The sequence below is a fragment of the Zonotrichia leucophrys genome, unplaced genomic scaffold (genome assembly GCF_028769735.1).
Source record: "Zonotrichia leucophrys gambelii isolate GWCS_2022_RI unplaced genomic scaffold, RI_Zleu_2.0 Scaffold_155_110418, whole genome shotgun sequence".
Taxonomy (NCBI): domain Eukaryota; kingdom Metazoa; phylum Chordata; class Aves; order Passeriformes; family Passerellidae; genus Zonotrichia; species Zonotrichia leucophrys.
In genome coordinates, this window is record NW_026992360.1 from 35,389 (window position 1) to 105,631 (window position 70,243).

The 70,243-nt window shown below is 52.0% G+C and overlaps 3 protein-coding genes and 1 pseudogene across 4 annotated transcripts; 2 read left to right on the forward strand and 2 right to left on the reverse strand.

Annotated features, from left to right (window-relative positions):
• Positions 1-2,186: 2,186 nt before the first annotated feature.
• On the reverse strand, positions 2,187-19,425 carry LOC135461045 (class I histocompatibility antigen, F10 alpha chain-like). Its single transcript, XM_064738027.1, has 9 exons — positions 19,156-19,425; positions 6,200-6,488; positions 4,723-4,986; positions 3,714-3,989; positions 3,233-3,505; positions 3,040-3,147; positions 2,906-2,941; positions 2,754-2,786; positions 2,187-2,289 (listed from the first exon to the last, which is right to left on the reverse strand). The coding sequence occupies exons 1-9, from the start codon at positions 19,423-19,425 to the stop codon at positions 2,276-2,278; spliced, it is 1,563 nt and encodes a 520-aa protein (XP_064594097.1). The 3' UTR covers positions 2,187-2,275.
• A 4,135-nt stretch (positions 19,426-23,560) lies between these two features.
• Positions 23,561-37,187, reverse strand: LOC135461042 (zinc finger protein 239-like). The gene is made up of 2 exons (XM_064738025.1): positions 36,911-37,187; positions 23,561-25,398 (listed from the first exon to the last, which is right to left on the reverse strand). The coding sequence occupies exon 2, from the start codon at positions 25,373-25,375 to the stop codon at positions 24,194-24,196; it is 1,182 nt and encodes a 393-aa protein (XP_064594095.1). The 5' UTR covers positions 25,376-25,398; positions 36,911-37,187; the 3' UTR covers positions 23,561-24,193.
• Positions 37,188-38,956: 1,769 nt separating this feature from the next.
• Positions 38,957-43,456, forward strand: LOC135461041 (class I histocompatibility antigen, F10 alpha chain-like). 2 transcript variants are annotated; one of them, XM_064738024.1, is made up of 8 exons: positions 38,957-39,113; positions 40,841-41,104; positions 41,474-41,749; positions 42,019-42,291; positions 42,377-42,484; positions 42,583-42,618; positions 42,738-42,770; positions 43,223-43,456. In XM_064738024.1, exons 1-8 carry the CDS (start codon positions 39,038-39,040, stop codon positions 43,234-43,236), a joined length of 1,080 nt encoding a protein of 359 aa, XP_064594094.1. In that variant the 5' UTR covers positions 38,957-39,037; the 3' UTR covers positions 43,237-43,456. The 2 variants fall into 2 exon arrangements, with proteins under 2 accessions (XP_064594094.1, XP_064594093.1); XM_064738023.1 differs by lacking the exons at positions 42,738-42,770; positions 43,223-43,456 and having other exon boundaries at positions 38,983-39,113; positions 42,377-42,687.
• Positions 43,457-59,212: 15,756 nt separating this feature from the next.
• On the forward strand, positions 59,213-63,547 carry LOC135461043 (class I histocompatibility antigen, F10 alpha chain-like; annotated as a pseudogene).
• Positions 63,548-70,243: the final 6,696 nt, after the last annotated feature.

The window sequence follows — 70,243 nt, forward strand, 5'->3', positions numbered from 1 at the left end:
AAAGCAGAGCAGAAGCGACAGCAGAAAAGAGAGCAAGCAAAGCAGCAAGCTGAAAGCAAGAAGTGAAGACAGCCCTATGTACTGCCCGTCTCTGTGTCCCTGATAAGAGGAACCCAAACAAAACTTCCACTCTTCAGAGCCGGTCTTAAAGGCACAGAACAGATGAATGGGGATACAAGCATCATAACGTCACCCCAGGACATTCCACCCTTTATCCCCATATCATCAACATACTACAACACATCATGCATTATTCATACAAAATTTCCATCTGTTCCCCCAAAATTTACAAGCAATACCCATCATGCCTTCATCACATCCCCTCACTGGACCACTGAATCCAGGCCCGATATTACAGAGCTGTAGGATTCCACCCTTTTCACTTTAGTCAATTAAAGCTCCATCTATCACTATCATCATGACATCACCCCAGAACACAGGTGCAGGACTTGGAATTAGCTACGGCCTTGTACTTTTGCAATCTCTAGTCAGGTAAAATCTCAACATTTCCCCCATTTTCTTTTGGAACAAGCAAAGTTCTATGGGCTAACTGCATCACTCTCTTTGCAATACAAGAATAGGCAATTCCAACAACTATTACATTACAAGCAGTATTCTCAGCTAGCAAGGTTTCTCTCTTACAAGGGATCTAAGCCAGGGAAACAAACCGAAAACACTATCACTATTTATAGAATATGCCATATGACAGATACAAAAAGGATTCTATGCTGCTACAAAGCTCAAATAAAACTCAGGTGTCCTAATACAACCTACAAAAAATAAGCTAAAGGAGCAACATGTGCGCTGGTTTCATCAGCGTCGATTGTCTGGTAAGTTTGCTTTCCATTCTCAAACAGCAGATATACTTCAAAGAGGAATGGCTCTACTCACAAATGCCTCTGATTGTCTTTTCTAACTAGAGTTTCTCTGATGTTCACGACAACACCCTGCACACAAGTCATAAAATAAATGTCTAGCATAAATCTATCTAATATCACTTAAACCTAATGACACTTAAACTTAAAACACTTAAAATATTTAAACTTAACAGAACTTAACATCACTTAAACTTATCTTTACTTAAACTTAACAGAAATTAAACTCAACAGAACTTTAACTTAGCAGAACTTAAGTTTAACAGACCTTAACCGTAACAAAACATAACCTTAAGAGAACTCAACCGTCATTAAATTCTACATAACATACACCTAATATAATTTAATGTAACAGAATCTAACTTCACCTAAACTTAATAACACTTGAACTTAACAGAAATGAAACTTAAAAATACTACTTAACTTTAACAGTATTTAACACTTAATGACAATTAATAGACAATTTAACTTAAACTATTTAGCAACGGATAGAACTTACTATAGAAATAGAATGGAATATGGAATTTATTATAACTAATTTACAGACCTAACTCTAAAATACTAAGCTAAAACAACTTCTTTCACGTGTTTGCTACAGCATTTTTACACTTGAATGCACTTAATCATAAGGAGTTTGTTCAAGGTATACTTGTGGAAAATTTCTTTTGAATTCAGTGCTTGCTGTGATGCGGTGGGTTAATGTAGCTGCTGCTGGATGCAGCGCAGAACTTTGGCCCCCCCCACCGTGCTGCGCCCTCTTTGCGCTGTTGCCGCTGCCGCTTCAGGCTGCAAGCAGGGCACGGCAGGCCCCGCTCGGGCTCCGTGGCTGTTCATATTATTGCTTGCCGAGTACCAGCCAGCCGCACCGAGTTTTGTGCACCGGAGACACTGCCCCTGGCGGCGCCGGCTGAGCCGTGCAGCTATGCTTGCAGTCTGTTAAGGTACAGTCTGTTTAGGTTGCCAAGTCGAAACTAAGGCCCCTGCCGGCCGCGGGGCGGAGGGAGAAGCGCTTGCGCTGGAAAAGCGTTTTGGTCCTGCGCCGCTTGTGTCGGAGCGGGGCAACACCCCCGCGCTGGGCTTCCTGTTTCGGGAGACTCGCCGGCAGGCTGAATCACAGTGTGCGCCGGACCCAGCGCAGCATCCGTGGGGGCACGAGTCGCTCCACCAGTGGCGGGGCTCCGCTTCCCCTGCCACTGCCGCCCGTGCCCGCTGCCGCTTGGAGCCGCTGCTGCCGCCTCAGGCGAGCCGCCTGCCGCGGCTGCTCCCCATGGTGCAGCGCCCATGCCGAGTTCGGAGTGGCACAGCCCCGCAGGCGCCCCGAGCCGCGGCTGCTGCCACCATCACAGCAGGGTCGCTTTCCAGGGAAGAGGGAAGGGGCCAGATCCAGCTCCATGGGTCACTCAGGCGATGATTCCTGCCAGGATGAGAGAGAGTCATGGTGTCACCCTGTCCCTGTCCCCATTCCACAGGATGGACATGGTTGGAGCCCATGGAGAGCAGTCCCTGCTCCAGAATCCCACACGATCCCACCCCAATTCATGGCCATGGTTGTTTCAGCAACTGCTGCAATCCTGCTCCATCCGTCCCACCCCATTCCACCCCATCCATCCTGCCCCAATCCTTTTCTGGAACCCCAACCTGATCCTGTTCCATTCCATCCCACCTGATTCTTGTCTGGAATCTGGCCCTGATCCCACTCCATCCCTCCCACACCAATCCTGCTCCATCCATCCCTCCTGATCCCACTCCAGAATCCAGCCCCAATCCCACCTGATCGCACTCTAGACCTCTACCCTGATCCAGAATCCCTTCCCGATGCCAGTCTGTCCATCTTGCCTCAATCTCCTTCTGGAGTCCCACCCTCATCCCATGCTGTACCTGCAGTGGAGCCGTTCATTCCCATGTCTTTTCCTGCAGAAAGAGAAGATCCATGAGATTCCAGCACGGATCACACAGTGGGATTAACCCCAGGATCCATCCTGGGATCCGCACAGAGGGGATCCAGAGCTGGATCCACCACTGGAACTCACCGGCTGCCTGGTTGTATCCATTCCTGTCCCTCCTCCCTGTGGAAACAAAGTGGGATCAGCGTCAGTGGCACAGGATTCCCAGAACGGTGCCGGGTGGATCCGTGTCCCTTCCCAACCCCCATCCCGTGTGTTACCGGATTGGAGCTTCCAGACGCCGAATCCGATGAGGACGATGAGGATGAGGATGGCAGCGATGACGGACACAGCGACCACCACGGTGAGATTCCCGCCAGATGTTCGCTCTGGGAAACGCGGGATAGTGAGGAGGGTGAGGGGAATCCCCATTTGGGAATTCCAAATTCCCAATCCCCACATTCCCAGCCTCACCCCAAGCGAAGATCCCGGGCTCCGGCATTCCGGGATGCTCCACCCTGCACCGGTACTGCTCCCGCTCCTCCGGCAGCGCCTCGATCCTGGCCCAGGTGTGGAAGGTGCCGTCGCTGTTGGGAACGATCCCGCCCCACTCTGTCTCCTGATCCAAGGTTTCACCCCCCTTCATCCAGCTGACTGCGATGGTGTTGGGGTAGAATCCGTACACGTGGCAAGACAGGATCAGCGTCCCGTGTTCCTCTCTTCCTGACACGTGGACATCAAGGGGCTCTGGAATGGGATAATAGTGGAATTCACCATTGGGGTGAACTCTACTCGTGGAATTCCCACTGGAATGGGATAAGAGTGAGATCTGACCATGAAATTTGATGGGAATGTGATGGTGGCGAGATCTACCCATGGAATTCCCACAGTAATGACCATGTTCCCAAGTCCTCCATTCCCAAATTCCAAATCCCCACAGGAATTCTGCTCCCACCTTTGCGCTCCAGCTCCTTCTGCCCATATGCAACGTATTTCTGGAGCCATTTTGGGCATTCGTGCTTCAGGTAATTCATCCAACCCTCAGCCACGGTCCCTTCCTGTTCCCAGCGCCTCCTGGTGATCTCAGCAGCTCTGTCGGCCGCCACGAATCTCCCGGATTCCAAGTCAAAGGAGATGAAATCCCGCCCGTCGTAGCCATTCTGGTAGGACCCACGGACGCTCCCATCGGACAGGAGTTCACAGCCGGAAAGCCACTGTACGGTGTGGAGACCTGGGGGGATTGTACCCACAGAGACCCATGGAATTGTGTCCCAGCCCCACAGAGCCCCATTCCATCTGTACTGAGCGCCAGAGTCTGATGGAGACCCACAGATCCTCATCCCAGCCCCCTGGAGCCCCATGGATCCACATGCCAACCCCATCGATCCCAACCCAACAGATCCCATCCCATCCCCACAGATCCCATCCCAGCTCCATGAATCTAATCCCAGCCCCATGGATCCATATCGCAAACTGTGGATCACAAACTATCCCATCCCAGTCTAATGGATCCCCGTTTTCAGCCCCTTGGAGCCCTGTGAATCCATGTCCCAGTCCTATGGATCCTCATCCCAGCCCTACAGTTCCCATTCCAGTCCCACAGATCCCATCCCAGCCCCACTGATCCATATCCCAACCCGTGGATCACAAAATATCCCATCCCAACCTAATGGATCCCCATTTTCAGCCCCTTGGAGTCCTGTGAGTCCACATCTGAGACCTATAGATCCCATCCCAGCCCCATGGATCCTCATCCCAGCCCTACAGTTCCCTTTCCAGCCCCACGGATCCCAACCCAAGCACAGAAATCCCAACCCAGGCCCATGGATCCATATCCCAACCCGTTGATCACAAGATATCCCATCCCAACCTAATGGATCCCCATTTTCAGCCACCTGGAGCCCTATGAATCCACATCCAAGACCTATAAATTCCATCTCAGCCCCACAGATCCCCCCACTCACCCCCGCTCTGGTTGTATCGCTCCTGCCGTATCTCCAGGTGCTGGACAGCGACGTGCTGGTTCCCCTCATTGATCTGGGTCTGCTTCTCCCAATATTCTGGCTCGACTCCGTCCTTCATCCACTGTGTCAGCGGCTCTGCCCAGCCCCGCTCGCTGTCGTAACGCACGAAGGGGATCCCATCCAGGTACCCCATGGACATGTACTGGGGGATTCCCGGGCTGGGCTCTGACACTGCCACTTTCAGGTAATGCAGTGAGTGGAGAACTGGGGGGACACGGAGATTTGGAGGGGTTGAGGGGATCATGGAACAATGAAAGGGGAACTGGGAGAGCTGGGAAGGGGTTTGGGGATCCTGGGGCCAAGGAAAGGGTGTGCAGGGTGGGAGAGGTGGGATGGACAGGAAAGGGCTTGCAGGGGGTCCTGGTGTCCAGGAATGGGGGCTCGGGGGGTTCCAGGGTTATGGAAGGGGAGGAGGGGAGGCAGGGACTGGGAGAGTGGGATGGGGGTTCCAGAGGATCCCTGTGCCCAGGAAAGGGGTCCAGGGGTCCCCAGTGCTGAGGAAAGGGATCATAAGGTGCGGAGACCTGGGAATGGGAGGCTCAGGAGTCCTTGATGCAGAGGAAAAGAGGAGCTGGGGGCTAAAAAAAGCAGGAATGGGTGTCCAGGGTGTCTCAGAGCCAAAGAAAAGAGGGGTCTGTGGAAGGTGGGATGGATAGGAAAGGGGGTGCAGGGGGATTGGATAAGGGGGGTGCAGGGGGGTCCCAGTGCCCAGAACTCAAAATTCAGGGGGTCCTGGGGCCCAGAATCCCCCCAGGTACCCTCCCAGACATCCTGAGAACCCCCTGCAGGGGGATGAGGGCAATGGGGGGTGCAGGGGGTCCCTGTGCCCAGGAAAGGGGGTGCACGGGCAGATCCCCGGTGTTGAGGAAGGTGATGGGTGGGGGCTGGGGAAGGCAGGAGGGGGGTCCAGGGGGTGCCGGGGTCAAGGAAAAGCGGGGGCTGGGGTGTCTGGGAGGGGGAGGGCTGGGAAAGGGGGTGCGGGGGGGGCATTGGGGCTGGATAAGGGGGTGCAGGGGGATCCCCGTGATAGATAAGCGGGTGCAGGGTGGGATCCTGTGCCTGAGAATGGAGGGTTTGGGAGGATTCCTGTCCCGGATAGGGGGGTGCACGGGGGTCTGGGTGCAACGGAATGCGGGCTCAGGGGGTCCCAGTGCTGCATGAGGGGATGCACTCGGGTCCCAGTGCCCAGGAAATGGGGTTCAGGGGGGTTCACTTCCCGGATTCCGGGGTTCAAGGGGTCCTGCTGCCTGAAAATTGAGGTTCAGGGGGTCCCGGTGCGGGATAAGTGGATGCAGAGGGTCCGCGTGCCCAGAAATCGGGGTTCAGGGCAGTTTCCGTGCCTGAGATATTGGATTCAGGGGCTTCCAGGCTCCAGATAACACGGTGAAGGAGTTTTCAGGGCTGGGGAAAGGGGTACAGGGGAGTCCCGATGCCCCAAAATCAACGTTCGAAGGGATCTCTGTGCCCGGGAAGGGGGGTTCGCCCGGAAATGGAAGTTCGGGGGTCCCCGTGCCCGGGAATTGCGGGTCAGGGGGGTCCCGGTACCGGGGCCGTCCCCGGTGCCCGGGCGGGTCCCGGAGCCGCAGCTTGGGAGACGCGAAAGTGACCGGGGCAGCGCGGGGCGGGGACAGAGCAAACCCTGGGAATTCCCCTGAAACCCCCGGGACCTGCCCGGACCCCCCGCAGGACGCGCAGGGGGTGGAGAACTGGGGGGACGCAGAGACTGGGGGGTCTGGGGGCGTCCAAGGGTCGGGAAGCGGAGCCGGGAGAGCCGGGAAGGGTCCAAGGTTCAAGGAAGGGACTGGGAGAGGCGGGATGGGGGATCCAGGGGGTCCCTGTGCCCACCAAACGGGGGTCCAGGGGTCCCCGGTGTTGAGGGCAGTGGGGTCTGGGAGCTGGGAAAGGCAGGAATGGGGGTTCAGGGGTCCCTGAGTCACGGGAAGGGGGGTCTGGGAGAGGCGGGTGGATCCCGGGAATGCAGTTTGGGAGTGTCATGATCTGTCCTTACGAACGGGTTTCGTGATGGTTCATGGATTTGATCCCAGGGTGCAAAAGACCTGACACGGTACAAGGGGGTTTGCAGCGATAATCAAAACAAATGCACCTTTATTGAAATAACCACAGCAAAAACGCATTGGGGAGGAATCAGGGAAAAAAGGGAAAAGAGGGAGGAAGAACAATGGGTATACAGCTACCAAACGTCGAACTGTGAAATCCCTCCATGTCCAGCTGATGGAGTTCACCAGTTCTCTCCATGTCCGGGGAGATCTCAGAGGCCCAGTTCATCTGGACCCCAATTATACTCTTTTTTGATGGGAGAAGGGGGGGATGGATTTTGCAACCGAATCAAAGTTAGTTTACTGTATCTTCGGGGGGAAAGAATGGTGTTTGGAAAGGGGTACACACAGTCCATGTTTGGCAGTAGGCGAGAGCCATTGTTTTTGTGGTTGACTGCCTGCACTTGCAACATCCATCTTGCTTTGGGCAGCTTTCCTTCTCCCCCCCATAGACCTCCCCTGATTTGGGGGTTTCAGTCCCAGTCTCTGGAAGAAGGTGAGAGGGGCCTTCTCACATAGGGATTTCGTGCCTCGGTCTCTTGATGAAGAGGCTTCTTACATCTCAGTTTGTCTGTCACGGTTGTTACAAACGAGTGAGAGGGGTCTTCTTTGGGGGGGACCACCCTAAAGCCTAGGAGAAGTTCAGCCAGGCCGAGAGGTGGGGAGAATTCCAGAGCTATTGTGCAAAAGGGCAAAATGCCCTTTGAGCTCAGTGTAGCATATAGCAAATGCACCTGTGAAAACAATAATTTAGCAATGCTCTCAGGTCTCAGGCATATGACTTTCCCCTAAAGGATCAGAAACTTCAGACAGGAAGGGTCTGTTTTTCAGTGACCCCCCCAATGACGATCATGAGGCAGATGAGGGATATTTCAGACAGACTCTCACACGACCCCGTGACTCACTATTGTCTTGAGGGATCTTCATCCGCAGGGCTCTGGAGTGTCGTTGATGAGTCTGCAGAACTCGCCGTATGTTGGTAGTATAACCTGGAAAAATAGGGACAGTATGACAGAGAGAGGAAAGAGAGAGAGAGAGAGAGAGAGAGAGAGAGAGAAGAAGGAGGAAAAGAAAGGATAGGAAAAAGAGGGGGAAAAGGGTGACTATAAACAAACATAATTAATATTGATTATAACAGTATTATTTTCATAACAATTTTCAAAATGGTTAATTAATTAAAATAGTATTATTTTTGTAACAATTTTCAAATGGTTGAAACAAATCAAAAATAATCAAAAGCAAAAGCAATAATCAAATCATAATATAAGCATTAACTTTAAAATTATTTTCTAGAACAAAACTATAAAAATTGAAGGTAATTCTCATAAAATCATAAACGGGTCTTGGAATATGAATCCCAATGTTACCAGTTAGATTGTGCCTGGGCCAGTCTGACCCTTGCTGCTGGGCCAAAGGCGGCAGCTGTGGTGTATCACCCCATAGACACCTTTAGCTTCCTGGTGGTTGCAGCTGGGCAGCTGAGCAAGTCCAGGCTTGTTAGGAACTCCGTTTACCTCAGGAAGAAGGCTTCAGGCGAAGGTGAAGACAAAGGAGATGGATTCTCCTGGAGGGTTTAATATCCAGAGCTTTATTCCATGGTCACACAGGTCTGAATCTTGGCAACAGCTCCAACAGAATCGCGACCGCACGGTCTGATTACCTTTCTAAGCTCCCGGGGGGAGGGGGAGGGGAGGGGACAGGTGAGCCACCAACCAGGTGGGAGGGGCAGGGTCTCAGGGGAGGATGACACCCAGACAGACCAATGACCTCTGGGCCTGAGGGGCATCCTTTGAAAGTGACAAACCACACGACGCCTTGCTGGAATGTTAAAACTGATTGACAGCCCAGCAGGGGGCGAGGGGGGAAGGGGGAAGGGGTTATTGGCACACCTGGGGAAGGGACCCGGAAGTTTAAAACACACCGCAACATCTCCCCCTAGTTTTGTTTAAAAAGAAGAGGACTGTGTTTGTGGTGCAGAATGCTTGCCAAACCATGGTTGGTAAATCGGTTCTTCCTCTACAGACGGGTCAGTGTTTTCCACTGAGGCCTCCAGGTCATCCATTGGAGCACTGAGGGCTTCCAAATGGTAGACTTCAGGAGGGGGGGATGAGCTTGAAATTAACTTGAGAACCATGCATTTGATTAGTCCAAAAACAATGCTAACAACTACAATAACTATAACTAAAATAAACAGCACTAAAAACACAGTTTTCAGAATAGATCCCAACCAGCCCGAGAGTCCCCAGCCTTTGAACAGTCCATTCAACTAGTCGTCAGTTTCTCTGTTGATGTCTGAGAGCCTTTGTCAAGGTAGTCCATATGTGGTTTGGGCTGCGGTAGGAGATCGCAGGTGGGATGATCACGAGTAGGACAAGAAGCAGGCTCGGTCTCATGGCATCTCAAGGCTACACACAAACAGTGGGATCTAAACTGGTGCAAGAACTTGAAACAAACATATATTACAAACTATTCCTGATAGGAGGCTTAAATGGAATTTCCTCCAGAGAACATGTGCGGCGTTTTCTTCTCCAGGCAGCGTGAGCAACCTGGGGCGCTTCTGTAGATTTCTCTGAGACTTTGGGAACATAGGGCTTTACCCATTTGGAAGGAACCCACCTTAAACCAGAGGGGGTGGACACACAGGCGTATCCACGTCCCCAAGTAACCAATTTGTAAGGTCCCACCATTTTCCAAGTCTCAGGGTCCTTTACTAAAACTGGAGGTTTTTCTTTCATCAACCTGTGACTGCTCCCCCCAAAGTGGTGTAGGATGGGCGGGTTCCGGCTGTCAAAAGAACAACTCAGAAAATTGATTGTGAATAGTGCCCTGGATAACCGGATGTGGGGAGGTTCTACCTTCAGAACCTGTTGTTGCTGGTCCAGGACCCTTTTAATATCACGGTGAGTTCTTTCTACAATGGCTTGACCTGTAGGGAAGTAGGGGATGCTAGTTTTGTGCTCTACTCCCCATTGTTGCAGGAAGCTCCCAAATTCCTTGGATTTATAAACAGGCCCATTATCAGTTGTCAGCTCCTTGGGGATGCCCATGAAAGAAAAAGCCTGTAAGAGGTGCTTAATAGCATCGATAGATGATTCTCCTGTGTGGGCAGAAGCACAGACCGCTCCAGAAAAGGTATCTACACTAACGTGAACATATTTCTGCCGTCCAAAAGCCTGTATGTGTGTTACATCTGTTTGCCACAGTTCACAACTGTTCAGTCCCCTTGGGTTTGCTCCCGTACTCACTGTAGGGAGTGCATGTTGTTGGCAATTTGGGCAAGTGGCCACAATAGCTTTGGCCTGTTCTCGAGTGATGTTAAACTGACGAACCAGGCCAGGTGCATTTTGGTGGAAAAGCTGGTGGCTGATTTTTGCCTGTTCAAAAACATTTGGGAGAGTGGCCATCACTGCAGGTGCAGCAAGAGCATCTGCCCTTCTGTTGCCTTCAGCGATAAACCCTGGCAAGTCAGTGTGTGACCTGACATGCATCACATAAAATGGTTGCTCTCGGTGAGTGACTAACTTTACCAGTTTTGAGAGCAATTCGAAAAGTGCGATGTTAGACACTTCTTGCAGTATTGCTTGATCTGCTCTGGATACTACTCCTGCCACGTATGCAGAGTCTGTAATCAGATTAAATGGTTCTGAGAACCTTTCAAAAGCCCTAACAACCGCAGCCAATTCAGCAACCTGAGGTGAACCTTCCACCTCTACAACGTCTGTCTCCCACTGCTGGGTTTGAGGATCCTTCCAAGTCATAACAGACTTGTGGGACCTCCCGGACGCATCTGTAAAGACAGTTAGAGCCCTTTTTAAAGGTCTCCTACTTAGAGCACTTCTCAATTTTAAAGTAAATTGAACATCTTGTTCAAACAATTTGCAAGCGGGCCATGCTACCAAAAATTGTCCTGAGTAGGAATCCAGAGCAAACTGCAACACTTCATTTTCTTGAAACAATTGTTCCAGTATTTTCATAGTATTTTGACCTGATTTTAACTCAACTGGAATGTGAATGCACTTAAAATCACATCCTGCTAACTCCATGATTCGGGTCCTTGCTTTCCGGATCAGTTCTGCTATCAGCTCCTGAGGCTTTGTCAGTCTCTTGGACCTTTTGTGACTGAGGAAAACCCATTCTATGATCAAGAGAGAGTCCCTCTGGTCCCGGTCCTTTTTTGGTGTGTCCTTTGCCTTAGGTGTTTGTTTTTCTTCCCACTGGAAAATAATTCCATGGAGGTGTGTCAACTTACCTAGGATGGTAAATTTGAATGGCAAGTCAGGCCGGCATCGGTGGGCCTGTCTTGTGGACATTGCAATCTGAACCTTTTCTAGAGCTTTCCGTGCCTCTGGGGTAATAGACCTAGGAGCACCTGGGTCCTCTCCCCCTTTCAATAAATTGAAAAGAGGGGCAAGGTCTTCGTTAGTCAGACCGAGCCATGGTCTTACCCAATTCAAAGACCCACACAACTTGTGGACATCCGCAAGGGTCTTGATCCTTGGATTGATTTCTAGTTTTTGAGGAACAATGGTCCTATTTCCAATTTCTAAGCCCAAATACTTCCAAGGTGGCATCTTTTGAATTTTCTTTTCCTGGAGCTTGAACCCTGCAACAATCAATGCATCGATCGTTAGGTCAAGCGCATGTGTGAGTAAATCATCATTGGGGGCACACACAAGGATATCATCCATATAATGATAGACGATGGCCTTCTCTGTGGCTGCAAGCACTGGGGAAAGCAGGGAAGAGACATACCACTGGCAGATAGCTGGCGATACCTTCAGGCCTTGAGGAAGAACGGTCCAATGGTACCTTTTCATAGGGGATTCCATGTTGATGGAAGGGACTGAGAATGCACAACGCAGTGCATTGTCACGGTGCAAGGGGATTTGGAAAAAACAATCTTTAATATCAATAACAGCTAATTTCCAGTCTTGGGGAAGCATTGTTGGGGATGGCATACCAGGCTGGGAAGAACCCATATCTTCAATTACATTATTAATTTGTCGGATGTCGTGAAAAAGTCGCCATCTCTTTTTGTCAGCTTTTTGGATGACAAACACTGGAGAGTTCCATGGGGACATGGTCTCCACAATGTGGCCCTTTTTTAATTGCTCTTCCATTAGTTCCTCAAGCACCTTTATTTTTTGTTTACTGAGCGGACACTGTTTCACATCAACTGGTTTGTCTGTTTTCCACTTCAGTTGTTGGGTGGGGCACTGTTGTTCAATGACTGCTGCACAAAAATGCTGTGGAGAGTCTGGAATATCAATTGTGACACCCCACTGGGCCATTAAATCTCTCCCTAACAAGGGTTCCGAAAAATCTAACACAAATGGACAGATATTTGCCAATTGTCCGTTTGGTCCCTCGATTTGAATAATGCTTTTGGATTGTCTTGCTAATTGCAGACCTCCTACACCTTGAAGGTGACCAGCAACATTTTGCAAAGGCCAGTGTGCTGGCCAGTCTTGTACTGGAATCACTGTGCAGTCTGCACCTGTGTCTACAAGCATCTCAATGCGTTTAGACTCCCCACCCCCACTGACATTGCACCACAATTTAGGTTTGTCTTTCCCGATAACTTGGACCCGGGGCGACTGTGGGCCCTTGTTTTTCAGTACTTTCAGGTAAAGACGGTACAGGGATAGCTTGTGCAACAATTTGTCCCTTGGGAAGAAACAGGGGTGGGTGGAAACAGTGCAGGCCGAGAACAAATTGCTTGGGATCTGATGTTGTCATTCCTGGAGCAATCTCGATCTCTTGTGGTGTGTTTTTGTCCCCAGTGATGATGTACTTACAATGAATTTGGTTCCAAGTACCCTTCTGTTCAGGATTGATAGAGACAAAATGCCAGTCAGTGTCCTTCAGGTGGAGTGACTCTGTCAGCTGCAACCTGTAAGGCTCATTAACAGAAGACGTGGTTAACATAGGATCACCTAAATCATAACAAAGGTTATTTTGTTTCACTTTTAACAGTGGACCAGCAGGCTTGGTCTTTGAAGCACCTGCTTCACTTACACAATTATTAATATTATCACGCGCTTGATTTGTTTTGCTACCCTTATTCCCTTGGCCTGCTCTTTTTGTGTCTGCATGCCGTGGAATGCAACCCCACCGTGGAGCTGAGAGAGCAGCCACGCCACATGGCAAGCTGAAACCGGGGCCTCTGGTGCCGCGTGTACCGAGAGCCCCCCTCCCCTGCACAGAGAGAGATCCCCTCCCCCGTAAAGAGAGAGAGAGAGCAGAGTCCCCCTCCCCCGCACAGAGAGCCGAGCATGCTGCGCTGCGGTGCTGGGGGGAAAGGCAGAGAGCACTCTCCCACCGGCGCGAATTCCAAAAGAGAGCAACACATGCGGCAGAAATAGAACACAATGGATTCCCTCTGTGGAGGCTGCGCAGCCAAAAATGCAAAGGCGAAAAAAGGAACAGAACTCACAGCAGAGTCTGGGTTTTTTTGAGCTTCTGCTCCACCGAGAGCAGAGATACTCACCCGAAATGGAAGCTGTAGCTGACTAGGGTCCAGGCAGGTCTCCTCACTGGAACAGGACCTCTCTATGGGCAAGAGAGGCTACCCTGTTCTTCCTCTGGAAAATCTGATCACCAAAATGGAGCTGGGCTTTCCAGAGGCGCTGAACAGCCCACGAAACTTCTTCTGGGAATATTCCCAAAGTCTCTAGCTGAGAGCGAAGCAACCAACGCTCTTTCAGCTGGGTGCACGGCTGCCAGAGCCTCTCCGAGGTAGTGAGAGTCCGTCTGGGGCTGCAGAGTTGCTTGGCCCATCCAGGGATGCCAAATATTGGAATAAGAATCCCAATATTACCAGGTAGATTGTGCCTGGACCAGTCTGACCCTTGCTGCTGGGCCAAAGGTGGCAGCTGTGGTGTATCACCCCAGAGACACCTTTAGCTTCCTGGTGGTTGCAGCTGGGCAGCTGAACAAGTCCAGGCTTGGTAGGAACTCCGTTTATCTCAGGAGGAAGGCTTCAGGCAATGGTGAAGACAAAGGAGATGGATTCTGCTGGAGGGTTTAATATCCAGAGCTTTATTCCATGGTCACACAGGTCTGAATCTTGGCAACAGCTCCAACAGAATCGCGACCGCACGGTCTGATTACCTTTTTAAGCTCCCGGGGGGAGGGGGAGGGAAGGGGCAGGGTCTCAGGGGAGGATGACACCCAGATAGGCCAATGACCTCTGGGCCTGAGGGGCATCCTTTGAAAGTGACGAACCACACGACGCCTTGCTGGACTGTCAAAATTGATTGACAGCCCAGCATGGGGCAAGGGGGGAAAGGGAAGAGGGGTTATTGGCACACCTGGGGAAGGGACCCAGAAGTTTAAAAGAGGCTATTACAACACACTGCTACAATGTTAGAAATAATTCATGCTATTAAATAATATATTTTATAAAGACTGTGAAATCCGAACGTGTCTCTGACCACACATGGGCCGAGAGCGGATGTCTCTTCAGATTCAGGCAGAGAGTAGATGTCTCTTCAGATTCTAAAGATTCCCGGACACGGCTAAGTTAATGATCGACACTTCAGCATAAGAATGGACACTACCAGCACAATGATCACTGGTATCTGGAGTCCTCGGAAACCGCCTAAGAGCGATCATCATCCTGCAGATAACATCAATCAAGATAGCCAGGGACTGCCAGAGTTATACATGTGAATACATGGCTTCCCCAAAGTCAATCAACACTGACTATCCCCCTGGAGAAGATCTTTGTCCAGCTCTGCACACGGAAAGAAAAAGCTATGAATGTGAAGAGTTACAAAAGAAATTGGGACTCCTTCACCTCAGGCACAATAAACTGTATAAAACCTCGTTGCTAGAAGTGGCTCTCGTGAACGCAGGGGATTTCAATGCGATAGAGGTCAGATCCTGGTTCACCCAGCGCTGACCCCAGGCTCAACGCTGTCTCTTTGGCTGTGGTGGTTTTGAGGACCGTATTTTGGTCGTGCAAAAAGATAAATCTTTTTGCATTTTTAATAATTTCGTTCACAATCGATCATTTATAACACCGGGCAGCCTGCAGATCTCCGTTTGCCGGAATTCCCACACTCCCCGGGGCTGTGACACTCCCCACGGTCGCTCCACAGTTCAGCCACAGTCCCAGTGTAGCAGGACACGTTTTCACAGTGGCCGGGGCCCGCCAGACCCTGCACGGCGTTACACAAAGGAGCAGCTGTGCTGCTGCTCTTCCCCCTTTGCCTCTCATATTCCAAATGTTTTAGCAGGCCCATAATTGCTGACCAAGGCTTTATAACACCCATGGCTGTGTCCTCACCATTAGAGGCTGCTGCAAATATATATTGTCCAGCTCCCTGCCAAAAGGGCAAATCTAAAACAGCTGCTTCTGATCCAGCTGATGGCTTTCACACCATATGAACAAAGCTTGTAGGGCTCATTCATCATAATCAATCCCTCTCCTTTTAAAGAAGAAAATCAGTACCTTCATTACAGAGTTTTCTGGTGCTGACATCCAAGCTCCCATGGTCTCCTAGGTGATTCCAGTCCACAAAAACAGGGCTAGAAACCTCACAGCACTTTCCAATGTCTACTTAGCAAAGTCTTGGTTTTTCACGGTGCTGGCTCTCCCACCTGATTCCCAGGTTTACGCTGTATTTATTCTGGTTCCAGCACTGATTCCAGCTCTAGGCCACTCATAACCCAGTTCTACATTGATTCCCAGCTCTTACACTGCTTGTAACCTGGTTCTACACCGATTCCCAGCTTTACGCTGTAATATTCCCGGTTCTAAACACTGTACCGGCTCTTTGCCATGTGTCTCCTTTGCTCTGTGCCAGGTTATGGCAGAGTCCTGATCACTTTGGCGGTCACTACGTGTTAGGTCACGTGTGGGGGGAGAGGAGACCACTCAGCCCTGATTTCATGTGGCAACAGAGGCAGTTTATTTCCCAAGCCCCCCTTATACAGCGCATTTGAAAGACCCGGTCTGGATGCTGTCATTCGTTTGAACTCCAGGCCCCTTCAGGTCCTGGCCACTGAGATGGCTGCAGCCTTGGGAGATATTTAATTGGACAAGACCCTTTTCAATCACGGTCACACATGTGCAGGGGAATGTATACAGACGGAAACAGTCAGTGCAAGCAAGGTACCTGTGAAAAATTCCCCTCAGAGGTCACTGAAATCCTCCCTTCAGATGCTTTTGCATCTCCTGCTGGGTGAAGGTTGGGGCCTTGAGGAGTGAGGGTATCAGCCAGGACACGTTTCAGTGATCCTGCAGGCAGAGCAAACCCGAGGGCATGATCCAGCATGATCCCGAGGGTTTGCTGGCTCTGAGAGGCCCCCTCAGAGGGAGACTGAGGGTCACAGCCCACAGTGGCCCAGGAGAGCTCACAGGGTCTCCTTTTGGACTGCTATTGATAGGGCCACAAGAGAGTGGGCTTCAGTCACAAGGGTGTTTCATCCCAGCCACAGTTTGGCTTGGCACTTCCTCTGAAAGTGTGAGAAAGGAATGTTGTGCCATTCAGGCAACAGGAATATTTTCCAAGGCTGGCCATAAGGAAAACAGGAGCCTTTTTGCAGTTCCTGGGAGCAGACAGTATTTCTGATAAGTCTGGAAAGAGAAAAACGCAGGGGCTGTTTCCAAGGACAAGAGCTAACAAGCATTTCTCAGATCACACTGCAGCCTGGAAAGGAGGAGGGGGCAATGCACCACCACACTGGGATCTCAGGGGTGCCCATGGCCTGGGTGATGCTGGCCTGATGTCAGCCACCCACCAAAGCCACTCTGTCCCTGCCCCCGCAGCTGCACAGGGCAGAGAGAATTTAACCAAGAGTTCCTGGGTTGGGATAAGACGGGGAGAGATCCCTCATCAAACCCCAAAATGAGCATCACAGACACAGCCTGGGCACAGGGAGAGAATTTATTACCAACCAAATCACAGCAACACAAGGAGGGGAAATAAATCTCTCCAGCATATTCCCCCCACCCATCAAAGATCACCAGGATGGGCGTAACCAAGGCTCTGCCAAACAGGGGTCACTGGGGATCATCCAGTGTGGATCCTCCCATAGGGGGTGGAGTTGGAGCAACTCACAAAGCTCTTTCTGCACTTGGGGCACTCACAGGACTTCCCTTACCAATGCCTCTGTCGGTTTTGGGTCAAGTGAGAGCTCCTGGAGAAGTTCTTCCCACACTCAGGATACTCATAGGGCCTCTCCCAGGTGTGGATGCACAGGTGGAGTTGCAGTTAACACCGTTCCTGCAGGTTGGGCAGCAGAAGGGCCTCTTCTCCTTGTGAATCTGCTCATGTATGAGGAGATGGGAGCTGGTCCGAAACCTCTTCCCACACTCAGGACACTCGTATGGCCTCTCCCTGCTGTGGATCTTTCGGTGATTGATGAGGTTGGAGCTCTGCCCAAAGCTCTTCCCATATTCCCGACACTTTTAGGGCCATTCCCTCTGTGTGGATCATCTGGTGCTGGATCAGGTCCCAGCTCCAAAGCTCCCTCTCAAGCCCTTCCCACATTCCAAGCACTTGTTGAGCTTCTCCCCACCCTAAGGCTTCCCCACCAGCTCTGAACTCTGTCTGGATCTCCCTCTGGCCGCCTTTCTGGCACATGGAGAGTCTTTCCTCCTCACAGCTCCTGGGGCTGGGTTTGCAGCCCCTCCTTGTGTGGGATCTCCAGGGCTTTTCATCCCCATTGGATTCCTGTAATGTGGAGCCTCTCAAAACGGCCTCTTCCATGAGGTTTTGCCATGGGGATTTCTCCTCCCTGGTCTCCCTCAGCAGTTCAGTGCCTGGGATAAGGAAAGAAAAGGAGAGGAAGGAATGAAGAAGGAAAAAAGGATAGAATGAGGAGAGGAAGGAGGATGGACAAGGAGAGGATGGGATTTGCCTCCATGCCAGAGGGAAGGAGATCCACCCAGTGCATCCCCATCAGGATAGAGGAGGGGATTGTCCTGCAGCTGAGAGCAATCCTGGGATGGGAGATAAAGCAGAGGAGTGGTGTCACAGACATTTTTCCATAGAAATCCTTTCTTTAGGATTTGTTCATCTTCTGAGAAGCTGAGGCCCCAGAGGAAGAATGAAAACAATTGTTATCGGCTGGTGTGGAATGTAACAGGTGCAGCGGTGATTGGGCTTCTGTGAGTGTTTGGATTTGCTGACCACTTACAGGAGAGTTTGTCCTTGCTTTCTGCTGGACACAGAACTTTGTTATTCATTCTTTTCTATGGTATTCTTAGGTTAGCAGCCTCTGCAACTTCTCTCCTTATTCGTTTTAGTATAGTCATAATGTATTATATATCATATATCAATAAATCCAGCCTTCTGATCATGAAACAAGATTCTTGTCCTTCTCTCACCCTGGAGACCTTCATCAGGTCATTGTAATATTTGGTGACCCCTCGTGTCAGAGAAAAAATTAATTTGATAGGACCAGAGGAGCAAATTGCTGCACTGGGTAAAATCCTGTATGTGTAGCATGTGATGGTTGCTTTGAAGCGACCACAGAAGTGGATTCAAGCCAGGAGCTGAAGAACTGAAGATCCTGATTTGGACAGAGTTCACAGCCAAGGCTGACCACAAACAGAACCTGAAAACCCTCCGGGAGATGTTTGGAAAGAGCAGCAGAACCGTGAAGTGAGCCAGAACATGCTGGACTCTTTCAAAAGGTACTGTTGGCTTTTCTATCCCTGAGTATTCAGCCCTTCCTGATGAACCAGCCCTCAGAAGTTTGTGGCTGTTCGTATGGCAGACACATGCTTTGGAGGAAGAGGTTCAGTTCTCTCCTTCAGAGGAGAAACTTATTGCCCTCTGGCAAGAATGGTGTAGAGAAGATGGTTTTTTTCTTCAGCAACAGATCTCTATGAGTTCTTTCGATGGGCAAAGCTCTTTGGGTTCTTTACTGATGTCCTATACGTTTTGGATGTTTTCGTGTGGGAGTGCATGGATTCCATTTTCCAATTCGTTTGGAGTCAGGGACGCATCTTCCCTCCTGTCTACCCAGCATTTAGAAAGCTCTTCCCAGTTTTGAAACGGAGAGAAGCTGTTTTTCCATAGATTTCTAACTGCTATGGGCAGGCCCCATTTCCACCGTCCCCAGCGGGAGAAGACCCGGTGGGGGATGAGTTGGAGCTTCCCAGCCCCCCTGCTTCGCGGCGGGGGGCGGGGGGGTGAAACTTCGCCGCGCGAAGAAGTTTTTTATACTCTTTCTCCGGAGCCTGTGCAGATGGAACCTTCTCTTCTCCCCCCTTCTCCCCTGCAGGGGGGATGGGAGTGGGCGGGCCTGCCACCGCCGGCCTCTCGGACCCCGCCCTGCTCAGAGATGGGGGTGGTACCAGTCCCCGAGGCCCCCCCGCCCCTGCCAGCGCCGCGGCCACCTCCAAGACCCGCCTTGCCAGCGCGGCCGCCTCTCCGGGTGATCCCGTCTCCGCCTCTCCAGGCAGTCCCGCCCGTGGCTTCACCGGCTTCCCCGCCTGCGTCTGAGAATGCAGAAACAACGCTTCCTGGGCCTGCTGAGTCGCCAGGCGACGACGACGCATCTCCAGCTTCTGGCTCAGCAGAGGAGGGATTCTCTCCAGCCCCTTCAGCCCCCCCGCTGCTTCCATCGGCCTCCTCACCGCCTCAAGCCGAGACAGTCCCTGTTCAGGATGGTGCTGGACACAGCGCCGAACCTGCGGGACCCTCGGAGCAGCCCGCGGCCGCTCCTACATCCAGCGTGATTCCCTCCCTGGTTCTGGCCCCCCCGCTGCTTCCACTGGCCGCCCCAGCAGTTCTGCCGCTATCAGAGACTCTGTCCTCCGTGTCGGTGTCAAACGGAGGAAACGGCTGTTTGTTTGGGCTCGGACCATCCCGGACCGGTTGCCTCTGTAACAGCGGCCCCGGTGCCTGGTCTCTCCTTCCGTGGAGTGGGGGGTGCGCGACAGCTGGGGGCAGGGGCAGTTCGTCTGCCTGCCTTCAAGATCAGCATTCTCGGCGGGTTGGGGGGTGTTTTTTCGGGGATTGTCCCATGGAGGCTGCCATCTCTGCCGCCTCTCTTGCGCCCTAGTGGCGGGGGGCAGGTGCATCCCGAGAGCTCTGCCTTTGGTCCCCAGCCCGGAGGGGGTGGGGAGGAAGCCATGGGGCGGATGAGAGACAAACCCGATGCATTTGCATTGCAGGGGAAGAGGGCACAGATGGAGGAGGAGACCATAGCTAGTTTGCTGTGGGAAACAAACATCTCCAGACCCCAGATGGGATTTCTGGGGAAAGCTTCTATTTCCCTGCTGCTGGCATGCCTCAGTGGTTTTGGGGAAAGGAAGCGTGTCCCCACTCGTGCTGCCATTGTACTGGCAGCAGGGTGCAGGCCTGTGGGAATGCAGAGCCTGCCTCATGGGTTTGGCCTGGGCCGTTGGGCTCAGGAAGTTCCTGGGCCAGGGCCATCACTTGGCCTCCTGATGTCTTTGGGGGTTGTGATTTCTCCTACCGGTCCTGGCCCCCCTTTGTAAGCCAGTTCTGGGGTTCCTAGTCCATCATGGGCCAGGGCCCCCAGGGCCTTTCCTTCTCTGGCACTGCTCTGCTCAGCTGCTGCTCTTTTCTTTTTCGATCAAAAAAAAAAAATTTAAATAAAAAAGATTGAAAATAGCGGGCAGCAGCTCTGAAGCACTGAAGCATTGAAGGGCCAGAAAAGGACATGCCAAAGTTGTTCAAATTGTTTGAAATTGTTTGAAATTGTTGTAAGACTGTCAATGGTTTTTGATAACTATTGATGGGACTCTTTTGCAGCAAGTCTGTTTTCAGGACCAAAAAGGATTCTCAGATATCCCAAGAGAAACAACTTCAGCTCATGGACTGTTCCTGAAACTCAGCTGCTTGGACTTGAATTTTCTTTGCATTGTTTTTTGCATTTTCTTAGATTGTAGAATTGTTTTAGTAATTTGTTAGTATTGTATATTTTACAGGTGAAGAAATTTCCTGTTCATTTCACATCAGCATTTTTCTTTTTAATTTATACAATTTAGAAAGGTGAGATGTCACAGACATTTTTCCATAGAAATCCTTTCTTTGGGATTTGTTCATCTTCTGGGAAGCTGAGGCCCCAGAAGAAGAATGTAAACAATTGTTATCGGCTGGTGTGGAATGTAACAGGTGCAGCGGTGATTGGGCTTCTGTGAGTGTTTGGATTTGCTGACCACTTACAGGAGAGTTTGTCCTTGCTTTCTGCTGGACACAGAACTTTGTTATTCACTCTTTTCTATGGTATTCTTAGGTTAGCAGCCTCTGCAACTTCTCTCCTTATTCGTTTTAGTATAGTCATAATGTATTATATATCATATATCAATAAATCCAGCCTTCTGATCATGAAACAAGATTCTTGTCCTTCTCTCACCCTGGAGATCTTCATCAGGTCGTTGTAATAGAGGGGGGGGAAAGGAGCAGTGACTTCCTCCTCACCTGCCTCAGTGTCCCATGCCATCTTCCTTTTCCTTGCAGCCTCCTCCTCCTTTTCCATCTGGACAAAGTTTGGGATTGACAAATCCTGGCTTGGGGGAAAAAGGGTTAGCCCCTTGTTCATCAAGTCCATCTCCAGAAGTCACCGCCCCATTCACTGTTGGTGGGCCCAGACCCTGCTCATCTCCAGCCTCCCCCACCCCTCCAGGCTGCTGGGATCCCCCAGCTCTGGGATTGCTCCTCCCTGCTCTCCCACTCCCAATGAGCCCCAAACCTGATGTCACCCCCCTGCCCCTGCTGGTACCAGGCAATCACCATGTGGGTCCTCCAAGACCCCTCCAAGGGGCATTTGCGGCTCAGCTGATGGGTTCTGTGAGATCCAAACATCCCCTCCCTTGCAAAAACCCCTCCTGGACATTCTCTGAGGGATGTGGGATGAGATCCCCCTCCCTGCTCACCTGCAGGATGTGGAGGGTGGATCGATGCTGCTGGAACCAGGGAGAGCTGTGGACTCAGTGGGTGGGTGAGGGAACTGTGTGGTTCTCCTGCTGCTCTTCCTCTTCCTGGTACTGTTCCTGTTCTTCCTTTCCCTCCTCCTTTCCTCCCCCTCATCCTCTCTCTCTCCTCTTCCTCTTGCTCCCCCTCCCTGCCCACCCCAGACTCCCCCTTCCCCTCCACCTCTCTCCCACAGCCACAGCACCACCAGCTTTTGGGTGGAGGGAACCCCCCCTGAGCCCCCCAGGGATGGGCAGGGGGCTTGGGGACCCACCCAGTGTGGCTCCATTCCCCTCCAGAGACTCAGGGAATCACTCCAGGGATTGAGTGATGGAGACACAAAGGGATCCCCATGGAACATCCCTTTTTCTTTTCTGTGACATCCTCACCTTTCCCTCCCATCTCACATCATTCCCCCAACCCAAAGACCCGTCCCAACTCAATTTGGGGGGTCCCATCCCTCTCCCGCTCTCTCTGAATCTTCTTTTCCAGGCTCTTCCACCTTTTCCCCATCATCCCGTCAGCCCCAACCCTAGCCTCTGTGCTTGGTTTTGGGGGTTGCAGGCCCCTCCTGCTCAGTCTGGGGGGGTCAGATCCCCCCTTTCCCTCAATTATGGCAGCTCATGGATGCTTTTTCCTGGGCACAATCCCTGAGTTTTGGGACTTTTGGGGTGTAGCTTAGAAGTGTGACAGTTCTCTCTGGCTTTCCCCTCCCTGTTGTGGTCTCAGCTGCCCCTGACACCCTGGGGGCGCTGGGATTTTCTTCCTGGGGACAAGGATGTTCATCCCCTTCCAGGAGCCCAATGCCTGGCTGGTGTGGGATCTCAGGATCTGAGTCCTGGGATGCCGGGCCCCCGAGACCACCCTTGGGGGGCCCGGGAGTCCTGGAATGTTGCCAGAAGTGTCTGGTGGCAGGACTTTGACCCTACACGGGAGACGACACCTTTATGAAGATAAGAGGACTTCACCGGGGTGAATGGCGAAAAGATTAGCTAATTAGAGGGAGAGACACAGGGTTTAGGATTTATGTACAGGGGGGTTTAGAGGAGTAAGATGGAGGAATTGGGGTGTGTCCTGCCCTCCTTCTTCTTCCTCTTCTCCTCCATCTTCTTTGGCCACGGTGGCACCTTTGGATTGGTTATTACTGAGAGTACACCGAGTTATAAGAATAGATGGTATTGGGGAAAAATGATAAATTTTGTATACGTAACAATGGGTATAAAGATACGTGGCGGTCCGGGGGACGGCACAGTGTGCCCATGGCTGACTGCTGAACAGATCTCTGTTCGGCTGAAAGAACATCTTTTAGATAAACAATTAATAAACATAAAAACCGAAAGAAGAACTGAAGCCTCTTCTTGTCCTTCAATACGCGGGCTGCCCCAAGGCCACCCCGGGCCTTTCCAGGCCCCTCAAACAGCCGAGATAAACCGGACAGGCTGGGGCTCCAGGTCAGGGGGTCCTTGAGCAAGTGCCCCAGAACCTCCCCCTGGGTCTCTCAGCAGAGCTGGAGCTGCTCAGCCTGGGGTCCCCAAAGCCTCAGCAAGCCCCAGGTCCCTCCCAGGAACCCTCAACTCCCTCAAACCCAGCACCCCCCACATCCCCTGCAAGTTCTCCCCATGGCACTGGCCATGGCCATGTCCCCACATGTCGTTGACCATGTTCCACCATGTCCTCACACAAGGCTGTCTCCCCACCATGTTTCCATCCCTCTCATTGTCCCCCACATCTCCATCCATGCCCATGTCCCCATTCCCATCCATGACCATATGTCCCCATGTTGCTCTCCATGTCTGTATCCTACCATGACCACATGCATATCTTAATTCAATGTCTTTATTTTTATTCCAATATCAAGATATTTTAAAAGGATGAAGAGAAATGAAAGAAAATCAAGGCCAAAAGAAAAGGACTTCCGTGTCTATGCTGGCAGAGCACCTATGTGCTTGGTGGGAGGGAAGAACCTTTTTTGGTGGAGTTTCTACCCCACTGTCTCAAAAATCTTGGTCTTCTCTCCACTTTTTCACCATTTGTCTGCCAAAGACACCTTTGGGCAATAGGAAATCAAAATCATGGCATCCCTGAAATTGGGAAAGACCTCCAAGACCATTCAGAACTCCTTGATGCCACCAGAAGATAGGACTGAACACAAAAGATTTTCTGGGGTTGAAAGCCAAGAAATCTGCTCTCCCCAAGGAATTCCCATTGTTGGTCTGCGTCCCAATGGATGTTCCTGCCCCTGTATACATCCATGTGCCCACGGGAAGCCAGGAAGATGTGGAGCCACCCAGCCAGGTGTCTTCCCAACACAGATCACCAGGACCATGGATCATCAGGGCTCTGCCCAATGAGGGTCACTGGGGATCATCCAACGTGGATCCTCCCATGGGGGATGGAGTTGGAGGAGCGCATGAAGCTCTTCTTGAACTTGGGGTATTCACAGGGCTTCCCTCAGTGGTGCCTCCGTTGGTGTTTGGTCAAGACTGAGCTCGTGGAGAAGCTCTTCCCACACTCAGGACATTTGTAGGGCCTCTCCCCTGTGTGGATGCGCCGGTGGATGGTGAGTTTGGAGTTTTGCTTGAAGCCCTTCCCACAGTCGGGGCAGCGGAACGGCCTCTCCTCGCTGTGACTCCGCTCATGTACGAGGAGATCGGAGCTCCTGTGAAACCTCTTCCCACACTCAGGACACTCGTAGGGCCTCTCCCCAGAGTGAACACTCTGCTGGTGTTTTCTCAGGTCAGAGTGCCACCCATAGCTCTTCCCACATTCCAAGCAGGTGTAGGGCCGTTCCCCTGTGTGGATTACCTGGTGCCGTATCAGGGCCCAGCTTTCTCTGAAGCTCTTCCCACATTCCCCACACTTGTAGGGCTTTTCCCCAGAGTGGATCTTCTGGTGTTCTGTCAGTTGGCACTTCATGCTGAAGCCCTTCCCACACACCCCACACTCAAAGGGCTTTTCCTCGGTGTGGATCCTCTCATGTTTCTTCAGGCCAGAGCTCTGGCTGAAGCTCTTCCCACATTCACCACACTCATAGGGCTTTCCCCCAGTGTGGATCCTGTGGTGTTGCATCAGGTGGCTCTTCTGGCTGAAGCTCATCCCACATTCCCCACACTCATAAGGCCGATCCCCGCTGTGGATCATCTGGTGCTGCATCAGGCTCCCCCTCTGTCTGAAGCTCTTCCCACATTCCCCACACTCAAAGGGCTTTTCCCCAGTGTGGATCCTCTGGTGTTGCATCAGGATGGAGCTCTGGCTGAAGCTCTTCCCACACTCCTCACACTCATAGGGCCGTTCCCCAGTGTGGATCCTCTGGTGCCTCCTCAGGCTGGAGCTCCAGCTGAAACGCTTCCCACACTCCTCACACTCGTAGGGCTGCTCCCCAGTGTGGATCACCTGGTGCTCAGTCAGGTCTAAGCTCCGACTAAAACCCTTCCCACATTCCAAGCACTTGTGGGGCTTCTCCCTGCCATGAGGCTTCTCCCTGCCATGAGGCTTCTCCACCAGCTCTGAGCTCTGGCTGCATCTCCGGCCGCCTTCTTGGCTCAGGGGGGCTCCTTCCTCCCCACAGCTCCTGGGGCTGGGTTTGCAGCCCCTCCTTGTGCGGAATCTCCAGGGTTTTTCCTCATCCTCCATCCACGCCCGAGGAATGAAAAATCCTGGTATGGGTAAAAAAGAAAATGAGAGCATCTTGGACTGCGAGTTCCTCCTTGCCCAAATTTATTTCAGGAAGTCATTGGGCATGTTGTGTCTGTAAGAACTTCCAAAACACCAAGATTCAGCACAAAAATTCTCCCAACACCAAGACACAGATCAAAAACTCCCAAACCATAATGATTCACCAAACTCCCGCCAAAATATAAAGATTCACACACCAAAATATCAAGGCAACAACATTTAGCTCAATAAAGCTCAGAAACACCAAGATACAGCACCGTGAAAATCATGGATTCCCCTTCCCTGGTCACCTGCTGCATGGTAGGAGAGAATGCTACTGGGGCTAGGGGGCAAACATCAGATACAGGGAGAAATGGAACCTTGGTGCCTCCTGTTTCTGCTCCTCCTACACATCCAGTCTCCTTGCTCTTCCTCACACTCCTCTTCCTCCTGCTATTCCTCCTTCTCCTGCACAATCCCACCTTCTCCTCCCACATGCATCGTTTGACCATTTTGTTCCTCAACCCTGCTTCTCCTTCCCTTCTCCTCCTGCCCCAGGCCCAGCTCCCACTGCCGGCTCCCTCTTCCCCCCAAACCCACAGCATCCCACGGCAGGGGCAGGGATGGAGCTGGGGCAGGTCGGGCTGGGGCAGCGCTGGGCTCTCGGCCGCTCCCGCCCGCACTCGGTCCCCACTGCAGCCGCTCCCGCCAGGACAGCGCGGGGGGGCCCGGCCTTGGCGCTGCCCCACTCCCACCTCCCCAAATCCCCCTCGAGGGGGGCGCTGGGGCCGAGGGGGGGGCACAGGTGGGGAACGCTGGGAGCTGCGGGTCTGCCTGGCAACTACTGAGTCATCAGCGCCGCGTGCTCTGATTGGCTGAGCACTGCCTGAGGGTGGGGCTGCAGCAAGGGGGGACACCCTGCTCCAGGGGGGATGTCCCACAAATGGGGGACCCCCATGAAAGGAAGAAGAGGAAAGTGTCTTTACAAACAGATGCTGTGAATCTGCTCAGAGATAGAGCCAGGAACTTGTACATAAGGAAGCGACAGGAGAAGCCATCATTTTCAGAAAATGTTATTAATTGATGACACAGACTGCTGCTCAGCCAAGGTCCTGCTAAATTCATGAACTTCGAGAAGAACAAAGACTTCACAGAGCCATGGATATCATTTGCTATACAAAACTGGGGAGCATGTAAAGGGGGAGTACATAGTAGGTGGATTGGAGAGTCTGCACCTCTCAAGTACTTCAGCCAATAGGGGAAGGGAAAGGGTGATGTGCCCAGAGGGAATTAGGATGAAAAGGAGGCTTGGTCAACAATTGGAGAGACTCCGTGGGAAATGTCTTATGGCTCTCCCTATTTTGAGGAATGAAATTACTTCTACAGGACTCCTCTGTCTGCTTTGTGGACAGAAACCTCTGGTGATGTCAATTTTTCCACACACCTTGGGACGCGTCTGGAATTCCTTCCACCATATGTAGCAGCGGGCAGTGAGTGCAGCTGAAGGTGCCTCACCCAGTTTGGGTGATCGGCTCCCTTGGGGGACAGCAGCACGTGGGATTGATTGGGTACCTGAGTGAGCAGGAGACAGACGAGTGACACAACAGGGCGGGCTCTGAAGAGTCAGCAGGGAGAGAGCACTGAAAATCTCATCAGTGAGTGCACTGGGATCTTTGGGGAGTGAACATGGCAGGGGACCCATGGAGGGTAGAAAAGAGAAGGCCAGGAAATGCTTCCCACCAAACTATCTCTGAAAGGTCTCTTAGGAGAATGTTGAGGGAGTTTGCACATTCTCCCATAGGTAATTAAGGACATGGACACCCAGGGGGGCAATAAGGGAAAGTCAGAAGGGATTTGGACAACAGGAGGTGGATGGTGTTGGTGTGCTGCAAAGGGACTGGGTGAAGGGGAGTGTGCAGCAATACGGATAAGGCAAGAAGCAGCAGGAGGATTCTATGCGGTAAGAAAAAGAAAAGAGGAGGAGGAAGAGAAAAATACTGAGGATTGGGATATTTTTCAGCAGAGTCTTATCCTCAACATTTGCCAGCTGATCATTTGTATCCCCGGTTTCCAGGAGAGGAAAACAAGGAGGTCAGGGTTTCAGGGGGTTTCTCTGTGGGGGGCAGCGGCAGCACCGGGCGCAGAGCTGCGGCACCGGGAGCACGGGCTGGGGGCCTGTGGGGAGCTGCGGGGCCGGGCCGGGGCTGTGGGGCAGCCGGGGCTCAGCGCCGGGCGCTGCCTGACCCCACCAGCCCCGGGCAGGGCCGGCAGCGGCCCCCGGCCCCCAGGAGGCTGCGGGACGCCCCGGCCGCTGCCCGGCCCCGTGCAGCTGCCGGCCCTGCCCGCCGGGGGGCGCCTTTGGACACTGCGGCAGGACAGGGAGCGGCTCTGGGCTACGGGCTGGGGAGGGCACCCTGAGCACAGGGAGGAGGAGCAAGGAACACCTGGGAAATGTGGATTGTACATGGAAGGATCAGGATTTTTTTCTAAGAATTTGGTTTGGATCATTGGAGAAATGAATTTGCAGAAAACAGCACAGCTGTCAGAAGGTTAGAGTTAGGGTTGAGCTGCTGATGAGAGCTGATTGCTGGGTGCTGGGGACCTCTGGTTTTTTTTGGAGTTTTCCCAGGGGCAGGGCGGGGGGGGGGGAGGAGGAAGGGGGCGGAGATGCCGGAGGATTCGTGCGGGGGGTAGGGGCTGGGTGCAGTTGCTGGCCCTCTCTCAGTTTTTTGTCCCTCTCCCAGGTTTTTGGAAGAGGACAATTGGAGCTGCTGCCCCTAGGCTGCTCTTTCCACTGCTGCTGACCGAGCCCATGTGAAAAATGCATATGATTGTCTTTTCGCAAATTTTAAAATGAGTATTATATGTTATGTTAGGAAGTTATGCTGTATTAATTTTTTAAGTAGTGTGTTAAATGTAGTTTTAGGTTATAACATAATGTCAAAATAGAAACTATGTATGTGGGATATTTTTTAAAGAAAGGAAGGAGGTACTCACATCAGATAGCCACAGGACACCTAAATCTTTCAGAGAAAAAGAATTTATTGCTCCATTATCAGAAGAAACTAACTTTTTCCTGCCTTGCTCATCCCTGAAGATGCCATCAGGACTAAGAGGAAGAAGTTGACACTGACCAGACAGAATCCTTTGTTTGAATGGAATTTATGTATCACGTATGAGATGCATGAATATGCAATGGGCTGTGGTTTTTCAGGGTTAATCCTCTGTTAACATGTGTCAAAACACATTTTTGGGCTTATTTTGCCTAGAAAAAGGTACCTGGACTGTCTGTAACTCTTTGTTTTCATTGTCTTGTATTGTCCTAAATCCTAATTGTCCAAATTTTTATTAGTCTAATTGTATCACCATTTTTATAACTATTATATTACTATTAAACTTATAAAGTTTTAAAAACCAGTGATTGGCGTTTTTCACAATTTGGTAGCAGAGGATGGTTACTAACACCTCGCTGCCGGTGCTTCAGGAGAGGCAGAGTGGGGAAGGCGCGCCCTGCCCCGTTGGCAGCCTCGCTCTGTTTCCCCTGGGGTGACCGACAGACGCAGGTTATGGTGGACAAAAGGAGACAATAAAGCAAAGAGAAGGGAAAAAGGCTCCCTACAACCACGGTAATTGGCCCCCTAAGAGTAGTAATGTACACAAAGAACCCGGGAAGGAAAAGGAATTGGTAAGTATTTCCCAGGGAGGCAGGTACAGGGGGATGAATGTGTGTGAATGAGAGGAGGGCTGGTTGTCCCAGACCTGCCAAGTGAGTGCTGGAGTCTCCCACGCTGCGTTTCACACTTTCCGCGGTAAGTGGCCAGGAGAGAGACGAAGTGAATGTTAACAGGAGTGAGAGAATCCCCCGGGGTAACTGGGACTGGGTCTCAGAGAGGGGCTGGACCCCTCGGAGCAAGGGAGCAGAGGAGTTTCCGAGCCCAATCCACTAGGAAATGGGACAAAAGGGGCCCCTAAAAACCTGCTGGATTGAGGGATAAGAGTGCCCAAGAGCATCCAGAATTAAAACCTGCTGGGTTGAGGGATTAATATTCCAAGAGCATTAAGGGTTAAACAAAATTCAGCCGGATTGAGGATATGCTCAAGAGCATCTGGGGTTGGACAACACAGATGGGTTGAGGGATATCCAAGAGCACCAGGACTGGCCAGAAACACCTAAACTTGTAATAGGTGATGTGAAAGTAAAAGGTACCTTATTGTTGTCTTGTTGTGTGTGAGAGTGAGTCACACACAAAATCAGCCTCAGCTTCCCAGGCGGGTGGGAAGGGGGGCTGTGGAAAGAGGAGTGTGTGACCCACAAATAAGCCATTGTTCTCCTGGGCGTGTGGGGGCTGTGGCATAAGGTACAGGTGACCTGCAAACGGGCCATTGTCCCCAGGGCCTGTGAGGGGGCCGTGGCTAAAGAGTGTGAGTGACACACAAATCAGCCCCACAGGGGAACGGCACCGGAGGCAGCAGAGTCAGGGCCCTCCCAGGAGGCCCGGAGATACTGAGACCCAGAGGCCACCCCAAGGCCAGGGGGGCCACAGGGACCCGCGATTCTCTGTCAACAGGGATCCACTCTGTGTCCTGAGGGCGGGAAAGAATGTGTGGAAGGGAATGGGAAATAAAAGTGAGTGAATGTAAACGAATAAAGTATAGGTAATGCAGATTGTGTATTTTAAGCTTCACTATATCTCCTTGGAGGGAGGTGTATTGTATTGAAAGTAGTGTGAGAAAAAGGTTTTTTATTTTCGTGTGTGTAGTTGAAAGAAAAGTGGAATTTAGGTTGTTAGTGACAGTGAAAAACAGAGGCAGAAGATGAATAGGTAAGATCTTGTTGAAAAATTAGACAGAAAACCAGTAAGTTGGATACAGGAAAAAAAAAAGAAAAAAAAGAGGGAATAAAGGTGTACTAGCAGAGATACCCCAAAATAGTCCTTTGGGAGTTATGTTACCTAACAGAGATACAACTCCTTGCAAAAGGAGAAAATACAGGGTATGTAGAAGTTGATGGGAAAAACATGCAAACTATAGAAAAATGGAAATTAATCTTAAACTAGTAAGCTCAAACTTGTGAATTATATACTTTAAAAAGAGCACTAGAATATTTAACACAAAATAAAGGAACTATATATACTGATTCAAGGTATGCCTTTAGAGTAGTACATACCTGTAAAAAATTTGGAAAGGAAAAAGATTACTTAATTCAAGAAGAAAAGGACTAGTACATGAGGAACTTACTTTAGAGGTTTTAGAGGCATTACAATTACCTAAAAGAGATAGCTATAGTACATATTAAGGAACCCCAAAAGGGAAAGACTCCAGAAATAAGAGGAAATAATTTGGCAGATCACGAAGCTAAGGATGCAGCAGAAAATGGAGCTGAAAGAGTTATGTTAATATTAACTCCAAATGAGGAAAAACTGGAAATTCCAAAGTTTAGGGAATCAGAGAAAAAAGAATTGGAAGTGAACAAGATAAACCAGGGAAATGGAAACTTCTTGATGGAAGACAATTACTTAATAAAATGTGCTTACTAGGAAAATATTAGAAGACATGCATCAGAAAACCCACTGGGGTACTCAAGCTTTGTGTGATCATTTTTTAAGGAACTATGGGTGCACTGGGATTTTTGGAGTAGCAAAGCAAGTAACTGAAAGATGCTTAATTTGCCAAAGGAGAAATAAAAAGGTGATGAGAAAAACATTAGGAGGTCATGAGTTAGCTCATCGACCATTTCAAAGTATCCAAGCAGAAGTTTAGATTTGTTAGGCTCTGGATTTATTTGTTAAAAAAACCCATTTAATCTAGAAGAAAGAGAATATGCCATATGTTAGACAGGAGATTTTAGGAGAATAAAAATCTTTAAAGTATCAGAAACACCCGAGAAAAAACAAGAAAAGAAAAAGGGGAAATGAAAGGGAAGGGAACAAGAGGAAAACTCAGAAAGAGAGTGGGATCCTCTGCAGGTCTTGCCCCCTCCGTTCGCGGCCCAGGCGCCTGTCCCGGGTCCCGGCTCGCTGCCCGCCTCAGCTCCGCCTGCCCCGCTTTCCATCCCAGGTGCGGCCTCACTGCCCAGGGCAGCTCCACCTGCCCCGGCGCTGTCGCTCAATTTGTGTGCCCTGCTCCCACTGCCTGGCCCGCGGCCGCTCTGCCGCCCATGCTGGGCAAGATGGGGGTTGCTCTGTCCTGCCGCCTGCTCCGAGCTCACCGCGCCCACCGCACCCAGGGGGGGTCCCAGCCATCCCATCCCCGCCTGCCCTGCCCGTGCCACCTGCGCTGGGCACCGCCGCTGCTGCCGGGCTCTCCCACCTGCCTTTGCTCTGCCGGCAGCTGCCGGATCAGCCGCCATCAGCCATCTGGGGGCTGCCCACGCTCCGCCTCGGGCTCCACGGACCCTCTGCCGATTCCGGCAGCAGACCCTGCCCACACTCCCACCGAGCCTCGGCGGGATATCCTCCCCTGACCCCGTCCTGCTCTGAGTTACGTCCCCTTGGGAACCACAGCTCCGGCTGTTCAGGGAAACTCTCTCTCTCTACAGGAAGCACCTTACCAAAACGGTAGGAGTTCAGTTAAAAGGCAGCCCTCTCCAAATTCTTTCCCAAAACACGGGAGAAAGGCCATAGAAGGGAAAAAAGTGAAAGAGTTAGATGAAGGGATTGCTCTATTTCCGTTCAGAGAGGTTCCCATGGGAGGGATGCGCTGCCCCGCCCCGCGGGAGCCACCAGCGCCCCTGCCGGCCGTGCCCGGAACTGCACCCAAGGGGAAAGCGCCGCAGCCCAAAGGCCGGGACTGGCTCCGGGCTCTGTTTGCTGTCAGTGCCGCAGCTGTTGCTGTTTGTTTGCTTTATTGTACACACTAGTAAAGAACTGGTATTCCTATTCCCATATCTTTCCCTGAGAGCCCCTTCATTTCACTAGTCTAAAAATTAAGAAGGACGGGGTTTGCATTCTCCATTCCAAGAGAGGCTTTTTCTGCCTTCCCGAGCAGACACCTCTCTTGTAAAGCAAGACAAGCACCCACAGGCACTGAGGGGGCTGCAGGAGGGGCACAACAAGGCCCTGCAGCACTTGGGCACAAAGGCACAGCAGGTGAGTGCAAGAAGGGAGCAGCAAAAGGCCAAGCTGAAGGCAAAGGCCAGGGCACAGTTCCTACAGCCCCTGAGGGATCAACCCCAGGGCCCAAGGGGGCCCCAGCACCCAGGGCACGGGCTCGGCCACAAGCACCTGGCAGAGGCATTGCCCTCCTCGCCAGGGGAGAGCCCACCCAAACAGCCCCTGGCAAGGAACCAGGGCTCCAGCTGCAGGGCACAAGGACACTGCAAGCACAGACAGCAGCACCCTCAGCACCAGCAAGTCCACCCCTTGATGGACATGGATTGCCAGGGCTGTCACAGCTCCCATCACACCAGGGACCCTCCACACTGGAGCCCTTGAGAACATTCAGGGTGGGTCTGCATTGAGAGGAGGCATTTCCTGATGGACACAGGGGCCTCTCAATCCACTCTGAATCTTAGACCTAAAGGGGAAAATAGTAAAGGAATATTTTAATTTTTAAGGGAATGAGTGGGAAAGATGAGCAGGTATGATTTGTTCAACCACTATTAGAAGCTGTGGGGGATAGGTTTGAAATAAATTAATTTCTTTTTCTTCCTCCTGTGATTGTAATTAACTAGGAAGGAATTTGAGAGCTGGATTTTAATACTGTAAAAGGGGATACAGAGGCTAGTTCTGTTCTACCTTTGTGCCAAAACCTGACAAGGCCTATGCTGAAGTGAACCCAGAAGTGTGGGCAGCCCCAGAAAAATACAGACAATTTGATATGGAGCCTCCCCGATGACTTTGAAGCAATCAGGACAAGAAGTGTCTAAAATCAATACCCTGTTCCAAGAGAGGGAAGGAAGGGCTCACAGCCTGGTACTGAGTCCCTGTTAAAGGCAGGGTTTTGGAGCCAGGGATCTCTCCCTACAACACTCCTATCCTGCCAGTCAACAAACTGGATGGATGGACACAAGGAGGAATCACAGAATTTTCAAGTGTTAAAATGAAGATTAACTGAGGTGGCTGAGCTGGGCCTTCCAGACAGGCAAAAAGAATTTGCATTATAGGTGGATGCTAAACAGGGCCATGGCAAAGGAATTCTTGTGTTAAAATGTTTCACCCAGTGGCCAGAGTGGCCTCAATGTCTGCAGAATTGTGCAGCCACAGCTCACATGGGAACTGATGCCTGAAAACTGATGACAACAGGAGGATCTCCTATAGTTCAAGCCTGGCATCAAGTTAAAGGTCTGAAAACCAAAAGAGTCTCTAAATGGATGAGCAGGGCTCGGTTGTTACAGTATGAAACTTGTTCAATGGCACAGGAGGATTCAGAACTGAGGACAGGGCAAGGGTTTAACCCAGCCTCCTGTTTGAACAGCCTGGAGAGGGGCTGGCAAGGAACCCAGGACGGCATTCAAGGGACAGAGCTCCAGACCCAGGCTGGGACAGATTGATGGGACATTGCCCGGCCTGAAGGAGAAAATGTGTTTGTGGATGGCTCTGCAAGGGCAGCAGAAGGGAAAAGAGCTACAAGACAGGCTGTTATTAAGGAAGGGGAATCAGACACAGCGCAGGTCACCGCCCCATGCTCAGCTCAATCCGCGCAGCTGTGGGTGCTTGTGAGAGCCTGGCACTGAAATGCCCTGAGCAGGAAGGCTTCAATATCTTCTGCTGACACCATGGCACCTGACAGGGGGGCAAAAGCAATTCTCACTGCTTCAGCAACCACTGGATCACTTATTAACTCATTTCTACAACAAACAATTCAAAGGATAATGTGTTGTGGAAGCTATAGATTCAGATGGGGAACTAATTTTACAGGAAAGATCCTTCAGGGGATTATGGCAACTTCAGGAATACAATGGGACCTCCATAACTCCTGGCAACCCCAGAGCTTGGGTTGGATAGAAAGAATGAATGGGGAAATAAAAAACACCTTTGGAAGCTGGTGATAAAAACCAAGATGCCATGGGTACAGCTTTTGCCATTGGCTCTGGCAAGAAGATACACACTCAGGGCAGATATTCAATTATCTCCCTTGCAATTCATGTCTGGAATTCCTTACCCTGGTAGTTCTCCACCTAGTGCAGGGTGGAGATGAGGGATGTACATTTACAGCAGTCTGTGGCCACAATCCTGTCTCGTGAAATCTCTCCCACAGCAAGCTGGGCTGGCACAGAGCCTGCCCTGGCACTTTGCTGCTGCCAACACCCAGCCAGGACATCGGCTCCTGCCTAAGGAGTGCAAAGCAGCACCACTGGTGGCCAAGGGGCCCATGCCAAGTGTCCCTGAGGCCAGAAACAGCCGCCAGCACAGCTCAACACGGGGGGACCCCTCAGCCTGGCCTCAAGGGCTCTGAAGCCCCGGAGATTTGCACTTCCCACCTGCAGCAGGAGGATGGGAGGCCGCCCCTGAGCCTGCCCTGAAGGCAACGCAGCAGCAGCCAGGGCTCCACAGCGGGCCAAGCCCCTGCGCCTGCCCACAGATCCTCGCCTGGAATCCTCTGCAATCCTGGCCACCCTCCTCTGCCATCTCCAGCCACTGGGGCCAAGCCTTGCTGCCACTGCTGCAGCTTCAGCGCTGCCTGGGCCTGCACTGCCACAGCTGCTGGGGAACACCAGGGCACAATTCCACTCTGGGGCTCACTTTCACAGACACACTGGGCTGGCTGGAATAAGATTACACCATGAGAATGTTGTTTCTAATTAATGCTACTTTTATATTGTCAGTTAGGTTTGGGCCAGGGGTGTGAGAATCAATTTTTATTCTTAGCAGGAGTAGAAAAAAATCTTTTTGGAGTCTTCTTGTGCGTGTGTTTGCGTGGCTGTTGGAGATTGCAAAATTTTGGTCTGGGTTTTCTGGTGTTTAGCTTCAGGCTGCATTTTGCAAAACTAGAAGAGCTTTAAAGGTGGCCCTTTAACTCATAAACAGTTAATAGAACACTCTTCAACCCCCCCCCAAAATTAAAAATACCTCAAAACATGGGTTGGGGGGTGGGGGAGGGGCACATGTGACTCACCCGATGGCTGCCCTGGAAGAGAAGCTTCATTCCAGGCATCCTGGAGAGGAGCTTTAGAAATGCAAATGAACACTGCAGGCAAAGTGTGGACAATGCACCTGGGTCTCTTGCCCGGGGCAGGAATTGGGCTGATTCCCTCTGCCCCTCACCCCAAGCTCTGCCTGCTGGCACTGATGGAATTTGCACAACTCAAGGCAGAGCCAGTGTAGCAGATAGGGCCTGGCATTCGGAAGATTCGTGATGTTATGGGAAGACAGGCCCCTTGCCTCCTTAGTATAGAAATTAACATAGATTGTAGCTCCCTGAACCACATTCTGGTAACTTTCCATCCCCTACTAACCACAGATGGTAAAGACAGACCCCCACCTGACGTAGAAGCCCCCTAGACTATAAAACCCACGAGAAGAGAGAATAAAGGCCTTTGATCCTCCACCACATTGGTGTCTGCGTGTTTCTTAGGCCCGAGTGACCCTGGAGAATGGGTCACCGTGCTGTTTCCTGAAACCAGGCTGCCTGCCTTGTATCAGAAGGCAACAGCCCAGGGGGAGGATATCTGACCCTGCAACAGAAACGGGTTAAACTGCAAAGGGAAACTGTGAAAGCAGAACTTGCGAAAACTTCATTAAAAGAAGTGGGGGGAATCATCCCTCTGCCCACTCCAACATGTGCTGTCACTGTCTATGTTATACAGGGTGTATTAGAGCACTGAGATGTTCTTGCTATCACAAGTTCAGGGAAATCAGTTTGGAATCAAAGTATTTGATGATTCAATTAGAGAAAAGTGGTCAATTGATGCAGTCTTGGCTGAAGGGAGCACCCAAAAATGGGGAAAAGATGAACGGCCAGCAGAACAAATCCTACAACACCATGGACCAGCCCCTGGGAACCCGAACCAATTCATATCAGGAGCCACAGAACCCATTTCTCATTTCAATGGCATCATTAGATTACAAGCTGTCCTCGGAATAACCAACCAGACAGCTCCAGCTCCTGACCTTCCTGCTGACCAATCCACTGAAATGAGGAACACAACATTTCACCATGGGATGAGATCAGATTAACTGTAAGCAGAAAAAGGAGGAGTTGCTGGAATGAGGGAAAGCCCTAAATTCCATAAGAATTAAAAATTAAAAGGGAGGTTATACATCAGAGGGAAATCTTAAGTATCGGGAAATCTGAACCTCTCAAGTACCTCAGCCAATGGGGAAAGAGAGAAGGGAAACGCGGCCGGGAAACTGGGATTAAAAGGGAGGCTGCGTCCTCCAAAACTTGGAGAGACCCCAGGTGAATGCCCCATGGCCTCTCTCTTTATTCGAATAAAGTAAAAGGATTCCTCTGTCTCCTTTTCGGACATAAACCTCTGAGGTTTGTGGATTAATTCTCCTGACAAGTGCGTTCTGCCCGTCACCAGTGATTGAACTGTCCCACCCTCACCCAGACCCTCGAGCCTTTCCTTACGTGCTCTGTTTCCTGCCCAGGGGCAGGAGGGAAGTGACAGAGAGGTTTTGGCCTCTCTCCAGCATCCCCTGCTCCGGCCTGGGCTCCTGCCGGGGCTGCAGGCGGGTCCCGGCTCCGTCCCGCACTCACCCCAGCTCCCAGCGCCCTCAGGTCCCGGTCACGCCGAGCTCCCGGCGGTTCGGGGCAGCAGCAGCGGCTCCTTGGCCTCCTGCCCGGGCCGGGGCCAGCGCCGGGGCCGCTCCGAGGCCGCGGCTGCCGGGAAATGCCGGAGTTCGGAGAAAGGGAGGCGGGGCCGTGCCGTGTGCACAGCCCGCCCCTCACCGCGATTGGCTGATTCTGCCGCCACTCCTCGAGCTCGCGCGGTGATTGGTGGGAGCGGGGCCAAGCACGGCCCCTGCTGCCGCCCTGAGGGCGGCCTTGGCTCGGCAGAGCCGCCATTACCGGAGCCTGGTGAGGCGGCGGCGGAGCTCGGAGGCAGCCCCAGGGCAGCCTCCGGGCACGGGGCAGGGCCCTCTGTCCCAGCCAAAGGAACCGGGCTGAGCCAGCGCTGCTCCGGCAGCGGCTTCTGCCGAGGCAGCGGCCGCAAGGAGACCGCGGGCAGCCGCTCCCGCAGCGCCCTCACGCCAGCGGCAACACGGGCCGGACACGGCACAACGAACCCGCCCGAGCCCCCTGCCGCCCCCGAGGCCCGCAGCCAGCCCCGAGCCCCCGCACAACCCAGCGCGGCTCCCACCTGCGCTGCGGCCGCCTCCGAGCTCCGCCGCCGCCTCACCTGTGGGGTCCCGGTCACTCCCAGTATGTTCCAACTCACAGTAGGGCCCCAGTGCCCCCCAACACGGTCCCAGTGGCTCCCAGTCATGCCCTGTATGGTTCGTTTCACTCTCAGTCCCTCTCAGTAAGAGCCCAGTGTGGCCCCAGTCACACCTTACACGATGCCATTTACCCCTGCTGTGGTCCCAGTTGCTCCCAGTATAAGTCCAGTTACCTCCAGTATGATCCCAGTTACTCCCAGACACTCCCAGTACTATGCCAGTCACTCCAAGTGTGACCCCATCAGTCCCAGTATAATCCCAGTATGACCCCAGCATGGGCCAGCTGCTCCCAGTATGATCCCAGTTGCTCCCTGCATTATTCCAGTTTCTCCTCTTCACCCCTACTACAGATCTGATCAGTCCCAGTATGACTCCAGTCAATCCCAGGATGATCCAAACCACTCCCAGTCCCTCCCAGTATATCTCAATTGTCCCCTGCATGTTCCCAGTTGCTCCCAGTAGCCCTCAGTGTGGTCCCAGTATATCCCAGTATGATCCCTGGTACCCCAGCTCTGCTCCCAGTGAGTTCTTTTCCAGTCTGTCCCAGTCCATCTCAGTCCCTCCCCAGCAGCTGCTGCCGTTTCCCACATCCTCCCCCCACCCATTCCCGGACAGTGGGACCCCCCTTGCACCCCCTTATCCTGCACCAACACCTCCCTGCACCCCCTTATCCTGCACCAACACCCCCTGCACCTTCTTACCCTGCACCAACACCCCCCTGCACCCCCTTTCCCGGGTATCCTCCTCTCCCAGCCCCTGGATCCCCCGTTTTCGTGACCCCGGGGACCCCCGGGCCCCCATTCCCGGCCAGCCCGGGGCACCTCAGCCCCAGCCTCCCTTTGCTGGGAAACCCGGCCTGGGCACGGGGCTCTGCGGCCGCTCTGGGATTTGTGATCCCCCAAAGGAAAGGGAGAGAACAGCAGAGGGAGAGAGAGAAGGAGATTGGGAATCAGGGGTCGGGTCCCAGCGCCCAGCCCTGCTCCGCCGGGGGTGGGACCCGCACCCGCAGGAAAAATTGGCTCCGCTGATCGCGGTGCTTGCCCGGCTTTGGGCCGAGCCCAACGGGGTCCGGGCAGAGTTTGAGCGCAGGGCCGGGAGTTCAGCACAGCCCGGTCCGGGGGTTCCGCAGGGCGCGGCCCTGGAGGGTCCCAGGCGGATCCCGAGGGATCCAGAGGGGGGCCAGGAGGGGATCCAGGTGAATTCCCTGGAATTCGCCCTTTTCCCCTCCCCCTTTTCCCCTCCCCCCGCGCTCCTCGGGCACTTTCGCTTTCGCGTCTCTCCAGCAGCGCCACAGCCGCGATCGGGGACGGCTGCGATGGCTCCAGCGCTGGGGCTGGGGGTGCTCTGGGGGCTCCTGGGGCTCCTGGGGAACCCGGGGAGCGCGACCAAAGGTGAGTGGGACCCCCCGAAACCGGGACCCCCCTGAACCGCAATTCCCGGGCACCGGGACCTTACGGAACTTCCATTTCCGGGCACCGGGAACCGTCTAAACCTGCATTGTCGGGCAGGGGAACGCCTCTGAACCCCCATTTTGTGACCCCCTCTCAATCCCCTTCCCCAGCACTGGGACACTCCTGTACCCTCTTATTTGGTCACAGGACCCTTCATAACCCCCATATCTGGTCACCGGCATTCTCGGAATAGCAATTTCCGGGCACGGTAACCCCCCTGAACCCCCATTCCCGGGCAGGGGCGCCCAGCATAACCCCCATTTTCGTTCCTGTGATCCCAGTCACTCCCCTTCCCCAGCACCAGGACCCCCTGAACCCCCATTTCTGGTCACCGGCGCCCCAGTAAGCGCAATTTCCGGGCACTGGGACCCCCTGAATCCCGAGTTCCGGGAAGGAAACTCCTCCTGAACCCGCATTCTCCGGCACGGGAAGCCTCCCTGAACCCCCATTTTTGGGCACTGGAACCCTCCTGCCCCCCCTAATCCGGGACTGGGATCCCCCCGCACCCCCATCAGTGCTCCGGGACACCCTGCACCCCCATTCCCGGCCATCCCGCCCTTCCCAGACCACAGTCCCCCCCTTTTCCTCGACTTTTGGATCCCCAGATCTCCCAAATTTCTGCGTCCCTCCAGTTCTCCATTACCGGCGCTTCCTGGAAGGGGTTCCAGGGGTCCCAGAGGGTCCTCCGGGGTCCCAGGGGGTCTCAGCAAGGATCCAGTGGGATCCAGATGAATTCCCTGGAATTTCCCTGGAATCTCCCCTTGGGAGACTTTTCCGTCTCCCAAGCTGCGTCCCCGGGATCCGCCCGCCTCTCCCAGCCCCAGACCCCCCTTCCTGTGACCCAGGGACCCCCTGAACCCCCATTCCTGCCTTTCCCTGCTCCCAGACCCCACTGCCCTCAACACCGGGGACCTGGACCCCCGTTTGGTGGGCACAGGGACCCCCTGGATCCCCCATCCCGCCTCTCCCAGTCCCTTCCTTGAACCTTGGACCCTTCCCGGCTCTCCCGGTTCTGCTTCCCGACCTTTGGACGCCCCCAGACCCCCCAATCTCTGCGTCCCCCCAGTTCTCCACCCCCTGTGCGTCCTGCAGGGGGTTCTCAGGATGTCTGGGAGGGTACCTGGGGGGATTCTGGGCCCCAGGACCAGAATTTTGAGTTCTGGGCACTGGGACCCCCCCTGCACCCCCCTTATCCAATCCCCCTGCACCCTCTTTCCTATCCATCCTACCTTCCACAGACCCCTCTTTTCTTTGTCTCTGAGACACCCTGGACCCCATTCCTGCTTTTTTTAGCCCCCAGCTCCTCTTTTCCTCTGCACCAATGACCCCTGAGCCTCCCATTCCCAGGTCCCTGCACCTTATGATCCCTTTCCTCAGCACTGGGGACCCCTGGACCCCTTTCCTGGGCACAGGGATCCTCTGGAACCCCCATCCCACTTTCCCAGTCCCTGCCTCCCCCCCTCCCCTTCCATAACCCTGGAACCCCCCGAGCCCCCATTCCTGGACACCAGGACCCCCTGCAAGCCCTTTCCTGTCCATCCCACCTCTCCCACCCTGCACACCCTTTCCTTGGCCCCAGGATCCCCAAACCCCTTCCCAGCTCTCCCAGTTCCCCTTTCATTGTTCCATGATCCCCTCAACCCCCCCAAATCTCTGTGTCCCCCCAGTTCTCCACTCCCTGCATTACCTGCAAGTGGCAGTGTCAGAGCCCAGCCCGGGAATCCCCCAGTTCATGGCCATTGGGTACCTGGATGGGATCCCCTTCACGCGCTATGACAGCGAGCGGGGCCGGGTGGAGCCACTGACGCAGTGGATAAAGGATGGAGTCGATCCAGAATATTGGGATAGGGAGACCCAGAAGCTTGTGGGACACCAGCACACATTTGTCAAGGACCTGGAAACACTGCGGGAGCGGTACAACCAGAGCGGGGGTGAGTGGGGGGATCTATGGGGCTGGAATGGGAACTGTAGGCCTGGGATGGGGATCCATGGGGCTGGGATGGGGATCCCTGGGGCTGGGATAGGATGTATAGGTGGCGGATGTGGATTCACAGGGCTCCAAGGGGTGAAATGGGAATTCATTAGGCTGGTATGGGATATCTTGTGATCTGTGAGTTGGGATGAGATCTGTGGGGTTGAGTTGGGGTCCATGGGGTTGGGATGTGGATCCATGGGGCTCCAAGGGGCTGGGATGAGGCTCTGTGGGTCTCCCTCAGACTCTGGTGCTCCATGGGGCTGAAATGGGGCTCTGTGGGTCTGGGACACAATTCCATGGGTCTCTGTGGGTACAATTCCCTCAGGTCTCCACACAAGGTTGCGAGTTTCTGGCTGTGAGCTCCTGTCCGATGGGAGCGTCCGTGGATCCCACCAGGATGGCTACGACGGGCGGGATTTCATCTCCTTTGACTTGGAATCTGGGAGATTGGTGGCGGCTGACAGCAGTGCTGAGATCACCAGGAGACTCTGGGAACAGGATGGGACCGTGGCTGAGTATTGGATGAATTACCTGAAGCACATCTGCCCGGAATGGCTCCAGAAATACATCAGATATGGGCAGAAGGAGCTGGAGCGCAAAGGTGGGAGCAGAATTCCTGTGGGGATTTGGAATTTCGGAATGGAGGACTTGAGAACATGTCAATTCCTATGGGAATTCCATGGGTAGATCTCACCTCCATCACATTCCCATGGAATTCTATGGTCAGATTACACTCCCATCCCATTCCCATGGAATTCCATGGTCAGATCTCCCCTCCATCCCTTCCAGTGGGAATTCCATGGTCAGATCTCACCCCAGTCCCACTCCCGTGGAATTCCACGGATGTCTATCACCATTATCCCATTCCAGAGCCCCCTGATGTCCACGTGTCCGGAAGAGAGGAACACGGGACGCTGACCCTGTCCTGCCACGCGTACGGATTCTACCCCAACACCATCGCAGTCAGCTGGATGAAGGGGGGTGAAACCTTGGATCAGGAGACGGAGTGGGGCGGGGTCGTTCCCAACAGCGACGGCACCTTCCACACCTGGGCCAGGATCGAGGCGCTGCCGGAGGAGCGGGAGCAGTACCGGTGCAGGGTGGAGCATCCCGGAATGCCGGAGCCCGGGATCTTCGCTTGGGGTGAGGCTGGGAATGTGGGAATCGGGAATTTGGAATTCCCAAATGGGGATTCCCCTCCCCCTCCTCACTATCCCACTTTTCCCAGAGCCGACATCTGGCGGGAATCTCACTGTGGTGGTCGCTGTGTCCGTCATCGCTGCCATCCTCATCCTCATTGTCCTCATCGGATTCAGCATCTGGAAGCTCCAATCCGGTAACACACGGGATGGGGGTTGGGAAGGGACACGGATCCACCCGGCACCGTTCTGGGAATCCTGTGCCACTGACGCTGATCCCACTTTGTTTCCACAGGGAGGAGGGACAGGAATGGATACAACCAGGCAGCCGGTGAGTTCCAGTGGTGGATCCAGCTCTGGATCCTCTCTGTGCGGATCCCAGGATGGATCCTGGGGTTAATCCTGGTGTGTGATCCATGCTGGAATCTCATGGATCTTCTCTTTCTGCAGGAAAAGACATGGGAATGAACGGCTCCACTGCAGGTACAGCATGGGATCAGGGTGGGATTCCAGAAGGAGATTGGGGCAGGATGGACAGACTGGGATTGGGGATGGATTCTGGATCAGGGCAGAGGTCTAGAGTGGGATCAGGTGGAATTGTAGAGTGGGATTGGGGCTGGTTTCTGGAGTGGGATCAGGAGGGATGGATGGAGCAGGATTGGTGTGGGAGGGATGGAGTGGGATCAGGGCCAGATTCCAGACAAGAATCAGGTGGGATGGAATGGAACAGGATCAGGTTGGGGTTCCAGAGAAGGATTGGGGCAGGATGGATGGGGCGAAATGGGTTGGATGGATGGAGCAGGGTTGCAGCAGGCTTGGGGTGGGGCCAGCTGGGATTCTGGAGCAGCTCCTGCTCTCCATGGGCTCCAGCCAGGCCAAGCTGTGGAATGGGGACAGGGACAGGGTGACACCATGACTCTCTCTCATCCTGGCAGGAATCGCCGCCTGAGTGACCCATGGAGCTGGATCTGGCCCCTTCCCTCTTCCCTGGAAAGCTGAGAGCTGCCAGGAGAGCTCATCCCACTGCTCCCACCCACCCCACAGCTCTTGCTAACAGATCCATTTCCCATTTTCGAATGTTTTAAAGGCAAGAACCACAAATATGCACAGTGTTTCACTTCTTGTGTGAAACTATCCTGCTTTGGGCAATAAATCTGGGTTCCCTCCTCCAGTGTCTGGCAGTTCATCTCTGGGAGCCAGGAATGGGAATGGGGTCACTGCAGCAGGGATGGGGACACCAGGAGCAGGATGGGGACACCAGGAGCAGGATGGGAACACCAGGTGCAGGATGGGAACACCAGGTGCAGGATGGGGAGATTAGGAGCTGGACTGGGACACCAGTAGCAGGATGGGGGCTTGTCAGCCACACCCGGCTGTTGGGATTTTAGCTGACTAGAGATTGGAAAAGTACAAGGCCGTAGCTAATTGCAAGTCCTGCACCTGCAAGATAGCGTGCCCTTGGGCCTAGCTGTAGTATGATAACAAATAGTGAAAGAGACATGAGAACAAGAGAGATGTAACCCCTGAGGAATGGGGAAGAGCTGGTGTTGTGGTGTGGCCAATGGACGGTGTAAATTACAGAATATTCATGAGTTTTTTACTTGCTGTATAAGTGTCTGATGCTCTCTTCAATAAACGGAACTTGCTGATGACTCATATTGAGCCCCGAGTTTTCCCTGCACCAGACAAATGGCTGGAAAACCGCAACAATTGGCGCCCGAACAGCGACCCTATGCACTCTACAGACCCTACGGACTTTACAGAAGACTTGGGCCTGCGAGCCACAGTCCGGTGCAGTATTTCAGTGTCAGTCCCAACGCAGCCTGGGAGGCACAAAAAGCAGGCTCCTGCCTCAGGCAATCATATAGAGGAGACCTGGAGAAAGGCAAAAGGGCGGGCTTCGGTGCCCTGGCAACCTCATAGGAGAGTCCTGCTGACTGAACGCTGCCGACGTCCTGGAAAGGCTGCAGCGCGCTGAATATCAGGTTAAAAGGTAATACAGAGACAAGCGGCATATAATCCTCTTAAATGCTTTTTAGAAAAGCAGGGACTATAGACTGTCGACTTGGGAAGAGAATTCCCGAGATTGCTGCATATAGACTTGCAAAAACATGCGTTGTGGTGCTGGCGCTGCAAGTAAACGCACAATAAATCAGCGACCCTGCTGTGATGGCGGCAGCAGCCGCGGCTCGGGGCGCCTGTGGGGCTGTGCCACTCCGAACTCGGCATGGGCGCTGCACCATGGGGAGCAGCCGCAGCAGGCGGCTCGCCTGAGGTGGCAGCAGCGGCTCCGAGTGGCAGCGGGCACGGGCGGCAGCGGCGGGGGGAGCGGAGCCCCCCCACGGGTGGAGGGACCCGCGCCGCTGCGGATGCTGCGCTGGGTACGGCGCCAGCAGTGATTCAGCCTGCCGGCGAGTCTCCCGAAACAGGAAGCCCAGCGCAGGGGTGTTGCCCTGCTCCGACACAAGCGGCGCAGGACCAAAACACTTTTCCAGCGCGAGCGCTTCTCCCTCCGCCCTGTGGCCAGCGGGGGCCTTAATTTCGACTTGGCAACCTAAATAGACTGTACCTTAACAGACTGCAAGTATAGCTCCATGGCTCAGCCGGCGCCGCCACGGACAGTGTCTCCGGTGCACAAAACTCGGTGCGGCTGGCTGGTACTCAGCAAGCAACAATACAAACAGCCACGGAGCCCGAGCGGGGCCTGCCGTGCCCTGCTAGCAGCCTGAAGCGGCAGCGGCGACAGCGCAAAGAGGGCGCAGCGCAGTGAGGGGGGCCAAAGTTCTGCGCTGCGTCCAGCAACAGCTACATTAACCCACCGCATCACAGCAAGCACTGAATTCAAAAGAATTTTTCCACAAGTATGCCTTGAACAAACTCCTTATGTTTAAGTGCATTCAAGTGTAAAAATGCTGTAGCAAACACATTATAGAAGTTGTTTTAGCTTAGTATTTTAGAGTTAGGCCTGTAAGTAAGTTATAGAAAATTCCATATTCAATTCTATTTCTATAGTAAGTTCTATCTGTTGCTAAGAAGTTTAAGTTAAATTGTCTATTAAGTGCCATTAAATGTTAAATACTGTTAAGGTTAAGTTTTGTTAAGTTTATGTCCTATTAGGTTTAAGTGCTGTCCAGTTTAATTTCTGTTAAGTTTAAGTAAAGATAAGTTTAAGTGATGTTAGATAGATTTATGCTTTTATGCTAAGCGTTTATTTTATGACTTGTGTGCATGGTGTTGTCGTGAACATCAGAGAAACTCTAGTTAAAAGAGACAATCAGAAGCATTTGTGAGTAGAGCCATTCCTGTTTGAAGTATATCTGCTGTTTGAAGATGGAAAGCAAACTTACCAGACATTCGACGCAGATGAAACCTGCATACATGTTGCTCCTTTAGCTTATTTTTGTAGGTTGTGTTAGCACACCTGACTTTTGTTTGAGCCTTGTAGCAGCATAGAATCCTTTTTGTATCTGTTGTATGGCATATCCTATAAATAGTGATAGCCTTTTCGGTTTGTCTCCCTGGCTTAGATCCCTTATAAGAGAGAAACCTTGCTAGTTGAGAATACTGCTTGTAATGTAATAGTTGTTAGAATTGCCTATTCTTGTGTTGCAAAGAGTGTGACGCAGTTAGCCCATAGAACTTTGCTTGTTCCAAAAGAAAACTGGGAAAATCTTGGGAATTTAGCTGACTAGAGACTGGAAAAGTACAAGGCCGTGGCTAATTCCAAGCCCTGCACCTGCAAGATAGCGTGTCCTTGGGCCTAGCTGAGTATGATAACAAGTGGACAGAGAGATGTGGGAAATAGAGAACGTAGGCCCAAAGGAATGAGGAAGAGTTGATGATATAGTTTAACCAATAGATCGCTTGGCTTACAGAATATTCATAAGCTTATTACTTGCTATATAAGTGTCTGATGCTCTCTTCAATAAATGGAACTTGCTTATCACTCATATGGAGCCCCGAGTTTTCCCTGCACCTGACAAATGGCTCATCCCCGACAAAGGCCTCATTCTGCGACACATAACCAGTGTTGTGGGAACAGGATTGGAAATTCTAAAAAGTATTGATTCAGAAGTGAATGAATAAAATTGGCTGCTACAACTAGAGATTTGACTAAATTACAACAACCATTGCAGTCGTCTGTACTGGCTCTAGGAACACACCAGTGGCTGCTATCAAACATTTTGCCAAATTGGGAAAACGTAAATGTAAATGACCATGTGGAGAGTTTTGTCAAAGAGTGGCTTGAGGAGAGAGGACACAGTTGAATTAATTTGGGAAAGATGTCCTAACTAGGGCAGAGGCAGGCAGAGGCCTTTTTGTGTCTGTTGAGAATGTAGCTGGATAGAGAATGGAAAAGTAAAAGACCATGGTTAGTTCCAAATCTTGCAGGTGCAAGATAATGTGTCCTTGGGCCTAGCGGAGTATGATAAAGAAATGGACAGTGAGGCGTGAGAGGTAGAGAACGTAGGCCCAAAGGAAGGTGGATGAGTTAATGGTATAGTTTAACCAATAGATTGCTTGGCTTACAGAATATTCATAAGCTTATTATTTGCTGTATAAGTGTTTGATACTTTCTTCAATAAACTGGACCTGTGATGAACCATCTGGTGTCCTGGTCTCCTTCCTACAACACATGGTGACCCTGAACGCTGACCCCTCATCTCGCACTAAAAGAAAAAGGGAAAGAGCACGCCACGGTCGAGGAAGTTGGAGCTGGGTCCCGTTAACAGCCGGGATGGTGCCGGACCTTTGAAGCACCCTTGGGGTTCACATTGGTGACTCAAGCCATTTACATGCTGCTGGAAGCCTGGAAAGGTGCAAGAGTGCTCACGGAAAAAAAAAACGGTATGGATAGGCAAGCAGCATAGGAACTCTTCGCTGCGTATCTAGAAAAGCGAGGGGTAAAGGGTATAGATTTAAAAAAGGAGCTCCCAGGGTTGCTAGCCTACGGTTATGCTAGGGGCGTGTTTCTTAACCCACACACGGTTCATGAACTCGCTGAATGGAGAAAGTTTGGGGATATACTGTGGGAGGCAGTGTTAGAAGATGATAAAACAGCAAAGAAATTGGGCAAGCTATGGAATGTGGTACACAACTCCCTACTTCAACATTTTTCTGAGCGTAATGCGGCAGAAAGGGCAACAGAAGCTCATAGGAAAAATATAGGGTATGGTCGTGAGGACGATCCTCTCGCGCCTTCGGTAAACAAGGTGTTAATACCGATGAGTTCACAACAGTGTGGTGTGGAGGATCCGGTTACAGGCGCGGGGGGGGGGGGCCGTCTGCACCTCCTCTGTCGGGAGGAGGACGAGCTGGGGGCTAGAGGGGGATGCGAGCTGAGCCCGCTGACCCCCCACAGAGAGCGCGAGCAAAGCCCGCCGCCCCCCCGCACAGGGAACGCGGGCTGAGCTTGCCGCCCCCCCACGGAGAGCACGAGCCAAGCCTGCCACCTCCCCCACCTGAACGGCCTGCGCAGAGGCGCCAACAGCGCAAAACTCTTGGAGAGTCAGATCCTATCCCAGGGGCACTCAGTGACCCATGGTGGGAGATGGCTAAACAAAGGAGAGAGGCTTGGGCTGCTCTGGCAAGAGAGGCAATGCAAATGGGGGATAATGGGGCAATGGAGGCCACTACTGCTCTTGCCTGTCCGGTTACATACACGCCCAGTATGATGCTCAGGGGAACCATACACAGAATCTGGCGGAGTACACTCCTTTAGACTGGAAGTTGCTATCTCAATTGCGGTCCACGGTTAGTCAGTTCGGGGTGAAAAGCGAACCTGTTAGGCAGATGCTAGATTATCTCTTCAATATGCAAATTTTGTGCTCGAATGATTTGAGGGGAATAGTGCGGCTAATATTTACTCAGCACCAGCAATTGTTGTTTCCTGCACATTGGCAGGCTTATAGTTAATGAGCTGGTCGCGACACAGCGAGCTCAGGGGGACCCGTTGCATGGAGTGACAGTGGATGAGCTCATGGGCTTAGGGGCATACCTGCGCACAGAGGCACAGTTGATATCAGGACCAGATAAGCTCAGAGAAACCATGCGGTTGGTACGTGCGGCCATAGAAAGGGTTAAAGAGCCAGGAGGGCAGCCGGCATACATGGGCATAAAACAAGGTAGAGAGGAATCGTTTGGGAGTTTTATTGACAAAGCAGCTGTGGCTATAGACCGGACTGGCGTTGCAGAATACATGAAGGGGGCGCTTTTGAAACAGTGTGCCTTACAGAATAGCAATTCGGCCACGCAAAGGGTGCTAGCCACTCTGGGAGCAAATTGGACCATTGAGGAAGCGCTAGAGCGAATGGCATTACAGCCAGCAGCCTCACAAGCATTCTTAGTAGATGCAATAAAGGAATTAGGGGTAGGGCTGCAAAAGCAAGCAGAATCCACTCAAAATCAGGTGTTAGCTGCTCTTGCTCCTCTCCGAAATGGCTCAATGGCAGTCACGCAGGGAGGCTCAAGAACATACCCCAAATGTTACCGATGCGGCAATGGGGGACACATGCGCCGAGAATGCAGAGCGACCAGTGTGTGGTGCCAAAACTGCCTATCCAGCTCCCACAACACTACGGCTTGCCGGCACTGATCGAGAAACAGTCGGCAGAGCGTGATCGCCGGCCGCGCCCAGACACAAGTTGCCGCCGTGACATCAGCGCCACCTCCTGTCTGCAGCCAGCAACAGCAGGAAGCCTCGGCTTGGACATATCGGCAGCAGTAGATGTCACATTAATGATGAACTGGCCTGAAAGGATACCAGCTGGAGTAAACGGTCCTCTCACGCTACAAGGACAAAAATGTGGAGCCTTATTGCTCGGACGCTCCTCAACATCTATGCTGGGACTATTTGTATTACCTGGGGTCATAGATGCGGACTATACCAGAGAAATACAAATCATGGCTTACACCTCTTATCCCCCGATAAAGATAACCAAAGGACAACACATCGCGCAATTGGTACCACTACCACAGATGACATCGAGTATTCCATCGCTTACTGGACAGAAGTGTGATGGAAAGGGTTTTGGCTCCACCAGCATTACACTCCTGGCTGTAGATCTTCAAGAGAGGCCAAAACAAAGACTTGAAATTACCCATGGACATCAGAGCATAACCCTTTATAGATTATTGGAGACGGGAGCAGACACCAGCATCATATCGCCAGAAGCATGGCCACAGCATTGGCCCCTGTTCCCATCAACAAACATGCTCACGGGAGTAGGAGGACTTACTTTGGCAAGAAAAACACCACCTCTGTCAGTGCGCATTGATGGGCAACAAGTGTCTGTTGTGTTTTCAGTCGTTCAGTTGCCCCCTACAGTCTCTTGCCTGATAGGCAGGGATGTTTTAACACAGCTGGGGGTGGTGTTGACCAATCACCACCCTTTGGGGTAATTGCCATTGCTTGGACTTTCCCCATTCCCCTCACCTGGAAAACAGATACACCGGTGATGGTTAAGCAATGGCCCTTGAAAGGGGAGAGTCTTATACATGCCCATGAATTGGTGAAGGAACAATACGAGCAGGGACATTTACGACTCTCAACGAGTCCGTGGAACACGCCCATTTTTGTGATCAAGAAGAAGTCGGGGAAATACCGCCTGGTACATGATCTACAAGCTGTGAATGACCAGATGGAACCGATGGGGGCCTTGCAACCTGGTCTTCCGAACCCAGCCATGATCCCTCAAGATTGGCCACTTCTAATCATTGATTTAAAGGATTGTTTTTTCACTATCGGACTGCAACCCGATGACATGAAGAGATTTGCCTTTAATCTACCAGCAATAAATCGTGGGGAACCAGAAAAAAGATCTGAGTGGACGACATTGCCGCAGGGGATGCGCAACTCCCCCACGTTGTGCCAGCTTTATGTTGACGCTGCATTACAGCCATTACGTCAGCAGTGGCCAGCTACCATAATATATCATTACATGGATGATATTTTGTTTGCGCAGCAACAGCCATTTTCCCCTTTGCAAGTTGACAGCATCAAAGACACTCTTGCAGCATCTTCACTTGTTATTGCCACAGAGAAAATTCAGACCACGAAACCATGGAAGTATTTGGGATGGACTCTAATGGACCAAACAGTGGTACCCCAAAAATTAGAACTGCACTTGGACATTAAGACTTTACATGATGCTCAAAAATTGCTAGGAGACTTACAGTGGCTAAAACCCATTGTGGGAGTACCAAATCACTTGTTGGAGACCCCCTACGACCCTTGTTAAAGGGCACAGACCCCACTACCCCTGTATGCCTCACAAAGGAACACCATACCGCCCTACAGCAAATCAGTAATTGTGTACAACAAGGGTATGTGTCTCGTCGACAGCTAGATTGTCCTATTGACCTCACCGTTTGGAATAGTCCTTGTCACCTGCTTGGCGCTCTCTCCCAATATGAGAACAAAACAGGGGAGATACGGGTATTGGAATGGCTGTCACCACCATTACAACATAAAAGAACAATATTTTCAAAAATTGAACAATTGGCTGCATTGATTAAAAAAGGCTGTCTCAGAATTACTGAAGTGGACAGTCGAGAACCTGCCACCATTAGGATACCCATGGAAAAAGAGACACTGGATTGGTACCTGGTTAATTCAGTGGACTTACAGGAAGCATTATTGACATCATCTGCAAAGGTGGAGACAAGCAAGTTAGTGCCCAGAGTCCTGCAATGGATGACAGAATGGGACTGGATCACTCGGCCGCTGAGAAGAGAGCGCCCCATAGAAGGAGCCACCACAGCCTTCACAGGCGCAGGGAAGAAATCGAGACATGCTGCTGTCACTTGGCAAGAAAAAGGACAATGGAAGCATCAACTTCTTACAGCAGACCCTGCAGACAGCCTACAAACCTTAGAATTGTTAGCAGTAGTATGGGCAATGTCCAATCTGCATGAGCCCTTGAATGTGGTCACAGACTCCATGTATGTCGCTGGAGCAGCCAGACGTATAGAAGGAGCAGCAATTAAGGAAGTGAATAACAAGCGGGTGTATGAGTTACTGGTTCAATTAAGGAAAGCTCTCTGGGATAGAAGTGCAGTGTACTCTGTAATCCATATCAGGAGCCATAAGTGGTCCGAGGGCCTAGGAGAAGGGAATGAGCATGCAGATAAATTGGTTACCTTACCCATTGATAACTCTTGTCCTGTTGATAAACATACATTGGCAAGAGAAGCCCATATTAGGTATCATCAAAATGCAAAAGGGTTGGCTTATCAGAAGCCAAGGCCATTGTCAGGGCTTGTCCAATATGCAGTTATCATTATGGGGGAATAGGTCTGGGCTGCGGAGTTAATCCTCGAGGTTTAGAAATGAATGAGAAATGGCAAATGGATGTCACGCATGTAGCCAGGTTTGGTAGGCTCAAGTATGTGCATGTTACTATAGATTCATATAGCCACTACATATGGGCTACAGCTCAGGGAGGAGAGAAAGCGATACAAGTGATCAGGCACTTATTGAGCTGCTTTGCTGTCATGGGAGTCCCAAAAAGTATCAAAACAGATAATGGCCTGGCCTACACAAGTGCTAGGGTCCGAAAGTTTTTGGACCAATGGTCTGTCAAGCATGTGACAGGTATTCCACATTCCTCCACAGGACAGGCGATAGTAGAAAGAGCAAATGGTACCCTCAAACAGTATATTGACAAACACCAGGATTTAAAGGACCCACAAGCATGCCTGACTAAGGTTTTGTATGTGATCAATCATTTATGTGTTTTTGGGGAGGACGATGGCCCCCCTGCAGTTAAACATCACCCGAGGTCAAGTCAGGAAGCTATTAAGGAAACGGAGGTCTGGGTGAAGTATAAAAACCCAAGCACAGGGATATGGGAAAAGCCCGCAAAAGTACTGTACTGGGGTCGGGGATATCTTTGTGTTTCCTCACCAACAGGGCCTCTGTGGGTGCCTGCCAAGTGGACTAAACCTGTCTTTGATGCAGCATCTGGTGGACAACCTTACGGAGGGGGACAAGGAGCGTCTGGAGAAGAAGCTGCTGCTGATCTTGCAACCCTTATTGCTGCAGCTGAAGGGACACTCGAAAGCGGTGGACAGAGCAGTGACACACCACTACCGGACGGCCAGGGAGCTGATTGACACTGTTGAAGCACTATTGACCTTCCGCATAAAAGGACCAGCGAGGCAGCGCTGCCTTGAGTGTCCCAGCCCCTGTTGTGCTGCGTGGGTAGCTCTATATTGTGGGGGTTGTGGTAGAACCTTTTGGTTAGAACAGTCCGGGATCTGGGGTTTATGGTGTGATACCTGTAAGCATAACTACACATGGGGGGAAGACTGGCAAAGGGAACTAAGGAGACAGACGGGGCTAGGTACAGCCCTAGCTTTAAATCTTTATGAGTCTCCCGAGCAGAAAATCTTGGCCTATTACCAGTGGGAGGTACAGTGTATTGTGAAAAGAGTTAAAGCTCAAAGCAAGTCATACATAGCTTCTGCTAGGTGTAGAAAATTGGTGCCTCTAACACAGCATTCTGTAGCAGGACCCATTAAAGATGATCCCGATGAGGCATTGGACTCCTGCATTGAGACTCTTCAGGGATTTAGATTGCAAAAGTTAGGATCGGTGAGGTTGAAGACAGATAAGAAAAGGAAAGCGAGAAAGAAAACAGAAAAATGAGGCTTATTTTTGTTATACTGCTTAGTGCTGTGGCAGATGGGGCAGTAGGAGTAACGCGCTTTAATCAGCCTAGAGATAACATATGGATAACGCTTGCTAATCAAACTAACCAATCTTCACTTTGTCTTAGCCTTGGGGGGGTTACTAATCCATTTCGAACATGTTTGGTGGGTCTTCCAGTGTGGTCCCCTCGGGAATTTTGCAGTCTGATCAATAATCAAACTCTATGCATGCGCAATCTGACAAACATTAAACCACCTATGCCAGATTACACCGCAAATCAAAGTGATGGTTACCGCCAATGCTTAATAATCTTATTGCTTAATACTACCCTGCATTCTCCTCCAGAGGAGCTAGATCTCTTTGGAAGTGCAAACGCCAGTATAACTAACACCTCAAATGGTGGATGGTTCAGTTTTGAGCCCTTAGATCCACAGAATTTACATCGGCCTAGAGACGCATGGGCTACCCTGGATTCATCCCTCAGTTTGGATACAGTATCCAAAACAGGTTTATAGTCAATGTAGAGGCACTAACATTAGGGCACCTGCAGGGATATTTCTAATCTGTGGAGACAGAGCTTGGAATGGTATACCAGTCAGGCCACAGGGTGGACCTTGCTATTTGGGGAAATTGTCATTGTTTCACCCCAGTGTGTCTTCATTAATGCAACTCAGTCAAAATTCAAGCAGGAGGAGACGCAGCCTGCATAACTTAGACTGCAGCCGGATAGGAGGCCCACGGTTCTGGAATGAGTTAAAACAAGTGATGGCCTCAACTGTCTTGCCCGGAGGAGCTGCAAATAAAGCTATGAACTTAGCAAAGCAGTTGGGATGCTGGGCCAAGGATGAGCTAGACAAGATGTCACAAATTTTAGATATGCTAACTGCAGATGTGCAAAGTGTTAATCATGCTGTTTTGCAAAATAGAGCTGCTATAGATTTTTTGCTTTTAGCACAAGGTCATGGATGTGAAGAGTTTGAGGGAATGTGTTGCATGAATTTGTCTGATCACTCTGTGTCTATTCATGCGAAGATAAAAGAATTACAGCAGGGACTTTACAATCTTAAAGAAGAAGAGGGTTTAGGAATCAACGAATGGCTTAGAAGCTTAGGACTTGGACTGTGGCTGAGAAACCTTGTGATATATGCTATAGGGTTACTGGGTGTGATTTTGTTGTTTTTGCTTATTTTGCCTTGTATTTTTAATTGTATTCAAAATATGGCTAGCCAAATATTAGAAAGAACCTGGCAGACTAGCCTCCTTGCCCAAGAACAAAACGGGGGAAGTGTGGAGAGTTTTGTCAAAGAGTGGCTTGAGGAGAGAGGACACAGCCGAATTAATTTGGGAAAGATGTCCTAACTAGGGCAGAGGCAGGCAGAGGCCTTTTTGTGTCTGTTGAGAATGTAGCTGGATAGAGAATGGAAAAGTACAAGACCATGGTTAGTTCCAAATCTTGCAGGTGCGAGATAATGTGTCCTTGGGCCTAGCGGAGTATGATAAAGAAATGGACAGTGAGGCGTGAGAGGTAGAGAACGTAGGCCCAAAGGAAGGTGGATGAGTTAATGGTATAGTTTAACCAATAGATTGCTTGGCTTACAGAATATTCATAAGCTTATTATTTGCTGTATAAGTGTTTGATACTTTCTTCAATAAACTGGACCTATGATGAACCATCTGGTGTCCTGGTCTCCTTCCTACGACATGACCACAAATTGGTAATTGATGCACTCGGTGCTGCACAAACAATGTTTCTTTGGCTTTCAGCTGTATCCAGGCACAATTGTGGATGCAGTCAGTTGCTGCCTCAATTGTAAGAGAAGGTGAAGAAGACACTTTTCCTACTGAAATTTGGAAAATAATTTGGGACAATGCCACTGATTTTGAAAGAGAATTCCAATCCTGGTGGAACTTAGTGAATTTTACTTACAACCCCATTACAAACATAGCCACAGCTTTTGTGTTAACCATATGTAATGCCTCAGTGCATTTGACAGCTCCTACGATAGCATTAGGGCTGAATTGTGATGGAGCTATTCTCTATCCTTCTGAGCATAGGGAATGGGCCCATCATATTTGTGAGAAATGGCAAACTGTCAATTTAGAATCTTGTATTGTCCGAGAACAAGGGTTCATCTGTAAAAGCAATGCAATCCTGGCTTAAGACATTTGTTTAGATACAGAGCAAAATATCTGTCATTATGAAATTTGTCCCAATGAGGCATCTGAAACAGTCCTTATATATATACAGGCAATGGGTGTGTGCATGCTTCAGAACTGCTTGTGATTTTGTATTCGTAGAGAATGTTGTAGATACTGAAAATGATTCAAATTTCTGTGCTTGTAACTTTACTAAGATTACAGGATGTGATTTCTCTTATGAAGCTCCAGTTACCTCTCACTACCTGTTGCAATCTAACTACACACTGATTCACAAACTGATGCCTACTCCTATTGGGATGAATCTCACTTTGGTAAGACAACTGCTGCTCCATCAAGACTTGGTAGAAATCCTTGAAAATATTAAGAAAAACAGACAGAAACCCTGGTAACTGTTCATCACAATGTGAGACAGATACACCGTGTTATGGAGACGGTAAAGAAAGATGCCGAGCTGTTGCCTTCTGATACAAGGCACGGCGACCTGGTTCTGAGGAAACGGCACGGCGACCCACTCTCCAGGGTCGCTCGGGCCAATGAAGCACACAGACACCAATGTAGTGGACGGTCAAAAGGCCTTTATTATCTCATCTCGCGGGGTTTTATAATCTAGGGGTTTTTCTACGTCAGAGGGGGTCTGTCTTTACCATCTATGGTTAGTAAAGAATGGAAAGTTACTGGGAAGGAAATGGAAAGTTACTGGCATCTCGGTTTAGGGAGGCTACATTCCCATGTTAATTTCTTATCTAAGGGGAACAGGGGCCCTGCCTTCCCGTTACATCGCGAGATCTTCCGATCACCTGTCCCTATCTACCACACCGAGCACAGGTGGTGAGATACCCTCTTTGGGTGGTCACCTACTGCCACGGGTGTCCGAACAGTATGTGTCATCCCATTGTTATCCTTTTGATTCTAATTCTGATTGGTTTTATCTTGTCTTTATCTTTAATTTGTTTATTGCTTTTGCTTTTGATTATTTGTGATTTGTTTCAACCATTTAAAAATTGTTACAAAAATAATACTATTTTAATTAATTAACCATTTTGAAAATTGTTATGAAAATAATACTGTTATAATCAATATTAATTATGTTTGTTTATAGTCTCCCTTTTCCCCCTCTTTTTCCTATACTTTCTTTTCTTCCTTCTTCTCTCTCTCTCTCTCTCTCTTTCCTCTCTGTCATACTGTCCCTATTTTTCCAGGTTATACTACCAACATACGGCGAGTTCTGCAGACTCATCAACGACACTCCAGAGCCCTGCGGATGAAGATCCCTCAAGACAATAGTGAGTCACGGGGTCGTGTGAGAGTCTGTCTGAAATATCCCTCATCTGCCTCATGATCGTCATTGGGGGGGTCACTGAAAAACAGACCCTTCCTGTCTGAAGTTTCTGATCCTTTAGGGGAAAGTCATATGCCTGAGACCCGAGAGCATTGCTAAATTATTGTTTTCACAGGTGCATTTGCTATATGCTACACTGAGCTCAAAGGGCATTTTGCCCTTTTGCACAATAGCTCTGGAATTCTCCCCACCTCTCGGCCTGGCTGAACTTCTCCTAGGCTTTAGGGTGGTCCCCCCCAAAGAAGACCCCTCTCAATTGTTTGTAACAACCGTGACAGACAAACTGAGATGTAAGACGTCTCTTCATCAAGAGACTGAGACACAAAATCCCTATGTGAGAAGGCTCCCTCTCACCTTCTTCCAGAGACTGGGACTGAAACCCCCAAATCAGGGGAGGTCTATGGGGGGGAGAAGGAAAGCTGCCCAAAGCAAGGTGGATGTTGCAAGTGCAGGCAGTCAACCACAAAAACAATGGCTCTCGCCTACTGCCAAACATGGACTGTGTGTACCCCTTTCCAAACACCATTCTTTCCCCCCGAAGATACAGTAAACTAACTTTGATTCGGTTGCAAAATCCATCCCCCTCTTCTCCCATCAAAAAAGAGTATAATTGGGGTCCAGATGAACTGGGCCTCTGAGATCTCCCCGGACATGGAGAGAACTGGTGAACTCCATCAGCTGGACATGGAGTGACTTCGCAGTTCGATGTTTGGTACCTGAATACCCATTCTTTTTCCTCCTTCTTTTTCCTTTTTTCCCTGATTCCTCCCCAATGCGTTTTTGCTGTGGTTATTTCAATAAAGGTGCATTTGTTTTGATTATCGCTGCAAACCCCCTTGTCAGTTCTTTTGCACCCTGAGATCAATCCACGAACCATCACGAAACCCGTTCGTAAGGACAGATCATGACACTCCCAAACTGCATTCCCGGGATCCGCCCGCCTCTCCCAGCCCCAGACCCCCCTTCCCGTGACTCAGGGACCTCTGGAGCCCCATTCCTGCCTTTCCCAGCTCCCAGACCCCACTGCCCTCAACACCGGGGACCCCTGGACCCCCTTTGGTGGGCACAGGGACCCCCTGGATCCCCCATCCCGCCTCTCCCAGTCCCTTCCTTGAACCTTGGACCCTTCCCGGCTCTCCCGGCTCCGCTTCCCGACCTTTGGACGCCCCCAGACCCCCCAATCTCTGCGTCCCCCCAGTTCTCCACCCCCTGCGCGTCCTGCGGGGGGTCCGGGCAGGTCCCGGGGGTTTCAGGGGAATTCCCAGGGTTTGCTCTGTCCCCTCCCCCGCCCCGCGCTGCCCCGGTCACTTTCGCCTCTCCCAAGCTGCGGCTCCGGGATCCGCCTGGGCCCCGGTACCGGGACCCCCCTGACCCGCAATTCCCGGGCACGGGGACCCCCGAACTTCCATTTGCGGGCGAACCCCCCTTCCAGGGCACAGAGACCCCCTTGAACGCTCATTTCGGGGCACCGGGACCCCCCTGTAACCCCTTCCCCAGGCTCGATATCCCCTGCACTCACTTATCTGGAGCCTGGAAACCCCTGAACCCTGAATCCCGGGCACGGAAACTGCCCTGAACCCCGATTTCTGGGCACGGGGACCTTCTGCATCCACTTATCCGGCACCGGGACCCCCTGAACCTCAATTTTAGGCAGCAGGACCCCTTGAACCCCGGAATCCGGGAAGTGAACCCCCCTGAACCCCATTTCCTGGGCACTGGGACCCGAGTGCATCCCATTATCTGGCCCTGGGACCCCCTGAACCCCCATTCCACTGCATCAGGACTCTCTCGAGCCCCCATTCATGTCAACGGGGACCCCCTGCACCCCCTTCCCGGTCACTGGATCCCTGCCATGCCGTTGTCTGGCACCAGGACACCCCTGAATCCCCATTCCGCTGCACCAGGACCCCCGTGCACTCCCTTATCCAGGACTGGAACCTTCCCAAACCCTCCATTCTCACACACCGGGACCCTCCCACACTCCCTTATGCATCATGGGAACTGCCCTGCAGCCCCTTATCCATCACGGGGATCCCCCTGCACCCCCTTATCCAGTCCCAATGTCCCCCCCCCGCACCCCTTTTCCCAGCCCTCCCCCTCCCAGAGACCCCCGCCCCCGCTTTTCCTTGACCCTGGCACCCCCTGAACCCCCACTCCTGCCTTCCCCAGCCCCCACCCATCACCTTCCTCAACACTGGGGATCTGCCCGTGCACCCCCTTTCCTGGGCACAGGGACCCCCTGCACCCCCCATTGCCCTCATCCCCCTTCCCTTGACCAGGGACCCCCTGAACCTCCGTTCCTGGGCAGAGGGACCCCCCTGCACCCCCTAATCCAGGACTGGGACCCCCTCCTGGATCCCCTTCACGTGTTCTGGGACCTCCCGCACCCCTCCCCGGCCCTCCCGCCCTTCCCAGATCCCAGACCCGCCCTTTTCCTTCACCTTTGCACCCCCAGATCTCCCAAATTTCCGGGTCCCCCCAGTTCTCCACTCCGGGCGCTTTCTTAAGGGGGTCCCAGGGGTTCCCAGGTGGTTCTCAGAGAGCTCCAGGGCGGTCGCAGCGGGATCCAGAGGGATCCAGAGGGATTCTCTGCAATTCCCCCGTCCCCTCCCCCCGCCCCGCCCTCCTCGGTCCCTTTCGCTTCCGCGTCCCAACCTGCGAGACCGGGATCTGCCCGGCGACCGGTGACGTCACTGACAGATCGGGCTGCCATTGGTGGGCAGGAAATAGCGAAGCCAGTGGCGAGGCCGGAGCCAGATCTGGGGGCGGGGTCAGGTCTGTGGGCGGGGCCGCAGCGGAGCAGCGCCATGGCTGCCGCGCTGGGTCTGGGGCTGCTCTTGGGGCTCCTGGGGGACCCGGGGGGCGCGACCAAAGGTGAGTGGGAACCCCGAAACCGGGAACCCCTGAACTTCCATTTCCGGGCACCGGGACCCCCCGAACTTCCATTTCCGGGCACCGGGAACCCGCTGAACTTCCATTTCCGGGCACCGGGAACCCCCCGAACTTCCATTTCCGGGCACCGGGAACGCGCTAGACTGCCATTCCTGGGCAGGGAAAGCTCCTGAGCCCCCATGCCCCCATTCCTGGGCACGGGGACTCCCATGAACGTTCATTTCCTGGCAGCGGGACCCCCCTGCACCCCCTTATCTGGCCCCGGGACCCACCGGATCTCCCATTCCTGGGGTTCAGGATCCCTTTGAAACCCGAATCTCGGCACGGGAACCCCCCTGAACCCCCATTTTCGGGCACGGGGCCACCCCTGAATCTCCATGTCCGGGCACCGGGACGCCCCTGCACCCCCTAATCCGGGACTGGGCTTCCCCTGCACCCCCGTCAGTGCTCTGGGACGCCCCTGTCCCCCTTTTCGGGCATCTCACTTTTCCCAGAATCCAGACCCTTTGAACCTTTCCCTTGACCTTTGCACCCTCAGGTCTCCCGACTTTCCGTGTCCCCCCGTTTTCCACTCCCGCCGCTTTCCTGAAACGGGGTTCCAGGCGTCTCGGGGGGTCGCAGGGGAGATCCAGAGGAATCCAGATGAACTCCCTGGAATTCCCCCTTTCCCCGCCCCCTTCCCCCACGTTCCCTCGGTCTCTTTCTCTTTTCCGTCTCCCAAGCTGCGTCCCCGGGATCCGCCGCCTCTCCCAGCCCCAGATCCCCCTTTCCGTGACCCAGGGACCCCCTGGAGCCCCATTCCTGCCTTTCCCAGCTCCCAGACCCCACTGCCCTCAACACCGGGGACCCCTGGACCCCCTTTGGTGGGCACAGGGACCCCCTGGATCCCCTTATGCCACCTCTCCCAGTCCCTTCCTTGAACCTTGAACCCTTCCCGGCTCTCCTCATTCCCGTCTTCCTCCCTGCCAATCTCTGCACCTTTCCAGTTCTCCATCCTCTGCTCATCCTGTGGGGGGTCCCAGGGGGTCCAGGAGGTCCCAGAGGGATTCTGGGCCCAGGACCCCCTGAATTTTCAGTTCTGGGCACTGGGACCTCCCTGCACTCACTTTCCCATCCATCCTTTCTTCCCCAGTCCCCCCTTTTCCTTGTCCCTGAGACCCCCTGGACCCCATTCCTGCTTTTCTCAGCCCCCAGCCCCCCCTTTTCTCTGCATCAAGGACTCCCATTCCCGGTCTCCCACCTTGTGAGAGGAGACCTTGGCACTGGGGACCCCTGGACCCCCTTTCCTGGGCACAGGGATCCCCTGGAGCCCCCATCCCACTTTCCCAGTCCCTGCCTCCCCCCCTCCCCTTCCATAACCCTGGAACCCCCCGAGCCCCCATTCGGACACCAGGACCCCTGCAAGCCCTTTCCTGTCCATCCCACCTCTCCCACTCTGCACACCCTTTCCTTGGCCCCAGGATCCCCAAACCCCTTCCCAGCTCTCCCAGTTCCCCTTTCATTGATCCGTGACCCCCTCAACCCCCTCAAATCTCCGTGTCCCCCCAGTTCTCCACTCACTGCATTACCTGCAAGTGGCAGTGTCAGAGCCCAGCCCGGGAATCCCCCAGTACATGTCCTTGGGGTACCTGGATGGGATCCCCTTCGTGCGCTACGACAGCGAGCGGGGCTGGGCAGAGCCGCTGACACAGTGGATGAAGGACGGAGTCGAGCCAGAATATTGGGAGAAGCAGACCCAGATCAATGAGGGGAACCAGCACGTGGCTGCCAGGAACCTGGAGACACTGCAAGAGCGATATAACCAGAGCGGGGGTGAGTGGAGGGATCTGTGGGGCTGGGATGGGATCTCTGGGGCTGGGATGGGATCTCTGGGGCTGGAAGAGGAACTGTGGGGCTGCGATGGGGATCCATGGGGATGGGATGGGATCTGTAGGGCTGGGATAGGAACTGTAGGACTAAGATGGGGATCCATGGGGTTAGGATGGGGATTTGTGGGGCTGAGGTGTGATCTATAAGTCTCAGGTGTGCATTCACAGGGCTCCAGGGGGCTGAAACAGGGATCCATTAGGCTGGGATGGAATATCTTGTAATCCATGGGGCTGGGATTGGATCCATGGGGCTGGGCTGGGCTGGGATGGGATCCGTGGGGATGGGATTGGATCCATAGGGCTGAGATGGGATGGGATCCATGGGGCTGGGATTGGATCCACAGGGTTGGGATGTGCATCCATGGGATTGGGATGGGATCTGTGGGGCTGAGTTTGGATCCATGGGGTTGGGATGTGGATCCACGGGGCTCCAAGGGGCTGGGAGGAGGCTCTGTGGGGCTCCATAGGGCTCTGTGGGGCTGGGACACAATTCCATGGGTCTCTGTGGGTACAATCCCCCCAGGTCTCCACACCGTACAGCGGCTTTCTGGCTGTGAGCTCCTGTCCGATGGGAGTGTCCGTGGGTCCCGCTGGGAGGGCTACGACGGGCGGGATTTCATCTCCATTGACCTGGGATCCAGGAGATTCATGGCAGCCGACAGCGTTGCTGAGATCACCAGGAGGCGCTGGGAACAGGATGGGACCGTGGCTGAGAGGCACCTGAATTACCTGAAGCACGTCTGCCCCGAATGGCTCCGGAAATACGTTGGATATGGGCAGAAGGAGCTGGAGCGCAAAGGTGGGAGCAGAATTCCTGTGGGAATTTGGGATTTTGGAATGGAGGACTTGGGAACATGGTCATTACTGTGGGAATTCTATGGATAGATCTCGCCACCATCACATTCCCATCAAATTTCATGGTCAGATCTCACTCTTATCCCATTCCAGTGGGAATTCCACGAGTAGAGTTCACCCCAATGGTGAATTACACTATTATCCTATTCCAGAGCCCCCTGATGTCCACGTGTCCGGAAGAGAGGAACACGGGACGCTGATCCTGTCCTGCCACGTGTACGGATTCTACCCCAACACCATCGCAGTCAGCTGGATGAAGGGGGGTGAAACCTTGGATCAGGAGACGGAGTGGGGCGGGGTCGTTCCCAACAGCGACGGCACCTTCCACACCTGGGCCAGGATCGAGGCGCTGCCGGAGGAGCGGGAGCAGTACCGGTGCAGGGTGGAGCATCCCGGAATGCCGGAGCCCGGGATCTTCGCTTGGGGTGAGGCTGGGAATGTGGGGATTGGGAATTTGGAATTCCCAAATGGGGATTCCCCTCCCCCTCCTCACTATCCTGCTTTTCCCAGAGCCGACATCTGGCGGGAATCTCCCGTGGTGGTCGCTGTGTCCGTCATCGCTGCCATCCTCATCCTCATGTCCTCATTGGATTCAGCATCTGGAAGCTCCAATCCGGTAACACACGGGATGGGGTTGGAAAGGGACAGGATCCACCCGGCACCATTCTGGGAATCCTGTGCCACTGACGCTGATCCCACTTTGTTTCCACAGGGAGGAGAGACTGGAAGGGATACAACCCGGCAGCCGGTGAGTTCCAGTGGTGGATCCAGCTCTGGATCCTCTCTCTGCAGATCCCAGGATGGATCCTGGGGTTAATCCCACTGTGTGATCCGTGCTGGAATCTCATGGATCTTCTCTTTTTGCAGGAAAAGATGTGGGAGCCAATGGCTTGAGCACAGGTATGGAGCAGGATCAGAGTGAGATTCCAGAGGGGGATCGGGGCAGGATGGACAGATTGGGATCGGGGAGGGATTCTGGATCAGAGCAGGGTCCAGAGTGGGATCAAGTGGAATTGTAGAGTGGGATTGGGGCTGGATTCTGGAGTGGGATCAGGAGGGATGGATGGAGCAGGGTTGTGGCAGAGTGGATGGAGTGGGATCGGGTGGGATGGATGGAGCAGGGTTGCAGCAGGATTGGGGTGGGATCAGGTGGGATTGTGGAGCAGCTCCTGCTCTCCATGGGTTCCAGCCAGGTCCATCCTGTGGAATGGGGACAGGGACAGGGTGACACCATGACCCTCTCTCATCCTGGCAGGAATCATCGCCTGAGTGACCCATGGAGCTGGATCTGGCCCCTTCCCTCTTCCCTGGAAAGCTGAGAGCTGCCAGGAGAGCTCATCCCACTGCTCCCACCCACCCCACAGCTCTTGATAAACAGATCCATTTCCCATTTTCGAATGTTTTAAAGGCAAGAACCACAAATATGCACAATGTTTCACTTCTGGTGTGAAACTATCCTGCTTTGGGCAATAAATCTGGGTTCCCTCCTCCAGTGTCTGGCAGTTCATCTCTGGGAGCCAGGAATGGGAATGCGGTCACTGCAGCAGGGATGGGGACACCAGGAGTAGGACGGGAACACCAGGAGCAGGATGGGAACACCAGGAGCAGGATGGGAAGATCAGGACCTGGACTGGGACACCAGGAGCAGGATGGGGGCTTGCCAGCCACACCCGGCTCCATCTCCCGGGATTAATTTCCCGCTCCGTGTCCCATGTCTGAGGTGTCCCCAGAAGGGTTTGGCCACGTTGGGCTCCTGGAGGGACAGTCGGATGGGGGGAGGGGTCAGGCCAGGCCTTGTTGTCCCCAGAGGTCCTTGAGTGTCCCAAAATCAGGGCTCAGGATCTCAGAGAGGTTCCCTGGCCATGACCACGGCCATGACACGAGCATGAGATGGCCGTAAGAATGACAATGCATGACACAACCCTGAGATGACCATGTCCATGGGATGACCATGACTGTGACCATGACCATGACACAACTGCAACCCTGACCATGAGATGATTTGGACCAGGAGATGACCGTGGGTTGGCCATGGCACAACTGTGGCCTTGAGGTGACCCTGACATGATCGTGGCCATGAGATGACCATGAAGTGACAATGACATGATCGTGAGATGACCATTACAGTGACGTGACCCTGAGCATGAGATGATGGTGATCAGGAAATGACCATGACCATCACTATGAGATGGCCATGACCATGAGATGACCATAAGATGATTATGACAATGGGATGGCCATGAGATGACCATGACACCACCATGGCCATGAAAATATTAAGGCTTTGAGATGACCATCACTAATACTATGACACGATCTTGACCAAGAGGCGACCATGAGATGACCACAGTCGTCTCACACCATGGCTATGTGGTGATCATGACACAGTCATGGCTGTGAGACAATTGTAACCATGAGGTGACTGTGAGATGACCATGAGATGATTGTGACCATAAGGTGATGGTGATGACCATAACTCTGGGGAACAAGCCTTACAGAATAAGGACCTTTCCCACCTTTGTTCAATCCTGTTCACTTCTGCTCACCAAAAGGCACTCTGGGAAGGTTCAGCTGTGGGTTGATGGCCAGAGAGTGGGTTGGTGGTTGCCTCATGTGTGAGGCAGGGATTGGCTGAGGAGATGCGTGGACACCACATGATCAGAGAGCTGATTGGGTAAAGGGACACATCCATAGCAACACTGCAGTGGTAGGCATACAACGCGTGCTTATTTTGGTTAAGTTTGGGGCAAGTTTTGAGTATAAAAAAGATCAGTTGGTTACAATAAACAAACTTCTTTGGAACAAGCAAGGAGGTCCATGTGTCCTTGTTCCCCATTGCTGTGCATGACCATGAGATAACCATGACCATGATTGTCATCATGACACAGCCATGACCATGAGATGACCATGATGATTGTGGCCATGAGTTGACCATGAGATGATCTTGGAATGACCATGACCATGTGAGGACCATGACTGTGACCATGTCCATGATATGCTCATGACCATGAGAGGACTGTGACCATTGGATGACCATGACATAGCCATGAGCATGAGATCGTGACCATGAGAGGACCATGACCTTCAGGTGATCAGGGGATGATCATGAACATGAGATGATGGTGCTCAGGAAATGACCACAACCATGAGATGACTATGACCATGAGTCGACCATGAGATAACCATGATCATTTAATGACCGTGAGCATTTCATGACCATGACACAGCTGTGAGGTGATCAAGGTCATGAGATGACCATGATTTGACCATGGCCATGGGGTCATAGAGACCACGAGATGAGCAAGAGATAACCATGGCCATGAGACAACCTATAACAATGAGACAACCATGAGCATGAGATGATTGTGACCAAGAGATGACCATAACACAACCATGGCCATGAGACCATTGTGACCATGAGGTGATTCTGAGATGACAGTGAGATGACCATGACCATGAGGTGACCATGACTGTGAGATAACCATGACCATGACAGGACCAAGACCATGACATGATAGTGACAATGAGACAGCCACAAAATGATCATGCAATGACCATGACACAACCATGACCGTAAGATGACCATGACCATGAGATGATGGTGATCGGGAAATTACCATGATCATGAAATGGCCATGAGATGACTGTGACCATGAGATGACCAGGACCACGGGATGACAATGATATAACCCTGACTGTGAGGTGACCATGAGGATGAGATGATTGTGACCAAGAGATGATCACAAGACACCATGGCCACATGTGATCATGACCATGAGCTGACTGTGAGATGACCATTACAGTGACAGGACTATGAATATGAGATGACCAAAACAGAACCATGGCCATGACATCACCATGACATGACCTTGGCTGTGAGACAATAGTGACCATTAGGTGAGTGTGAGATGACCATGAGATAACCATGACCATGAGATGATGGTGATCAGGAAATGGCTGTGACCTTGAGATTATCATGACCATGACACAACCACAGCCATGAGATGACCATGATATGATTGTGGCCATGAGTTGACCACGAGACGATCATGAGATGACCATGACCATAACATGACTTTGACTATGACCATGGCATGGCCATGGTCATGAGATGACAATTATAATGAGATGACCATGAATGTGAGATTACTGTGAGCATGTGATGACTGTGACCAAGAGATGACCATGAGATGACCATGCTCGTGAGATCATCATGATCTATTTTCAAATAGAGATGGGTTGGTGGGAGATGTGGTAGTTGGAGGCCACTTGGGGCATAGTGATCATGGAATGATAAAATTCTCAATATTTGGTAAAGTCAAGAGAAGCATTAATAAGACTTTTACACTGGACTTTTGGGAGGCAGACTTTGGCCTATTCAGGAGACTTTTTGAGAGAGTTCCTTGGGAAGTAGTCCTTATAAACAAAGGAGTTCAGGAACGGTGGGCATGCTTCAAAATGGAGATCTTGAGGGCACAGGAACAGACTGTATCTGTGTGCCAAAAGATGAGTCGAAGAGGCAAATATCTAGCCTGGATGGGCAAGGAGGTTTTGGAAGAACTCAGGAATAAAAAAAAGGATGTATTATCTTTGGAAGGAGAGTCAGGTCTCTCAGGAAGTATTTAAGGGGGCTGCTAGAGCATGCAGGAAAAAAATTAGGGAGGCTAAAGCTCGGTTTGAAATTAAAATAGTGACTTTTGTAAAGGATAACAAAAAATGTTTATATATATATATATATATATATTGAAATAATGTATCCCAATATAATCAGTTAGATGGTGCCTAGGTCAGTTCGGACCTTCGCTGCTGGGCCAGAGGCAGCACTGCGGTGTTTTACCCCAGAGATACCTTGGCTGGCGGCAGAGTGCAGCGGGGCACAAGACAAGACTCCGTTCTCCTCAGGAGAGAGCTTCTGGCGATGGTGAAGAGAAAGAAGGGAGCGGATTCTGCTAGAAGGTAGCCAGATGTTTATTCCATTGGTACAGATATGTCTGCACTGGGCCACTGCTGCTAACAGAATGGAGGCCGCATGGTCTCATTCACATTTTAAGCTCGGGGACTGGGGAAGGGGAGGGGACAGGTGAGTTACCAACCAGGTGAGAGGGGCAGGGTCTCAAGGGAGGATGACACTTAGACAGGCCAATGACCCCCAGGCCTGAGGAGCATCCTTTGAAATCGACGAATCACACGACGCCTTGCTGGTATGTTAGCCTGATTGACAGGGCACACTCAGCAAGGGGGCGAGGGGGCAGGGAGAGAGGCATAAGCACACCTGGGAAGGGACTCGGAAGTTTAAAACAGGACATTGCAACACACCACAACTATATATTATATATATATATATATATATATATAAATGGTGAAAGGAAGGGTAAGACCAACCTTTGTTCTTTACTGGATGAGGGACGGAACTTAATAACTGCAAATGAAAAGAAGGAAGAGGTGCCTAACACTTTCTTTGTCTCAGTTTTTCCTGAGAAGACTTGCCTTCAAGGACAACTGTCCTCTTGGGCTGCTCAGTGGTGTCAGGGAGCAGAGTGTTTCCCCCATTATCCAAGAGGAGGCAGTCAGAGAACTGCTGAGCCACTTGGATATTCATAAATCCATGGGACCAGATGGGATCTATCCCAGGGTGATGAGGGAGTTGGCAGATGAGCTTGTGAAGCCGCTCTCCATCATGTACCAGCAGTCCTGGCTCACTGGTGAGGTTCCAGATGACTGGAAGCTGGCCAATGTGAGATCCATTCACAAAAAGGATGGGAAGGAGGATCCTGGTAATTATAGGCCAGTCAGTCTGACCTCAGTACCAGGTAAGGTTATGGAACAGTTCATACTGAGTGTCATCACACAGAACTCACAGGATGGCCAGGGTGTAAGACCCAGACAGCAGGGATTTAGGAGGGGTAGGTCATGTTTGACCAACCTGATCTCCTTTTATGACTAGGTGGCCCTCCTGGTGGATGTGGGAAAGGCTGTGGATGTTGTGTACCTGGACTTCAGCAAGGCCTTTGACACTGTCTCCCACAGCACACTCCTGGAAAAGCTGCAGCCCACGGCTGGGACAGGAGCACTCTGTGCTGGGTTAGGAGCTGGCTGGATGGCCGGGCCCAGAGAGTGGTGGTGAACGGAGCTGCATCCTGCTGGCAGCCAATCACCAGTGGTGTCCCTCAGGAGTCTGTGCTGGGACCAGTTCTGTTTAATATCGTTATTGATGACATGGATGAAGGGATTGAGTCTTTCATTTGTAAGTTTGCAGACGACACTAAGCTGGGAGCGTGTGTCCATCTGTTGGAAGGTGGGAGGGCTCTGCAGACAGAATTGGAATGGTTGAATGGATGGGCAGAGTCTAACAGGATGAAGTTTAATAAATCCAAGTGCCCAGTCCTGCATTTTGGCCACAATAACCTCCTGCAGTGCTGTAGGCTGGGGATGGTGTGGCTGGACAGTGCCCAGGCACAAAGGGACCTGGGGGTGCTGGTCGACAGCCAGCTGAACATGAGCCAGTGGAGTGCCCTGGTGGCCAAGAAGGCCAATGGCTCCTGGCCTGTATCAGGAATGGTGTGGCCAGCAGAACTAGGGAGGTCATCCTTCCCCTGTACTCGACACTGGTGAGGCCACGCCTTGAGTGCTGTGTCCAGTTCTGGGCCCCTCAGTTTGGGAAGGACATTGAGACACTTGAGTGTGTGCAGAGGAGGCAACGAGGCTGGTGAGGGGCTGGGAACACAAGCCCTGTGAGGAATGACTGATGGAGCTGGGGTTGTTTAGCCTGGAGAACAGGAGACTCAGGGGTGACCTTATCACTCTCTACAGCTCCCTGAAAGGTGGTTGTAGTCAGGTGGGGTTGGTCTCTTTCTCCAAGCAGCACTGACAGAACCAGAGGACACAGTCTCAAGCTGTGTCAAGGGAAATATAGGTTGGATATTAGGAAAAGGTTTTTTACAGAAAGGGTGATAAACTTCTGGAATGGCCTGCCTGGGGAGGTGGTGGAATCACCATTCCTGGATGTGTTCAAGAAAAGACTGGATATGGCACTCAGTGCCATGGTTTAGTTGAGCAGCTGGGGCATGGGTTGGACTCAATGATCTTTAAGGTCTCTTCCAACCTTGTGATTCTGTGAATTCTGTGACCATGAGATGCCACCAGCTGACCATGATGTGATTGTGACCATGAGATGAGCATAACAATGAGATGACTGAGAGGATGCATGATGACTGTCAGCAAATGACCGTGACCATGTGATGGCCATGAGATGACTGAGATCATTAGATAACCACAATCATGACCCAACCATAGCCCAGAGATGACCATGACAAGATTGTGGCAAATGAGTTGAACATGAGATGATCATAAAATGACCATGACAATGCAATGACCATGACCGTGACCATGACACAACCAGAACCATGGGATGACCATTACAAATGAGATGGCCATGAGCATGTGATGATTGTGACCAAGAGATGACCAAGAGATGATCACAACACACCATGGCCATGTGTGATCATGATCATGACATGACTGTGAGATGACCATTATAGTGAGATATCCACGAGAATAAGATGATGGTCATCAGGAAGTGGTCACCAGGAAATGACCATCACCCTGAGATGGCCATGAGATGACCATGCCCATGACACAACCATGATCATAAGATGACCATTACAGTCAGATGACCATGAATGTGACCATGACAGGACCATGACCATGAGATGACCATGAACATGAGATGATTGCAACCAAGACATGACCGCAATGCAACCATGGCCATGTGGTGATCAAGACCATAAGAATGATGCCTTAAGTTTTAACTTTCATATTTTCCATATTCTGTACTGTGCTAGTATATAACTCTGAACTTCATATAAAGTGTTAGCAAGTTCTCTTTGAGTGACAACGGGGCTGGGGGGACACAACCCCACCCCCAAAATCAGCGGAACGGGGACGGAGCGGGGGGTCCCGGCCGGGCCCGAGCCCACGGGGAGGGGCTGCGGCCGCCGGCAGCTCAGGAGCTCTGTGGGCAGAGAAAAGGGGGTGACACCGGGCTGGGGGTCCCCGGGGGGAAGCACCCACACTCCGGGGGAGGGGGGACACGACCCGCGGGAACCCCCCTCACCTTCATGCGCAGGTAGAAGCGAGTCCCAGCGCCAGGAAGACAAAGCCTAACACGGAGTTCCTAATCCCTGTCAGC

Bases quoted from the DNA above. Each gene is read 5' to 3' on its own strand.
- LOC135461045 (XM_064738027.1), bottom strand. From the start codon at position 19,425: ATGGAAGCAGCGGGGGGGCTGAAGGGGCTGGAGAGAATCCCTCCTCTG. The intron at 4,987-6,199 runs GTACCCCTTTCC...GTGTCCCCCCAG, and splicing joins TGGGGCATCGGGACTCCCCT to TTCTCCACTCACTGCATTAC. The intron at 3,148-3,232 runs GTGAGGCTGGGA...CGCGTTTCCCAG, and splicing joins GCCCGGGATCTTCGCTTGGG to AGCGAACATCTGGCGGGAAT.
- LOC135461042 (XM_064738025.1), bottom strand. From the start codon at position 25,375: ATGGAGGATGAGGAAAAACCCTGGAGATTCCGCACAAGGAGGGGCTGC.
- LOC135461041 (XM_064738023.1), top strand. From the start codon at position 39,038: ATGGCTCCAGCGCTGGGGCTGGGGGTGCTCTGGGGGCTCCTGGGGCTC. The intron at 39,114-40,840 runs GTGAGTGGGACC...GTGTCCCCCCAG, and splicing joins CCCGGGGAGCGCGACCAAAG to TTCTCCACTCCCTGCATTAC. The intron at 42,292-42,376 runs GTGAGGCTGGGA...CACTTTTCCCAG, and splicing joins GCCCGGGATCTTCGCTTGGG to AGCCGACATCTGGCGGGAAT.